This window comes from Cucurbita pepo, chromosome 7, assembly GCF_057944985.1.
Source record: "Cucurbita pepo subsp. pepo isolate OVF chromosome 7, ASM5794498v1, whole genome shotgun sequence".
Taxonomy (NCBI): Eukaryota; Viridiplantae; Streptophyta; class Magnoliopsida; order Cucurbitales; family Cucurbitaceae; genus Cucurbita; species Cucurbita pepo.
The window spans coordinates 7,200,171-7,272,259 of NC_141804.1; the positions used below are offsets into that span (position 1 = coordinate 7,200,171).

Genomic DNA, 72,089 nt, shown 5'->3' on the forward strand with positions numbered 1-72,089 from the left:
AACCTCTTGTGGTCGGTGAAAATTTGGGTCATTTCTCCCTAAAGGTAGTGTCTCCAAATCTTTAGTGCAAATACCACTGTTGCGAGTTCTAGGTTGTCGGTGGGATAGTTTCTCTCGTGTTCTTTTAGTTAACGCGAATCATAGGCAATAACCTTCCCATACTGCATGAGGACACACCCTAACATCTTTTTTGAAGCATCACTGTATACTACAAAGCCTCCATCTCCTGATGACACAGTAAGAATCGGGGCTGTTACTAGCCTCTGTTTAATTCTTGAAACTGTCCTCGCACTGATCATTCTAGGTGAACGACTTTTTCTTCTTGGTCAGCTCGGTGAGGGGGGTGGCGATCTTGGAGAAATCTTGCACAAACCGCCGATAATACCCTGCTAAACTAAGGAAACTTCGTACCTCAGTCACTGTGGTCGGGCGAGGCCAATTCGTCACCGCTTCAATCTTTGTTGGGTCTACGATGATTCCCATTCGTGAAACTACATGCCCAAGAAATCCTACCTGTTCTGCCGAGAACTCACACTTGGAGAACTTTGAATACAACATGTTCGTCCTCAGAGTTGTCAACATCTTCCTGAGATGTTTCTCATATTGTTCCCTATCTAGTCTTGGAGTATACAAGGATATCATCGATGAAGATGATCACGAAGTTGTCTAAAAATTCTCATAACACTTTGTTCATCAACCCCATAAATGTTGCTGGAGCGTTGGGTAAGTCGAACGACATTACCCTAAAATCGTAATGTCCATACCTTATGCGAAAGGCTTTCTTTGAGATATCACTCTCCTTAATCCTCAACTGATGGTAGCCTGACCGTAAGTTAATCTTTGAGAACACAACTGCTCCTTGCAACTAATCGAACAGGTCGTCGATCCGAGGTAAAAGGATACTTGTTCTTAATTGCCACTTTGTTAAGCTCCCGATAGTCCATGCATAAGTGCATAGAGTCGTTCTTTTTCACAAATATCACTAGGGTTCCCCAAGGGGACACACTTGGACTTATAAAGCCTTTGCCCAGTAGCTCTTGGAGCTGCAACTTTAGTTCTTTAAGTTCAGCAGGGGTCATTTTGTATGGGGCTCTTGAAATAGGGGTTGTTCATGGCTCAAGTACAATTTCGAATTCCACATCACGCTTTGGGGGTAGGCTGGGGAGATCTTCTGGGAACACGTCGGCGAATTCTCTTACTACTGGCACTGAGTTAATGCTCACCTCGGTTCGCCCTATTTCCACCACATGAGCTAATTGACACAATAGCACTTTTGAAGGCAGCGGACTAGCATATATAACCTTGGGTAGGGAGAAGTTGACAACTAGTCATATCCCTTATAGTACATTCTGAGGCATTTCATGTCTGGCAGGCCTAGACATGATATTTTTGAGGCGTCATACGCCCTAGAACTACAAAAGTAAAAACACTAGAATGAAAAGACATGGCAAGGGTTTGGCTTGTCATGGGCATGCGGCCATGGGCATGCGGCCATGGGCAACACGCCCTGGACGAGCATGACCGTGACATTTTCCCCCACCTAATTGGTTGACGTCTCTGTCAACCGACTACTTTCAAACCTTGTGATGTGGGTGGCGGCGGAGTTCAGATCTTCGGCGCGTTCCCAGCTGGTTTCCTCTGTAGGGAGATTCTTCCATTTGACAAGGAATTCGTGAATCGTCCGTACAGGTTTTCCTATCTTCCTAACCCTGTCGGCTAGGATCTCCTCTACTTCTTTGGTTTCTTTTTGTTTCAGATCGATGCTCGGCCTCGTGATTGCATTTCGTTGGTCATCGTCTGGGTTAGGGTGGTAGGGCTTCAAGTTGCTCACATGAATTACTGGGTGGATTTTCATCCATGTGGGTAGTGCAACTCGGTAGGAGGTAGCCCCGATCTTTTTAAGGACTTCAACCGGGCTTTCATATTTTTTAACTAGTCTTTGGTCCTTCGACTGCGAAATCTTATATGTTCTTGTTTCAGCTTGATGAGAACTTGATCTTCTGCTCGGAATTGAAGGGGGCGACGCTTCTTGTCCGCCCACTTTTTCACATGCTTGGAAGTCTTCTCTAAATATGCCCGGGCTATATCTGTTGTCTGCTTCCATTCTCTTGTGAAGTTTTGAGCTTGAGGGTTCTTTCCTGCATAAGGATGATCAATAATATGGGGTAAGGCCGGTTGTCGTCCACTTACAATTTCAAAGGGACTCTTTCCCGTAGACGAGCTTGTCTGACAATTGAAGCAAAATTGGGCGACATCTAATAGTTGTATCCAGTTCTTCTGGCGAGCGTCGACGAAGTGACGTAAGTATTCTTCGAGCAAGCAATTGAACCATTCTATCTGTCCATCGATTTGAGGGTGATAACTCGAGGAGATGTTTAAGGTTGTTCCCAAGAAGGGGAATAACTCAGTCTAGAATGTCCCAATGAATCTGCCATTACTATCGCTGATGATTCTCGACGGAATGCCCCATAACTTTACAACGTGTTTGAAAAATAGTTGGGCTGTGAGTTCAGCCGAGCATAATTTGGGCGTGGAGATGAACGTCGCATATTTTGAGAATCGGTCTACGATAACCAAGATGGCGTCATATTCCCCGACTTTTGGGAGGTGTGTTATGAAGTCTAGAGACACACTTTCCCAGGGTCTTGTTGGCACAGGCAGAGGTTCCAAGAGTCCTGAGACTTTGGCTTTCTCGACTTTGTCTTGTTGACAGATGAGGAACGTCTTGGTGTATTGCATGATGTCGTCTCACATGTTTGGCCAGAAGTACCCCTTTTTTAATAGGGCGTATGTTCTTTGCCACCCAGGGTGTCCGGCCCATAAGATATCATGACATTTCTGAATGAGCTTCTTCCTCAGTTCTCCCGTTCTTGGGACATACAATCTGTTTCCTTTTGTCATCAGAAGGTCTCCCTCAACCCAAAACTATCGTGTTTTCCCAGCTTTAGCTAGTTCGACGACGGCTTTGGCCGATGGGTCTTTATGCAGATGTTCTTTGATGATGTCGCGCATCGATCCATCGATCTTACTAGAGTGAATATGGGCTAACATGCACAGGGCCGCATGTTCGCCCTTTCGACTCAGTGCGTCGGCTGCTTGATTACTTTTCCCTGCTTTGTGTTCGAACTTGAAGTCGAATTCGGCCAACACCTCCTGCCACCGGGCTTGTTTTGCTGTCAATTTTGGTTGATCGAAGAAGTGGCAAATGGCGCTATTATCCGTCTTCACCACGAACTGTGATCCCAAGAGATACTGGCTCCTGACTCGTAGGCAATGGACTACAGCCAGCATTTCTTTCTCGGAGACAGTGTATCTCCGTTCGACATCGTTGAGCTTTCAATTTTCGTAAGCGATGGGGTGGCCTTCCTGAATAAGGACCTCACCTAGGGCAAAGTCAGAAGCATCTGTTTCTATTTCAAATGGCTTTGTAACATCTACCAATCCGAGGACAGGACTCCTCGTCATGGTTGTTTTCAGATCCTCAAAGGCCATTTGACAATTATCTGACCACGACCAAGGGTGGTCTTTCTTCAACAGCTCTGTCAATGGGGCGGCTCGTCGTGAAAACCCTTCGATGAACCGCCTATAGTAGTTGGCTAATCCTAAGAAGGACCGCACATCAGATACGGAAGTAGGAACCTTCCATTCTTAGATAGCTTTTATCTTGTCGCTATCCATGCTAATCTGTCCACATTTGATGACATGTCCACATTTGAAAGAGACGTTATATAAGCAAGCAAGAGAGAGATAACAACGGCTTAGCATATATAACCTTGGGTAGGGAGAAGTTGACAACTAGTCATATCCCCCTATAGTACATTCTGAGGCATTTCATGTCTAGCAGGCCTAGACATGATATTTTTGAGGCGTCATACGCCCTAGAACTACAAAAGTAAAAACACTAGAATGAAAAGACATGACAAGGGTTTGGCTTGTCATGGGGATGCAACCATGGGCAACACGCTCTGGACGAGCATGACCGTGACACTAATATCCCCCAAGCACCCTGGGATAACATCTTCCTTGCCTTTAATGCCAAGACTATCTCGGGACCATTTCTACCCTGGTCCCCTTGAATTTGAAGCTTGGCTGATCAGGGGGTCTTAACACAACCTCCTTATTGAAGCAATCAATGAAAGCGTGATTTTTAGCTAACCACTCCATCCCTAAGATGACGTCAAAATTTGTCATATCTAAGACTATCAGCGTCACATCCATCGTGTGATTCAACACACACAAGTGACAGTCTTTTACCCTCTCAAAGGCTTCCATACTTACCCCTGTCGGGGTATCCACAGACAACCCATACCCTAGCGATTCAACTTCTACTCTTGTGTGTTTTAGAAGGTTAGTAGAAATAAATGAGTGGGTTGACCCATAATCAAACAAGACCCATTCGTAGTACCCAAGAATAGAGAGCGTACCTGTGACTGTCGTGTTGGAGTTTTCTGCCTACCGACGAGTGGTAGCATATATTCGACCCTATTACAGAGCGCCTCGGGTTTGAGGTCGGTTGGTTACCAGTGGGTCTGTTGATGCTAGTTGTTGCTCTCTCTTGGGTGCAATGCGCGACAACGTGGCCTTCTTGGTGACAGTTGAAACATACCCCGTTCTTAAACCTGCACTATCTTGGGTGACGTCTGCCACAGTTTGTGCAACATGGTCTGTCACGTGGCATGTTCTGTGGGCGAGCCTATGGTTGCCTACGCTCTTGGTTTGAAATTGTTTGAGCCTGGTGTCATGGTACCTTTGAGGAGGTAAGTGACATCTATTCTCTCTTTCTCTTCTGGTCAACCGTTGTGTTTAAGTGGGTTTGGGTGTCTTCCATCAGGTGGAAAGTGAGATGACACCACCCCTCAGACATCGGGCCTCAAGCCCATAATAAAACATTCTACTTTTTGCTCTTCTGTTGTGACCATTATGAGGCGAAATGGGACAGGCTGGTGAACTCTTGTTCATACTCCTCTACTGACCTGGTTCCTTGCTCTATGCTTAGGAATTCACATTGCTCTATGCTTAGGAATTCACATTGCTTCCTATATCGCACCACTAGTTTGAAGTATTTTCGGAGGAACGCTGCTCTAAACTGCATCCAGGTGAAATTGTCTTCATTTGCAGCAATCGCCCAGGAGGCTGATTACCACCACAGTTTAGCATCATTGCGTAACAAGTAAGTCACGCAACTCAATCTCTGCTCCTCCAGACACTTCATGTGTCGAAAAATTTCATCAATAGAAGACAACCACAATTCAAGGTTTGCTCTCAGTGGATTAGATGGGGGAACTTCTATTTCCGAACTTGGGTTCGCATGTACTGATTGTTCATGAAGTGGGGCCTCTAAAGATAGGTTCTTTTGCACCCTTGCCGGCCCGCTTCGAACACGTATACCCCCCCCCCCCAAATTTGTTACATGGCAAGACATCATTTTCCTTGTTACGTTCCTAACCAACAATTAACTACCCCGTAAAATTTCATTTCTCAGCCGAGTATTATGCAATGTGTATTATCCACTATGAGAATGTTTGATTAATTCATCACACCTAAATGATGTGAAAGTTATCTAATTTATAAACAAATAAATTACAAGGATATGGAAAGAGTAATAAATGGAAAGATACCTATGGTAAGAAGGCAGCCTATAATAAAATATCAAATATGATATATATGGTAAACTATAATTTATTCCTAAATATCCTTAACATACTACTTTTGACTTAAAACAACAAATGATAGTCAAACAAAATATCAATATTCAATAAGACATATTCTTACATTATGCAACATGCATTATCCACTACTTTTGATGTAACGACCTGGGAAAATAAAAAGAAAAGCAAAAAAAAACTCAGTCGCTGGAAAACTCGCGAGTTTTTCAGCGACCGCCGAGTTTCGCGGATCCCACGCGAAACGGCAACCGCACCTCGCCCAGCCTTCAACCACAACTCTCAGAACCTATCAGAACACATACACAAACAGAGAAAAGGAAGAAAATACGAGAGAGAGAGAGAGAGAGAGAGAGAGATTTCGAATAACGTCGGCCAGTTTCTAATTTTTTTTACGAGTCCAAACCACCAAAAAACCGACGCCAAACGCTCAGTTACCACCACAAGAAGGATCCCTAACGATAGCACAATAACTCAAGATATGTTTTGGGCCTTTTCGTAAGCGTCGTCATCGATAACCGAGGTCAAAAAATTGGGTTTACCTAAACGTTCTTAGATCTGTGGTTTTAGGAACTTCTAGGCCACAAAACTTCGAGGAAGGAAAGAAGGCCGACAAACAAAGAGGAAAAGGAAGAAAGAGGACAGACATTGGCAACAAAAATGCCGCAGGAAGGAGAGAGAAAACACGCTAGAAAATTGCACAGAAGTCGTGTAAGGAAGAAGGATCCATCAGATCTGGGTCAACCCGAATCGAGTACCTAGATCCAAGGCTCAAACCAATCTGAGTCTAGCCCATGAAATCGAGGCCCAAATTTTGATTCGGTCCAAACCTCAATCCAACCCTCTAGCCGACAGTTCAGCTGAACCAACCTGAGACAAGACCCATGGTCCAACCGAACTAGCCTGCAACCCAAACATCTGCGGCCTAGTCTAGTAAGCCGAGGCCCAACGGTTAGTCTAGCCTAGTAGCCTTCTGCAACCCATGACCCGAATCGGATTGTGACCCGAGCCTCGACTTGACGCCACCGCATGACATGGCTCGTTTTGGTGCTACCATGTGTCACACAGCAGCGCAGGCGATCCCTCGGCTCGGCTCGGCGCAAACGGCTCGGGCTCCCTCCGGTGACGCTCTGGCAGCTCCCAACGGTTGTTCGGCTCGGCTCATCTGTTTTTTGCCCGATTTTCAATGTTTCAACCCTCCCAAACCTGTTTTCGGCCCCGTTAAGGTATTCAAGGCCATTTTAGAGCTATATTTCACATTTATTGAATTATTGGTAAATTAATTGTGAAATACTAACGGAAGGTGGCGAGCGGTGTGATAGGAAACCAACTCCGGCAATATAGGAAGCAGCTCTCGCGGAACGGGAGCTTACGTTTAGCTAATTAGGGAGTACTTCGGTCAAGGCCAACCCAGTAAGTCACCTTACTATATGATAGACTAAAGATTGTTTGAATTATGTTGATGCATGAGTATGACGTTATGTTGTGATGGATGTTGAATTACGTTATTTATATTTTTGGTGCATGACGTACATGTTATATTTGATGCACTTAATGGCTTCTATGATGAGTATGATGTATGCATGACGATGTTATTAACATGATGATATTTTCCATGTTGAACATGCCTTATGATGTTGTATGCCATATTGCATCTTGTCGTTAGATTGACATAGGACACAACCCTAAGAGTATGAAAATGATATTAATGTAAAGCTTCACGAGCACGTGTTACATAGTGTAACCAAGAGATGAGACTAGAGGGTTGTGTTAGAAGAGACGTATAACTGGACTTAGAGGGACCTCATGCATATTGTATGTTCATAAGCATAGGGCTACTTCCCCTAGAGATGAGGAGTGCGGACGCACACCGTATGATGAGCGCGAATACGCACATATGAGGTTGTTCATGGGGCACATGACACTATGGGGTTCCGCTGACCTTCGGACGTCGCTATGGATTAGCCTGACTTATCTTATACATAGCGGTCAGGGCCGTTTCAAAAAAAATAATTTGATAGTTTTAAAATTAATGAAAACTATGCAAAAACAGTCATTTATTAAAATCAAGTGCGGGGTACCTTTTAAAAAGGTTAAAACATGCGACCTAAAATAATGTTCAAACAACCTAGGAAATTAAAATCAAAAGGTAATCTAGTGTGACCGCCTAGTTTCCATAAACTAGGTGTCCACAAACATAGTTTAAATCCATGAACAAAAGTGTGGAAATGTATGTCCATAAAAAATAAAATTCTAATAAAAACATAAAATCCTTGAGTCGCCCAATTACTAGCTTCTGGAGCCTACTCGTCACCTTCGTGACACAGCTTCGCCTAAAAACCATTTTAAAATAGTCTGAGTATTAAACTACCGAGTAAGGAACTCCCCTATTGAGGTCAAATATATAAATCGTTACAAGGCGATTAACCAAAATCGAGGGACCCTGGTGGTTAATCACCCGAAGCACGCAACGGGTAATTATTGCCACAAGAAAATCAACGCCCACCTTTACCCCTTAAAATGATTATCCATGGTTGGTTACCCGAAACACACAGCGTGTAACTATTACCACGAGAAAATCGACATCCCTCCTTACTTTCTTAAAATGACTATCGAAGGCTAGTTACCCGAAACACACATTGTATAACCCTTACCTTGATAGTCATTTTCTGCAATCACCCTGAAGGGTGACTATTAGTGGCTAGTTACCCGAAACACACCACATGTAACTATTACCACAAGCTCCTTAACCATCACCATCAAACACAACATGCATGTAATAGGTCCCAAAACGTTGGATTTCATGAACCAACGTATATTATGTCATACAACTCACATCAGACTCAATCACCAAATCTAACTACACATGCAACAGATTTCACAGTGTTTAACAATCATCAATTACCTAATGTTTATCAACCACCAAATATAACTATGAAGCACACAAACATATGACAAATATATTCGACCCTTTTTGAAAAAACAAAACATTTAATTTCAACGGGAGGGTCCCTTACCTGGAGAGCTTCTTTCCTTCATTCCTATAGCTATTGGTTTGCTTTGACTTAGATCGAGCCTTCTGTCCACGTAGAGGTTGGTTCTAATCCCAATTTCGTTGGGTTTCGTTGGGTGGGCTTGTTGTACCTTGGTTGCCGTACAAGCATTTGGAGGTAACCGTTAAGAGTATAGTCCAATTCAAATTTGAGTTTGGATTTAAAGAACAGGCCACGGAAAACTCACTGTTTATTCCTCTAAATGGTGGTTTTGGCGAAGGCAATGGTGTTCATAAGCGGCGACAATGTGGGTATTCGATGCGCGATGGCGAGTGGCGGTGGTGTTCCAACGTGCAAAGGGGCACGGGTTGTGAATGATGGACGGCGACGGGATTGTGTGAATGTTGGGTTTGTGAGTGTTGGCTTGTATCGGCTTCGTGCACAATGGGTTGGCGGCTAGCTAAGGGTTTGGCTAAATAGCTTAACCCTAGGAATTATTCATTGTATTATTATTTTGTATGTCATGGTCCCAAAACTTGGGTCTTACAATACATTGTGAGAATCTCACATTGGTTAGAGAGGAGAATGAAACACCTTTTATAAGGGTGTTGAAACATTTTCCAAGCAGACACGTTTTAAAGCGTTGAGGGGAAGTCCGAAAGGACCCAAAAAGGACAGTATCGGCTAATGATGGGTCTAGGCTATTACATATGGTATCAGAGCCAGACACCAAACTATGTACCAGCAAAGAGGTTGTTCCCTAAAGGGGGGTAGACACGAGGCGATGTGTCAGTAAGGATGTTGGACCTCGAAGGGGGTACCACATCGATTGAAGAAAGAAACGAGTGCCAACGAGGACGCTGGGCCCTGAAGGGGGGTGGATTGTGAGAATTCCACATTGGTTGGGGAGGAGAATGAAACACAGTTTATAAGCCTCGAGGGGAAGCCCAATGGATCCAATATGTACGACCCTAAAATTTTCTATTTAATCCAATGTCATTACTATACTTCTAACCGTACATTTAATGCGGAATTACTTTAAATGGACTCTTATTATAAATGAAACATTAATTCATTTCTCATTTATTATCTCGTGAATAAACGAATACAAGGGAAAGAAAGGAAAAGAAATGCTGAATTAAATACCCTATACTAACCTATACTTTATTAATACAATTACAATTCAACTTGTACTAATCTATACTAATCATGTAAATGAAATTCAACCTATACTAACCTATACTTGTTGGGTTTTATGTCCTAAAACTCATAGTTTGTAAACAAAGATATATTCTATTTTCAATAAAGTTATTATTGATGTTTATTCAGTAAAAATTGTTATTGAATAAAGTGAACTTTACGATCATTAATCTAAATCCAATAAACTAAGAACACTCTGGCTATAGTATGATTACTTGAACTATATGTAGAGACATAAGAGTGGATCAAGTTCAAGTATATAGTCAAAATGATCTATAGTATAAGGATAAGGCTGAGTACCTTATTCTGGGGACACTATGGATGCGGCCCACTTTTGTATATGATATAAACAATGTGATCACTAAATTGTGCATGTGGAGACATGTGAGTGGGGGCGTCCTATGCAATGAGTATTGCATAAGATCGGACCATGAAGAAAACCACTCTCACTTTATAAAGTCGTTTACTGTTGAGACTGATTTTCTTTTCATTCGATAACCTAGGTAACTCGGTTTTAATCCTGAGTTAACCATGAACTCCTGTTTATTCGGAATTATCCTTAGATTTGCATGGGTGAGAGTGGCTCTAGTTCGCCGACTCAACAGGCCTCCCATTTCAGGGGTAAGACTGGGTGAATGGCTGGGGACGTGGGGTGCAAGATGGAATTCACTCCTACCCACTTTTAGGGATAGAAGAAAGGTAGTTCCCTTAAGCACTGACTCCAGGTCTTGAACAAGGGGCCCCACCCTCTCATTGGCCTGAGAGGGATTCGGTTTACTGGTTGGACCACAAACCAATTGTTCATTAGAGGATCAGTGAGACATAAGGAACAAGAAGTAACTTCAGGGGTAAAACGGTAAATTGACCCAGCTCTAGTTACGAACAACCTGTGAAGGATCGACTTACTAATCATGGTTATATCAGATGGACAGAAATATATCTATAGTGAGGGGAGTGCAACTACTAGGCTATAGTGGAGTGTCCTAGTAGTTAACGAATGTTGGTTAACCAGGTTAATGAGTTTAATCGGTTAATCTTGGATCGTTGGAGCCCATGATCTATAGGTCCATTAGGTCCCTCTGCTAGCTCATATCGGACTAAACCATAGAACAGTGTGACGAGTGAGTTCGAAGTGTTCGAATTCAAATTAGGGAATATGCGTTACATATATACGATATATTTAACCGCAATTTTGTTTTATTTACGAATTAAACGAAAAGAGAGAATCTGAGATATTTAAATAAGATTTAAATATCTTAATCAATTATGTGTCGAAATTTATTGGGATTGGCATTTGAATTAATATTAAATATTAATTAAATAGTTTAATTAATCATTTAATGTTACTTTAATTTGAAATTCATTATTCAAATTAATTGTTGAATTAAAATGAAGAAAGTCAAAATGTTGACTTTCATCAAATGGAAAAATCCATGTTAGTGGAATTTTGAGGTGTCAAAATTTGGTTTAACCAAACTTGCATCTTTGCCAAATAAACCACACAAGTTTGAGTGGAATTTTGAGTGTCAAAATTTGGTTAACTCAAACATGCATGCTTGCCACACAATCCCAAACATTTGAGTGGAATTTTAAGTGTCAAAATTTGGTGATCTCAAGTTTGCATGAACATGCAAACTTGACTCTTTAAATAGAGTGATCATGATAATTGAAAAGGGATTCTTCATCTTGATGAAAAACCTTGAGAAAAACCTCTCACAAACACTCTCTTTCACATATACAAATCCCTCCCAAGTTTAGTCACTCACCGGATTCCACAATCCCGTTCTAAGGCCGGAGGATAGTGGAGAAGACACTAGTGGTGGTTCGAAACCGGTTCGTGAGGCAAAAGAAGTTTGAACTACAAAAGGTTAGTATTTAAACCCATTAAGTTTTAATACTTATGAACATGCTAGTTATTTACAATAATTGATGTTCTAAAAGTGCCTAAGATCCAAATTGCTTCCGCATGTGTTATACGAACACCAACAATACTATGAATGGAAAACAATCTATCATATGCATGTGCACGGTCACGGGATTTGCGATGCTTCCATCGGTCTCACATGAGTGCCTTGCCTTTATCTGAAAAATGTAGTAGCACGAGGCTTGAGTATTTTAATATGACTCAGTAAGCGACCCCCTATAGGGGTTATGCAGCAAACACATGCAAATGAGATGATGGGACCTATCTTTCAATCTATTTTCCTATAGTACTATCCTAATGGGTAACTTGGATGTGTACCTTATACTCTCTACACATAGCCCATACATGCAAGTATGGACTCACCAGTCAGTTTGCACACCGCTGGGCCACTTTCCTTGTCGGGCAAGCATACTCTGGGAGCTTCTTAGGCCGGACACACATTAGAACTAGTAACCGTCACGACAACGTTATTTAAAACATAACAATCATTCTTCTGCCATTGGCTGTACACGTCCGTACCCTTGTGATGGTTTCATGCTTTCATCATAACATACCATGACGTGTGATTCATAAGCAATGATCACATAAATATTCCAAACATAATACATTACGTCACATTATATCGCACATCGAGTCGTTAAAAAACAGCATACGTTCACATTACATATTTTTACGTATTTAATCGTACAGACTAAACACACAATTTATGACACGTCCGAAACCACGAGCACGTGCCAACATACAACATAAAATTTTGCATAACCTACGACAATAGAGCCACTTACTTAGTAGGCCTTAGCCGATGTACTCACTAAAATATTCATGTAAGCTCCTAGTTCCTTGTATTCGTCCTATGCTTTCGTCGGTGGTTGGTTCCTATTGGATCGTTCGACAACAACAACATAATTAAATTTCAACTTAAAATTTGTGAAATAAGGCCTTAAATGACCTTTTACCTTAAACGGGGTCAAAATCAAGTCCAGCAAGGCCGGAACAATGCCGAACACGAGCCACCACCGAGCCGATCGAGCCGCTGGAGCCGAGGAGAGTTTTGAGCCAGACGCTGACACGTGGTACGACCAGAAGCAGTCGCGTGTGCAGGCTGAGGTCGGGTCGAGGCGCGGGTCGTTAGGCGATTTGGATCTCGATCACTGTTCCGAGTCGGACTGCAGTATTGGGTTGGCGTATGCGGATTGGTTTCTCGGTTGGCCGAGGCTTCTGGGTTGGGCTAGCGTTTGTGGGCTGGGGTGTTGGGTTAGTTTCGGCGGGCTTAGCGGATCAGATGGCCCGAAAGGTTTGGACTGCGACTGGGTTGGATTTTAGTTCGGGTCGCGGGTCGGGATTCGTCTTCTTCGCCCGTTTACTAGAAAAATTTTGGCGATCTCTCTCTCTCTCTCCTCAGTAATGTTGTTCCGGCGTCCTGTTTCCTTCGTTTTCTTTCACCGACGTTTTCGTTCTCACATAACCCACGACTCCCTCCCGAGATCCGAACCCGCATTATCGAGGAGAGAGAGAGATCGCCAAAAATTTTATGGATAACGGGCGAAGAAGATGAATCCCGACCAGAGATCCGGACCCGCGACCCAAACAGAAATCCAACCCAATCGCAACCCAAACCTTCTCGACCCATCTGATCCGCTAAGCCCGCTGAAACCAACCCAACACCGTAGACCACAGACGCCTCGGCCAACCTAGAAACTCATCCGCAGACGCCAGCCTAATACCACAGCCCGACCCAGAACCATGATCGAGATTCGAATGCCTGACGACCCGTGCCTCAACCCGACCTCAGCCTGCACACATGGCTGCTTCAGGTTGCACACGTGTCAGCGTCTGGCGCAAAACTCTCCTCGGCTCCACAGTGGCTCGTGGCGGCTCCTCGGCTCAGGAAACCTATGTTCGGTCCTGTTTGGCATCATTTGACCCTTCTGGACTTGATTTTGACCCGTTTAAGGTAAAATTGGTCATTTTAAGGCCTTATTTCACAAATTTCAAGTTGGAATTTAATTATGTTGTGAAATACTAACAAGGGTGTTGAACGATCCAATAGGAACTAACCACCAATGAAAGCAAAGGACGCATACAAGGAACTAGAAGCTTACGTAAATATTTTAGGGAGTACATCGGCTAAGGCCTACCAAGTAAGTGGCTCTACCGTCATAGGTTATGCAAAATTGTAAACTATATGTTGGCACGTGCTCTTGGTTTCGCACGTGTCATAATTGTGTTTAGACTGTACGATTTAATATGTTAAAATATGTAATGTGAACGTATGTTGTTTTGTAACGACTCGATGTGCGATATAATGTGATGTAATGTATTATGCTTGAAATGTTTATGTGATCGTTGCTATAATGAAATCATGGAATGTGATGTGATGTTTCCTAAATTGTATGACATGGAATCACAAGGAATAGCATGAAACATAACCCCATTAGGATTATGCATGATGGGAGGACTGAATAATGAGAAGTATTATGATACGAATGAAAATGATGGCAGGGTTATATGTACTAATGTTAAAAATAGAAATATTGGGGACTTCATGTATGTGTGCTCATGCATTAGGGGATACCCCTATTCCATCACGAGGGTACAGACGCGTATACCAAGGACAGGAGAACGATCGTTATGTTTTACATAACGCTGCCGTGACGGTTACTAATTCTAAAGGGTGTCCGAGCTAAGGAGCTCCTAGAGTATGCTCGCCCGACAAGGAAAGTGACCCAGGAGTGTGCGAACTAACTGGTGAGTCCATACTCGCACGTATGGGCTGTGTGTAGAGTCTATGGTAAACATCAAGTTACCCGTTAGGACAATACTGTAGAAAAATAGATTGAATGATAGGTCTCATCATCTCATTTGTATGTGTTTGTTGCATAACCCCGATAGGGGTCGCTTACTTAGTATTCTTAAAATACTTAAGGCTCGTGCTACTACATTTTCAGATAAATGCAAGACACTCATGTGAGACCGACGGAACCATCGCAAATCCTGTAATCGTGGCACATGCATAGGATAGATATGTTTTCCAATTTAATAGTATACGTTAGTATAGGTTGAATTGCATTTCCATTACTAGTTTAGGTTAGTACAAGTTGAATTGTAATTGCATTAATAAACTATAGACTAGTATAGGGTATTTAATTCAGTATTGTTTTCATTTTTCTTTTCCTGTATTTATTTATTCACAAGGTAATAAACGAGGAACGAATTAATGGTGCATTTAAAATAATTCCGCATTAAATGTACGATTAGAAATATAGTAATGACCTTAGATTAAATAGAAAGATTTAGGTTCTTTACATATCGGATCCATTAATCTTTTTGATCTCAACCTTTGAATTTTTCATCTTCATAGAATGTGGTGAATCTCTTTTAGCTCTGCTACCATATGTTAAGATCATACACACACTCGTTCTAGATGAAGAATATGAAAAACAAAGGAGAAGTAATTTGAGAAATCTTATCTATTCTCGTATGTAGGTTTCTATATACAAGAATAGATAAGATTTCTCATTCTTTTAACTTTTAAGTAAACTTAGCTCAGAAGTAAATATATGACTCCACAATCTAACACGACGCTCACTGGGGAGCTCAATTCACGGTCCTTACTACTAAGACTGTGAGATCCCACATCGATTGACGAGAAGAACGAAGCATTCTTTACAAGGGTGTGACAACCTCTCCCTAGCAGACGCATTTTAAAAATCTTGAGGGAAAATTCCAAAGAGGACAATATCTGCTAACGATGGGCTTGGACCGTTATAAATGGTATGAAAGCTAGACATCGAACGATGTGCTAGCAAAGAGGTTGAGCCCTGAAGGGGGGTTGACACGAGGCGGTATACCACCAAGGATGTTGGACCCTGAAGAGGGTTGATTGGAGGGTTCCACATCGATTGGAGAAGGGAACGAGTACCAGCGAGGACGTTGGGCCCCAAATGGGGGTAGATTGTGAGATCCCACATCGATTGCCGGGGAGAACGAAGCATTATTTATAAGGGTGTAAAAATCTCTCCTAGTAAACACATTTTAAAAATCTTGAGGGGAAACCCGAAAAAGAAAATCCAAAGAAGACAATATCTGCCTGCAGTGGGCTTGGGCTATTACAAATACACATCAATTTTATGAAAAATATTTTATATTTTAATATTAATTTAAAAAAATCAACCATTACAATTGAATTAGTCGAGATATTCCCATTAATATTTAGAGAATATATTAGTTAGGAAATATATCTTATATATTCGTAATCAGTTAATATTTTTTATCAGTAGTATATTTTATTTTATTCTCAATATTTAATTACTCTCAAAATTTAGTTGATTTGATTAGTAGTATATTTTATTTCTTGATTTAGTTAGTTTATATTTTCTTTATTTGTAGGTATTAGATGGTAGCCTGTTTAAATGTTTGTGAATATATTCGAAAATTGAAATCTCAATTTTATTTCTATTTATATATAGTTTACTTAATAATAATATTTTCAGATCTATTCACACTTTTGAGTGGAACACATAGAATTAGAATTTAAATCTAAATTTAAAAAATAATAATAATAATAAAAGAAAGATTATAGGACAAATATTAAATAAATATGGAAAAGTAAAATAATGATAGGTTCATATCTTTGACGGAAAGTCAACGGCATCATTGACAGCTTACCAAACTTCTATTTTGTGTCTCTCACACTCCAACTTTTAAGTTTCACCAAATATTTTGCACTGCAACCCCACGCGCCTCACGCACTGTACTTTCTCTCAAAATAATATATATATATATATTTTTTTTTTTAATTTTCTTTGGCTGACGTGTACGGTGTACCATAATTTACCGTCTACTTCAACTTTGACTTTCATCTCCTCCAACATGTTTTGTAGAGAAAAAGTAATAGGGAGAGTTTCGGAATTTCACTCCAAATTATAATGATTTTTAAAATATCTTCCTAAATTTTTAATTTAACTATTTTTTTTAAACGGAGAAATCAAGGAAGAAGGTCGTCTATATTTAATGGCTACAAATGAAATAGTGAATCTCCGTTTAATGGAAAATTAGGGAAGGATTGATGACAGATTTTTCTAGATAAATGGGACGGGAATATGGATTATATTCGTCACTCGTGTCGTTACCTAATTTTTATGTCGGGGTTATCATTTTATTTCCATCCAACCCATTATATTTTATTTTAGTTAATAAAACAAAAGTTTATTAAATTCAAGGTAAAAACAAGCTTGGAGGCTTTTTATAATATTATTACTTGTATATTAAGGTTTAAAAATTATTAAAAAAAAATGATGTAATATTAAAATCTGATAAATATATTTGTTTAGAATGAGAAATATAAATAAAAGCTAAATAAGATAGTCTCCCTTCAAACAAAGACGGTAAACGAGAATGAATTCAATATGCTTTGGTTACTGTGTTTGAAAAGAAAAGAGATAGTTCAACCCTTGTTCCTCACTGACAGAGCTTGACCGACCTTGTTCAAGAGTGAAAGAAGGTTCCTTCAGGGAGAGGCAATGAATGGAATATGCTTTCCCGAGTTCAATCATAAATAGGAAAAGAAGAATGAATAAGGAGTCCTTGTTTACCGGCCATAGAGTAAGTGAAAGAATCAATAGGTGAAGAGAGAGTACATTCATTAGCTACTAAACCAACCACAGGTCTCATTGCTTCGGGCCTCTTTATTCAAAGACTCGGTAAATTGGTTCATTAACTAATTCATTTACTGTCCCTGATGAAGGAGTTCACATGAATCTTTAGTCTTTGTTTACTGTGTTTGAAGAAATAGGTGAAAGAAGGGAGAATGCATCTTGTTTCGTTGAGTCTTGACTTCAGGGAGCGAAGTCGAGGTTCAGTCTCATTAATCTTTCGTCTTTCCTTCCAGTTCTGTCGAATTAATCTTTAGTATTGATCTTTTACAGTGAAGGGAGAGTCAATTCATTAGAAGGGACAGGCAATTGGCTTACCAACCAGTCTTGATCCTTACAAAGGACGATGCTATGGAATTATGGAATCGAGCCTGTCTGTTCCTGGAAAAGAAAATCAATTTATTGCTTATTCTGCCTTTTGAAGAAGGTTCTGTTACTAACATGTTGACTTCCATTGTGGTTAATGTATTTGGATTCAAGGTTCTGCGTGCACCTATCCTTTTCAGTAGAGTCATCAATTCATATTCAATCCTGTAAACTCATGAACCTGTCGGTTTTACAATTCCATTTATTCGCCTGTCCAATAGGATACAAGCTAGCCACTAATACGAGGAAAATATAAATTAATTAAATATTAAAAATAAAATAAAATATACTATAACTTAAATCATAAATAAAGAATATTAAGATATAATATCTAAGATATATTCCATAAATAATATATACTCTAAACATTATATCTCAATAATATTATATTATATTTTTGTTTAAGAAAGTTATAATTATATTAGATTTTTGCAATTATAATGTAAAATGAAAATTATTTATTTGAATGAAAAAGGAGCAAAGATGGAGAGGAAGAACGCTTCTATCTCTATCGTGCCCTGTGAACATATAACTCCCAAATAAATGAGAATTATACTAACTATATGATAGTTAAGAAATTGTTAAAAAGAATTAAAAATTACTACTTATACGTATATGCATCTTCTGTTTTTTTTTTTTTTTTTTAGCTCAATCATAAGAATTAAAAAATTAAAGTAAACAATTTTATGGGTAGAAATGGGATGAAAACTATAGGAAGGATATGATAGTTAATAAATTGTTAAAAGAATTAAAAAAAAAAAAATACTACTGATATGAACCAAAACACATTAATCATACAATATAATAAAGACATAAAGAGAGAACAATGAAGCTTCATTGTTATAAATTTTGAGTGGATTATAATCTAGAGTTATTTATTTCATTAATGTATTTTAAGACTTTTTATTTACTGTAAGGTTACTTTTGCTAATTGTAGTCGTAAAGTATAATATAGTGGAATAGGTTCAGAGTTTCATTTTAGGGTTTAGGGTTTATGAGCATTTGTGCATTCTTTATCAAATGAATAAGTTTCTTTGCAATTCTACATAGTGTAGGTTGCATGTAAAATCATTCAAACTCGACATAATCAATCTTGCTTGTAGAGTGATTTGAATCTCAAACAAGTGATATTGATTTGAAATATTCAATTAACAGGGTAATCTGAATCTTACTATTTCCATATCATTTGGTATTAGAGCAGGGTAATCTGAATCTTACTATTTCCATATCATTTGGTATTAGAGCTTTTCCTTGGGTTGATTTCCTTATCAACTACGTACTTGCATAAGCTTAAATACTTAAAAATTCTAAATTTGGAGTAAATTTAAAGTTTTATTAAAATAACTCAAATTAAAAGTTTGTAAATAACAAAAATGTAAAATTGAATTATTAAAATCAAATAATATTTGGATCCCTCAAAAATAAAAAAATAAGAATCTCCAAATATATATATATATATATATATATAATATTAGGTCATCAAAATGAATTTCCCCACTTCCAAGAATGCCCCTTGTGAGTTGGGCGCAACATTTCTGAACCCCATAAATAAATATCAGAAGACTCTCCCACTGACACAAGACGACAGCTCCACAAATCTCCCAAATGAACAACCATTTCCTCCTCCTCCTCCTCTGCTCCGCTCTGCTCTTTCCTCCGCTCATCCACGGCCGTCCCACCGCCGCCGTCCGATCACACGACGGATCTGAAGAATGGGGATACGTCCAAGTCCGACCCAGTAACCACCACAAACCCCTCCATCTCTCCTTCCTGCTTTCCTTCTCTAATTTCTCTAATTTCCTCCCTTTGCAGAAGCTCATATGTTCTGGTGGCTCTATAGAAGCCCCTACAGAGTCGACCATCCCTCCAAGCCATGGCCCATCATCCTTTGGCTCCAGGGCGGCCCCGTAAGACCTAACCCAACTCAATCCAACCCAACTCAACCCAAACCAACCGTATCTCATAATTGTTCGTTTTAAAACAGGGAGCTTCTGGAGTTGGGATTGGGAATTTCAAGGAAGTGGGCCCATTAGATGCTGGTTTGAACCCGAGAAATTCCAGTTGGATTCATAAAGCGGATCTTTTATTTGTGGTAAATAAAATGAGACAATATCGTACTATTGTGGAAATTCGTGATTCTTATTAATTTTTTTTTTTTTTTTTGTTCGAAGGATAATCCGGTGGGGACCGGGTATAGCTTCGTGGAGGAGATGAGTTCGTTAGTGAAATCGGATATACAAGCCGCTGTGGATTTAACGACGCTGTTGCAGTCCATTTTCAATAGAGATCAACGGCTGCAGAAGAGTCCGCTTTACATTGTCGCCGAATCCTACGGTGGGAAATATGCCGTCACGCTAGGATTGTCGGCTTTGAAAGCGATTGAAGCTGGGAGATTGAAGGTTACACTTGGAGGTATGTGATTTGGCTGTCACGTAGGGAATGGAGGTCGTGGGTGAGGTTAATCTCAATTCTCCTAATTCTTGCAGGGGTGGTGTTGGGCGATAGTTGGATTTCCCCGGAAGATTACACGGTACGATTTTTTTATTTTTTTATTTTTAATAAATTTTGAGAAATATTTTAATTTAATTTTATGGAATTTAAATGCTTTTAATATGATAGCCTTAGAAGTAGGTGACATGGATTATTCTTCTAAAGAGGGGTTCACTTAATTGTTGTCACATGTGGGCGAACCTCTTTCTTAGGTATATTATTGTATTTATGTGGGAGGATATAATATAATATCACGTGGGCTCCTCAATATTCTTTCGTTTTAGTTGGAACCATCAGATTACACATGGGTTCCGTCTATATTATATATTCCGGTTCTATATTCTTGGATCTAATTTCAAAATGTCCATTTAACCCACAAAGTCCGGGCTTTAAGAATTTGCCCGTGAGAGAATAGGGGAGGGAGTAGGGAAAGGTTATTCTTGGATACCTAGATGGACCCATTATCCGTTCAACCTTATATTATAGGTTTCTTATAAAATAAATGAGAAATTTTCTAGGGATGGAAAATGAAATAGGAGGTGAGAACCCGACATCAAATAATGAAAAATGTTTTCGTGGATAACTCGAGTTACCCACGAATTCCTGTAGAGATCTGAAAATTTTAGAAATTTCATGGAGATATAGAATGAAATTTAGGAGGTGGGTGATGATAGGGATGAGAAAGGCTTCTCTGTCCATCCTCTCGATCTCCGCACGAGACATCTCTAACCTGATTTAAGAGGAACTTTAGAAAGTCTCGTAGAAATTTAACAAGAATATGGAATGAAATAGGAGGTGGGTGAGGACAGGGATGAGAAAGAGTTCTCTATCTATCCTCTCGATCTCTGCACGAGGACATCTCTAACCTAATTCAACAAGAATTTAGAAATTCTCATAGAAATTTAAATGAAATAGGAAGTGGGTGAGGATAGGGATGAGAAAGACTTCTTTGTCCATCCTCTCAGCACAAAGACATCTCTAACCTGATTTAACAGCAATTTTAGAAATTCCCGTAGAATTTAACACGAATATGGTATGAAATAGGAGATAGGTGGGAATAGAGAAACACCCATCTTCAATCTCGAACATCTCGAACATATGTAACCTAATTTACTAGAATAGAACGAAAATAGGAAATAAGAATAGGGTTTGATTGGGAATAGAAAGTTTTTGAGATTGGCAGTTTTCATGGGGACCTCTTCTAAAAGACATGTCGAGGCTGGACGACAAAGGCCTGCTCAAATCCAACACGTGAGTTCGTCTTCTTCCACACCCACACCCACACCCATAACTGTTCACAAAATTTCAACTAACTTTGAAAATTATTCACAGTATTGCTAAGAGAATTCAACGCCAGATTCAAAGCGCTCAATTCGTCGCTGCCACGTCATCCTGGAGTGAGCTGGAAGATGTGATTAGTAGCAGTAGTAATGACGTGGTATTACTTCATTTCTTCAATATTTCATATATATATATATATATATATATATATATATATATATATATATATATATATATATATTTTTTTTTTTTTTTAAAAAAAAAAATCAAAATAAATAAATAAAATATATATTTATTTTTAGGATTTCTATAATTTTCTATTGGATGCCGGAGAGGATTCAGTGGCAGCGGTAACAGGAATGGACATGTCAAACGGCGTCGCTTCATTGCGGAGATATTCAAGATATCTCAGCTCCGTCACCTCGACGGCCGGAGGAGATAACGTCGATTTGTCGGATTTCATGAATCGTATTATAAGGAAGAAGCTCAAAATAATTCCAGACAACGTCACGTTAGTATTATTATTATTATTTTAATTATTTTCTTTTTTTATTCTTAATTATAATTTCTTTTAATTTTATTTACAGATGGGGTGGACAGTCGGAATACGTTTTTCGAAGTCTTCAAGAAGACTTTATGAAGCCAAGGATTAACGAGGTATTATTAATTTATATATAATTTCAAATTTTTATTTTAGCCTCCGTTAAATAAAATAAAATTTTTTTTTTTAGGTTGACGAGTTACTTGCTAAAGGAGTCGAGGTGACCATATACAATGGCCAAGTAAGTTTTTTTTTTTTTCTTTTTCTTTTTTTTTTTTTTTTTTTTTTTTCATAAAAATGGGTTAAATTATTTTAGGAAAATTTATAATTTAATTTTTATCTAATAATAAAAACTAATGTTGGATGAAAGCCTCACATTGGCTAATTTAGAGAATGATCATGTGTTTATAATAAAAGAACACTATCTGTCTTTTTTGGAAAGCCCAAACAAAGCTATGAGAGTTTATGCTCAAAGTAGACAATATCATACTATTGTGTTAGTTGTATTCATCTAACATGATATTAGAGTCATGCCCTAAACTTAGTATTGTGAGCCTCGAAGGCATAGTAAAGAGTTGTGTTCATCTAATATGATATCAGAGTTATGCCCTAAACTTGACTGTGTAGATATTTATTATTATTATTTTTGTGAAGTGCTTAATTTTTAGGGTTTTATAAAACTATATAATAAAAAAAGGGAATTTGTTTTTATTTACAGGTGGACCTCATATGCTCAACCAAGGGAACTGAATCATGGGTTCATAAGCTCAAGTCTCTCTCTCTCTCTTTCTAAATGACTTTGACCATTTTGCCCTTGGATAGAAGGGTATAATTGACACATTGTTTGATTTTTTTAGGTGGGATGGGCTACAAGCTTTTTTAAGTATGGAAAGAACCCCTCTTTACTGTGGAAGTAACAAAGATAGAACCAAAGGATTCACCAAGTCTTACAAAAATCTTCGTTTTTATTGGATTCTTGGAGCTGGCCACTTTGTAAGTCAATCTCTCCTACTTTTTTTCTTTAGCTTAAATGCTTTTTCGGTATGTAGAGTCGAGGTGAGGCGAAGATTTAGGTGGGGTTAGGGTCGGAAACGGTGAATATAAGTTTGTTAAGCCACACACGCTGCCTGCACGTGCATGTTCAACTTTCTATGACCCAACTGACTTGCCATTACACTAGACCAAGTCATTCAGCTCGACCTTGTCTCTACTCGAGACCAAGGTCTTTTATGTGCAATGTTGCATCCCACATCATCTAGGTTCCCAATTAACATGGCTCAATGTTATGACGTTATCCCAAGTCATAGGGTGTCATCGACCATCATAGTTCACTCAGTCATGGTCATCGAGAATGAATCTGTTTGTCTTTCTTATCATTGGGATATCCCGAACATCCATCCATCTGGGTTATATTGAGGCATTTGACTCTCCCGTGTCTATGCTAGTTTATTTACGGAATGCGTTTGGATAGGGGTGCATAATCTAACCTCTAACACATGACACTTAGGCCATAGAGCTCAAGGATGGTGGAGAGCTAACACCATGTCTCTCCCTGAAGTACATTTTGAGTCATTTTTTGTCTGACAGGTGTAGACATGTAACAGCCTAAGCCCACCGCTAGCAGATATTATACTCTTTGGGTTATCCCTTTAGGGGCCTAGCATCCTCGCTGACACTTGTTCCCTTCTTCAATCGATGTGGGACCCCCTAATCAGCACCCTTGCTAGCACACCGTCTCGTGTCCACCCCCCTTCGGGGCCAACCTCCTTATTGGCACATCGCCCAGTGTTGGCTCTGATACCATTTGTAACATTCTAAGCCCACTGCTAATAGATATTGTACTCTACGGGCTCTCCCTTTTCGAGCTTCCCATCGAGGTTTTAAAACGCGTCTGCTAGGGGAGGTATCGACACCCTTATAAAGAATGCTTGGTTCCCCTCTCCAATCGATTGTGAGACCTCACATCAATTGGAGAGGGGAACGAGGACACTGGGCCTCGAAGGGCGTGGATTTTAAGATCCCACATCGGTTGGAGAGGGAAACAAAGCGTTCTTTATAAGCATAGGGAAACCTCTCCCTAGCAGACGCGTTTGAAAACCTTGAGGGAAAGCTCGAAAGGGAAAGCCCAATCGATAATATCTACTAGCAGTGGGCTTGAGCTGTTATAAAACATGATTTTGGTGAATGGTTATACGGTGTCGTGGAGCGTCTGCTTGATGTTCGATTGACACCAAATCTGGCGAGCTTCCATATTTCATATGGACGAACTTGACTATTGAATCGCATACTCAAATTCCCTTCAAAACTCCGACTTTCAAGGTTAAGGCTTGGGCCCTATCCGATCTTTCAACAAGCCTATCTCTGAAACTCACGTCGACATTGTTGCCTCTGTCTTCTGTCTTGCTTGTGCCTCATCTTTGCTTTCATGCACATCTTTGTAGTATTTTTTCCCATTTAAATTTCAACATTTTCTTCATCTTGTTTGCCTTTGCAATAAACTCCCTCTTATTTTTAGACTTTATGATAACTGACAGGTGCCGGTGGACCAGCCGTGCGTAGCGTTAGAAATGGTGGGAGCCTTCACACGGTCACCGGCTGCAATTGCTCACAAGTAAACGAACAACACGTGGCAAATAGTAGCTCATTTAGATTTACCATTTAAATAACAAAATAGCAGTACAAAAATAATTGAGCTTCCAATTTATTTCTCCCTTTTTTTTCTTTTAAGGAACAATTTGTTTCATTTCTGCCTATATCAATATCTCAATGATATTTCTACAAATTGTTATAATATTAGAATATTTTACATCCCAATTTCATAATTATATTTATTGGAGGGCAATAGAAAACCGAACCGATCAAATTGATGCATGGGTCGGTTTGGTTTTTTGCATAACTTTTAAAAAAACCGAACCGAAACGAATCAATTTTTCCCTTTTTATTCTTTTGACTTCCCGTTGTCAACTCTTTGACTCTCATTCAATTGGACTGTAACTTGGAGAGTTCGACGTCATGAGCAACTGTTACACAAGTTTTATTAAAACTATTATTGGTATAAAAGAAAATAAAACTATTATTGCAAGTGAAGTAACGAGCGTGTTGGGGACATCTACGAGTGACAAGTTTCTTGTTAAGTATGATCTTTGTTTGATCTTGTAATATCAATTGAGTAGTATTTTTTTTTAAAATTTGAAAAAATAGAACAATTAAAAGTCAAAGGTTATACAATGCCGACGACGTAAAGGAGAAAACGTTTGAGCTCGAAAAGCTTGAGGTTTTCGTACGATTTCATGTCGTAAGGCGAGTTTGGAGGGGTTTGAGATATTCCAATTGGGAAAGGAGCTCGATGATTTCAAGGTATGATCCAAAAGTTTGGTTGGTTAAATTCTCCCTCAATGGTTAATAGTTTGTTATGATTCTTCGCTCACGAGCTCTACAAGTTTGGTAAAGGCATAAAAAACTATCGAGGGCAAACGAAGGAGATCGAGTTTTAGATTTTTCAGGCGTTTTTTTTTTAATGATTCTTAGCTCGTTATCTTTGTCTCGAGGAGATCTACAATTTTGTGGAAGGGAATGAGAACTATCGAGGCCAAAATCGAAAGTTAGAAATGATGGAAGGAAAACGTACGTGCATGCAAGGAAAAGGGACGGTTGGCTGGAGGTTAGGGAAGACGAGTCCAATTGGATTAGCTAGTTCAACTCTCCCGAACCTGTTTTCGGTTGTGATTAAGGTAGTTGAGCCCGTTTTAGTGCCAAATTTCACATAATTGGATTAACATTAAATTGTGAAATAATAATGAAAGGGACAAATGGTTTAATAGAAAACAAACCACGACGACACTTGGAGCGGCTTTTGAAGAACGAGAGCTAACGTATAATAATTTAGGGAGAACGCTGGCTAAGGCCAACTAAGTAAGTGACCTTACTATAGGATAGACTAGAAACTTGTATGAGTTATGATATATGAAGTATGAGTTATGACGTATATGAGCTATATGAAGATGTTTAATGACGTGATTGATGATTATGATGTATTTGATGACATTATGATGATAAATATGATGATTATGATGCATGATATTGGTACCTTAATATGATGGTGTTTTCATATTAAGCATGATGTATGTTATGAATGCCATGTTGCATCACGTCGAGAAATCAGCCTAGGACACAACCCTAAAGAGCATGAATAACTAATGCACATGTATCACTAAAAAGTAATAGAGAGACGAGACTAGGGTGGTGTTAGAAAGATGTGTTGAAGACGTGAAATTGAGGGACCTCATGCATGTTTATGTGTACATAAGCATCGGGATACTTCCCCTTTTAAGATGATGAGTGCGGACGTACACGTTTTGATAATGATGGTGATCATGTTGAGCATGACACCCAGGGGTCCGCTGACCTCCGTTGCTACAGATAGCTAGCTGGACGATGATGGGTCTAGGGGGGTGCGAACCGCCTGGAGATTTACACTCGCACGTGTGGGTCATGTGTAGGGAAGTACTACACGTCCAAAGTTACTATGGACTGAAGGTCATCCGTAGATGAGATAGAGATAGATCCCTAGAGCATCTTTTGCATGTGTTTGCATTTTTGCATGGCCACTGTAGTGGGGTCACTTACTAAGTATTCTTCGAAATACTCAAGCCGTGTGTCACATCATTTTTTAGGTAAAGACAAGGCGCCCATGTACGGTTGACGATGACATGACACGTGCATAGGATAAAAACATATTTGAATTCCTAAACTTAAGTTAGAACAGGTTGTTTTGCATTTCATATATTAAATTATTTGCATTTTCAGTATTATTTGTTGAACACGTAAGATTATGACGGTGTTTTTAAAGATGAAGTTGTTTTATTCTTTTGAATGTTTCGTTCTCCTCTCCAACAGATGCGACATCTCACAATAAGTTAAATACACCTTTTGTTGTTCGACACTTTAGTCATTTTCTAAAACACCTTCGAAGGACAATTTAGACTCACTCCCAACAATTCTCAATAAATCATTCTTAGATATCTCTGTATATATATATATATATATTTTCATCGATGAAAAAAAGTGTTTGAACATACGAAATGATTAGCTATGATCAATAATTTTTTTTATTTAAGTAACTCGTGGGATATAAAGAATTTTGAATTAGAAAATAAATTAAATTTGTTTAAACCATGATAAAAATATTATAGAAATTGTAATAGTTTGGATTTTATTATGATTTTTCACTTACTAGGATTCTATGAGGAAGCAAAGGGAGGCTAAAAGTAGAATTAAGAAGAAATGAAGGACTAAAAGTAGAATTAAAAAGAAATTAAGGACTAAAAGTAGAATTAAGAAGGAATTAAGGAGCATTTTTGATATTTGGGGAAAGTTGTCCTAGGATGGTTGCTCAAGGCCGTCGCCGACTCTTGCCAGCTGAAATCAGTCGAGATTCGGGAGTTCCCTAAAGTCTACGAAACAACAAATTCACAAAAAAATTTACACCAGACGCGCGAAACAACGCGCATCACCTGAAACTTCATCGGCTTCTCACTCCTTGATTCACTCATACGAAACTCTCATCAATTGGAACCCGATCTCTGTAGATTCAACGGATCAAATTTTGGGGGAGTGGCATCGCATCCAATATGCGGCACAGGGGGGGTTGAACTTGCGAGCCTGATGTGAAATGCAGCCAAATTTGTTTCCATTTGGCAGTGTTCTTGGAAACCCTTTCACGTACAATGGTGATTTGAACGAAGGATTCGAGACGTCCAGGTTTCTCTTCTTTGTTCCGTTTTTTCTGCTGCAAGGAGGTGGAATGGACTTGTCTAAGGTTGGGGAGAAGATTTTGAGCTCGGTGAGGTCTGCTAGATCGCTTGGACTTCTTCCTACCCCTACTGATCGTCCGGAGGTAACTGATGGCACTATTGGCGTAGTTCTCGATGTTTATAGGTAGCTGCTGTTTAGTTGGATTTGATTAAAATTGATTATGGTTTACTGATTCCCGAGAGTGCTTTTAAATTCAATTCAAGCATCCTTTAGTTACAATATTCTACCTTCACTAATCAATGCCATTCATAATCATAGAGATAATCAACAGCTTATGTATACAGTTTGATGAATAGGTAGCCCATAATTGAGATGTGTGCTTTTTTTTTTGGTATTAGAGACATCACATAATTTCAGTAAACCAGAGGAGCTGGTTACAAAAGAGAGGGCGAGAGATGGGATATCTCCCTTCTGAAACCTTGGCCAAAGGGGATTGCAAAAGACATCCCCATTATAGATTCATAAGTTAAGAAAAGTTTCTGAATCACCATGCAAAGCTGTCCAGGGGGAAGTAGTTTGTTTTGTAATTTTAAAACAGTAAAATGCTCCGATCCTAGAGGACGTTATTTGATTGATTGAAAAGAAGAAAAAGGTGGTGAAGATCAAGGATTTTAGAGCATTAGGCTGGTGAATGGGACTCAAAATTACTGCAAAAAATATTGTGGAAAGGACACACACACACACACACGTCACACACACAAAATGAAGACTACTATGTTTGAGTTTCTTGCTTTCAAAATGCTTTTATTTGAGACCGACAAATTGTGGATTATATTCTTATTGCAACTGAAGTTCTTTAAGATTGGAGGGAGGCAGAATGATGGGTTTTTGAAACAAAATTTGAAAAATATTGGTGCATTTAAGTAAAAGATGAAGTGGAGCAGGTGAATTATCTTCTTTTCCTCTGTCCATTTAGCTGGAATTCTTGGTGCCTGTTTAGGCAAGAAATAGTGTTCGATAATTATGTGGTCTAAAATTTTAAGGAAAAACAAAAGTTTTATCTATACTACCATTCTCAGACCGCCGATAGAAAACAAAGTGATTCAACGTATGCTTATTCGTACCAAATTGCTCAAGTGCTCGACTAAATATACCAAACCATGCTTGTGGATTTTGTTTCAATTTGTGTAAAGATTTTCTAAGGTGACAAACTTTTTCACTCTCTCCTTGGGCAACAAATCCTAGTGGTTTCTCCATATAAATTTCCTTGTTAGGATCACCATGTAGAAAAACATTCTTAATGTCAAGCTAATGCAAAGGCCAACATTGAGTAGCAACCATTGAAAGAAACAATCAGATAGAAGTTAATTTAGCAACATGAGGGAATGTAGCAGAATAATCAATCCTATAGATTTAGGCATAGCCTTTAGCAACATGATGTGCTTTAAAACAAGCTACTGATCTGCTGTATTAACCTTGATTTCAAACACCCATTTACACCAAATTACTTTCTTTCATACAACATGAAAAATTAAGTCTCAAGTACCATTCATCTAAAGAATTAGTCTCCATAATCATTGTATTATGCCAACTAGGATTCATGAACAGAGTTAGAGGCAAAGGTAGACTCAAGGAATGTAATAAAAGAATACGTGGACGATGACAAACAAAGAAATATGATTAGTACACATGCGTTTACCTTACGAAGGGCAATGAGAAGGGTATCAGTTGGTTCTAGATCAGATGTTGAAGAATCTATTGGTATATGATGTGCTTGAAGGCCATTGTGGTGGCCGTTTGGAGTATACTTGAGTAATGGGTGAATGAGGAGGAACAAACACTAAAGGAGATGGAGTAGGGGAGAGGTAATCATATAGATAAATAGATTGACATCCTCCCTCTAACGTTGACTTGACGGTGATGAACTAAAAGGCAGATCTTCGAAAAACTTAACATCGAGAGAAATAGGTACCTGGTAAGACTAGGATAATAACTATGATTTCGTTTTCGAACATGAGAATAGCTGATGAGGACTTGGGGTCTAACTTGGTACGATGAGGACGAACATCTTGAACAATACAAGTGCAATTAAATATTTATGGTGCAATGGAAAACAGATTTTGTTGGGAAGAGAACACGATAAGGGATCTCACTATTAAGAACAAATGGAAGCATTTTATTAATTAAGAAGCAAGTTGTGAAAATTGCGTCAGCCCAAAAAGGATTTGGAAATGATAATGCTCTTGAGGTTTCAAGTAAGTGTGTATACAATAAAGAACTATACATAATAACCTATATTATGCTGAATCATAGCATAGTGTTAGTAAGGAAAATAAAAGCACCAAGAAGCCTTGAAACGAGCTAAATCATAGCAATCAAGCCAAAAAAGGTGATTATCCTTTGATATTGTCCCATCTATAACTCAGATAAAATAACTTTAATAATGTTAACCTATAAAACATTTGCATTTGGAGCCAATGCGGGGTCAATAAGCAATGGAAGAACATTAGCCTTGAATATATTGGACAAGACTCAATGGAAATTGAAAAATGAGAATAACTTGAGCCAGCAAGCTCGAAAATAGGGGCACTTCAAGAAAATATGATTAAAAAAATCCCCATCCGAAAAACACAATACACAGCTGTGAACAAAGCTTTGCTTATTCAAAGTTTTAAAAATTTAGTTTTAAAATGGACAAGACCCTGTTCTTTTAGTTTTAAAAATTTGACTAGGATTTATGGATGATATAAAGTTACAATAAAGGGAAGAGAGTGAAGCCTTGAATCAAGGGACGTTATGGAGCACTCCACCAATCAGTAAAATGTGAATGAACACTATAATTGATCTTATTTGGGATTTTAGTTTTCCAAAATCCAAACAGATGTGAACAAAGCTTTGGATATTAAAGAATTACTTTTGGTCTCATTAGTCAAGGGCCTAGTAGAAAATCAAGTTGCTTATTCAAAGTTTTATTTACTTCCTTGTATATATATGTGTATATGTATGTATGTATATATATATATATATATATATATATATATATATATATATATATATGACAAGAAACGAAGCTTTCCATTGAATAAATAAAAAAAAGACTAGTGCTCAATAGATACAAACATGAGTGAATGAAAACAAAAAAAATACTTCCTTGTATGCAGGATAGCTATAATTTCTCCTTCCTTTTATAGGCCTAGGCAAATAGTAATATTGTGTGAATATTACTATTTTGTACCCAATGAAATGTAAGCAAAATTGTTTTCACACTTAGCTACATGGTATCAAAGCTTAGGAGTTCTTGAAACCTTAGTTACCCCAATAATTGAAACCTAGCCATGATCTTCTTCCTAGACCTAGTTGGTTCAACGCAGTTGTCCATTTGCCGACATTCTCACATCGTAGTCAATCATATCCACCGCCTCTCTGATAGAACTTTAGTTGTGTGCCACCTCCCGTCTGTGTTCATCATTGACCATCTCTTTTCCCTCATCCTCATAAACCATCCCGGCTTTCTTCCTTGTCCATTGTGACATTTGGGACCCTCAATGGTAAATGGTATTATTGGGGAAAGTTGGTTTCTTCTTTTAGTTGATTATCACAATCGTTTGAGTTGATAAAATTGAAACTAAACTATGCAAAATCTTTCATGAAGTGGTCCAAAATCAATGTCAGGCTAATATGAAAATGCTCAAATTGATATTGCTCGAGAGTTCTTCAACTCCACTTTTTGAGCCTACGTTTGGAATTGTTCATCAAAGTTCTTGTGCTGATGCACCCAAACAAATAGTGTGGTTGAATGCAAGGATCATTATCTTCTTGAAGTAGCCTGGTCACCCATGGCTTTGTGGTAAGTAGAACTAGTGATCATAGCTATTTTTCTGATTTTGATTTTGATTGGAAAGAGAATAAGAGGGAGGTTGAGGAAGACAAATGTTCTATCCTAGTGAGTTTGAAAAATGGGCCTTGCAGTACAAAATATGAGGGGTTTCTCACATCTTCGATGGAAGTTCGAAGTGTTGATGAGAATATTGAAGCTTCAGCTTAAAAAGTAGAGATCAAAGTGCGAAGGAAGCTTTTGGAGTCAAATGTGCATAGTTCATTTGAAATCTGGTATTCATTTTGTTTTTATTTCTTCTCAATGAAAGTTTTGTTTCTCATATTTTTGTTTTCATCTGCAAGAGATGAAAAAAAGCTGCTGAAAATTGGTGAGAAATTAAATCTTCGAAAATGTATTGGTTCATATGGACTTGATTAATATTAGAAAAGAAAAAGAAAAAGAGAGAGAAAGTTGATTAGAGGAGGGGAAAATGTGAGAACAAGGGAGTTTTAGTTGCTGGGTATCTGAAGGTTTTTGGGTCATACTCTCCATTTTATTTTTGTCTTGATGTAACTAAAGTTGGCTGATAAATTTGTTTGGGATGTTTAATTGTGGTTGATAGTTCTTAAGGATTCTTTATGCTCTCTTGATTTCTGTTCTTTGCTTTTTCTCGATCCTTTCGAAGGCAACAGCTTGGTGTATTTAAGGTATTCATTGCTAGTATCAAAGGTTATGAAAAATATATGGGGAGATCTATTCTCTTTCAAGAGTTGAAGGCTTTGGAAATAGTATTTTTGCTCGATGTAGGGCATTCACATGCTTCATCTTATGCTGGGTTCTTGGAAGTTTCAAGTGTTTTATTTATTGCAGCGTTCCTAGTGTTAATCAAGTGCTTGAAGGTGGTCTTGGCCTGTTTTCTGTGGCTTTTTTCGGAGTTCTTTGTTGGTGTCCTTCCTTTCAAGATGGAAAGCTTTGGAAAGCATATGCTTTTTTTGGGTGCTTTGTTGCGTTTGTTCTTTTTTGTATGTGTTTTCTTTGTATTTTTCTTATTCTTGGACTTTTTTCATTTTATCAATAAGAAGAATGGTTTCTTTGAAAAAAGAACAACCTAAAGAGATCAAAAAGCACCCTAATAGAATGGGTCCAAATCAATCTTGAAGGCATGTCCCATTAATGTGAATATAAGTAGATTAAATAATTTCATGGGGAACATCACTTTCTAGTTAAAGAGAATAAACACCCAAAAATTTCCAGCAAAGTTGCAATCAAGTAAAATGGTTTTATATTTTATGTTCATTGTTTAGGGTATTGTAAGTGGTATAGTGACTTTGCTGTCATACTTCGTTGCTTCAACTTATTATTTCAGTCCCTTCTTGCATATGGAGCACCAACCAAGGGGGATAGACAACCAAGGAAGCCATCTTTTTTAGTTTTTCCTAAGAAAAATTGACTAGGGTTTAACATAGTTTTTGAAAGTAGATTTGAAATCAAAGCAAAGTGTTAGTAAAGAAGCAAAATTTTTAAAATAGGGGGAAGAAAGGTGTCAAATGAGCTATTAACGAATAACTTTTTGCATTTTCTTTTATTTAAAAAATATGACCTATTGGTGTTCAATAATTTATTTTCTACCTTATTGAGCAGGTGCAGGTTCCCGCACGTGCTGTGGCTGCGGCAGCTGTTGCCCGTGCACTTGCTGGATTGCCTCCTCATCAGAGATTTAGTCTCCCATCTAGCTCTGAAGAACTGAGCTCAATATATGGCAGTAGAAGTCATGGTCACGAAGTAGAGGAACTAGAAGAAGTATTCTATGAAGAGGTACTACTTGCTATTGCTACTGTCATTTACTTGGGATCATTCATTTACAGGCACGACTATTGTTAATACCGTGTTGCATTTTCAAAATTCTAGAACCTCTTATTAATTCACCAGATGTATTTCAGATTAAATTATAATTTAAGTTCCTCAACATTTAGACACTTCAAAAAATATCTAATAGATCATTGAACTTTTAATTACGTGTTTAATAGATACTCGATCTTAAAAATTGTGTAATGAGTCCTTCAACTTTATTTTATGCTAATAAATTTTTGAACTTTGCAAATTTTTTTTTTTCTAATATGTCATAAACCTATTTCACATTTCGAAAAATATTGAAAGTTTATGGTCTTAGTGGCCCTACAATTTTATTTTAGGTCTAATAGGTTCAAATATATCAGAGAGCTATTCAACACAAAATTGAAATTTATGGACTTTTAGATCCAATATTGAAGGATCAAAGACTAAACTTGTAATTTGACCAAGTATAAGTGTAATTCTCATGTTCTTTTTACACACTAGTGAAGTTTTTAATGCAAATTACTTCACCCTCTACTGTTTCTGCTTTGCTCTTGGAGCTTAGTAGATTCTTTCCTGCATTTGTGCCTGGGGTAAAGAGCACTGAATTGATTCTTAATTCTTACCGCAGGATTTTGACCCAGTTAGGCATGTGTTAGAGCATGTTCCATCAGAAGAAAATGATCTGGAATATCTGGAGAAACAGGTAGCTTTCCAGCTACTCGATCTAACCCTACAATTGTAGATATCTGCCTCATAAGCGGTGGATAATTTCTTTTTAATTGCACCTGCATTTTTTTTTTAATAAGCAACAATTTTATTGGTATATGAAATTTATAAAAAGGACATTAAATCTGCGGTGATTACAGAAGACCTTCCCAATTGGGTAAGAGGGAGACATAGCTTTAGGAAGCAAACAATATTAGACAATTACACAAAAAAATAATAAGGGTAAACAACAAGATCAAAGAGCCTTGCATGGGACTGTTCTGTATCTAATAAAACCCTTGTGGAAGGAATGACCTTGATTTAAAGAATATTTGTGTAATTCCATTAAATAAGGGAAGTACTTGACCTCCCTAATATATCTGTATTTTTATCTAGTATCTAGAGATTTATTTAGATTTAATGTTACCTAGTATCTAGGGATTTAGTTATCCTCTTTATCTTTCATTTACCGTTTGTTCTGCATCCTTTTGTTATTTACAGTGTCATTTTGAGTTTTCGTCCTTTTTCATTTTTCTTTCTCATGTCAATCTAAACTATTCTGTATTTATTCTTATTCCCAATATAATTGCACACTAGGGTACTAACAGTCATCTGCTGCTTTAGTGCATCTTTAATTATTATAGTCATTAATAAACATATCCAATTGATCTGATCGCAGTTATGATCCTTATATCTAATTTCATGATTCAACTTTGACTTTCGTTTCTCTTCCCATTGACTAATTCTTGAATAAATTTCTTTCAAGGCTACAACGAGATTAGCTCAACTTGATAAAGTGGCTGAACGGTTATCTCGTCATGTAATGGAGCATCATGAAGTGATGGGTACTGCTCTCTCTCTTTGATCCTCCTACTCCCCTTCTCCAAGGGGTGTAGTCTTGGAAATGTTCTTGTGTTTGGCTTGGTTGGAGGATTGATGTTTCTCTTTGGTAAATTTGAAGTTGATGCTCTCACATCAATCTTTGACTTAGGTTTCTCTATATGAAGTAGAGTTCAATTTCTACTGAAATTTTTTATGTTTAAGCATATTCATCTGGTGGTTCAATCTGCTTTTTTCCCCCAAGTTCCTTAGGTTTTATTTTTTGGTTTATTTTTATTGCAAGCGTTGGGGATATATGGGTTGTTTGATCCCTTTTTAGTTGGTTTTGGGTGTTTCTGTATGGTTTGATTTTTTTTGGGACATTATGTTGATAAGAAACAATTTTATTGATGTATGAAATTACAAAAGATGGGGTAGGTAGATAGAGGCCTCAATCCAAAGGAGTTACAAAAGATTTCTCCAATTGGACCAAAGTGTTATAGAACTATAAGAATGGAAAAGAGAAGACAATATACACCAAGAGATGGCTAAATAATGTAGTGCAAATATGTCTTATCAAATGGTGTCTCCATGCTAAAAAAATGCCATTCTCATTCCAAGTAACCCAAAAGAAAGCTCTAATAAGCTTCAACCAAAGGAGCTTCTTCTCCTTCTTGAGCAGTGACCAGAGTGAGTGAGTGAGAGAAGGCAGTGGACGTCATATGGCAAAGCCACGGCCCAGTTCAATGCCTAAAGAAGTTGAACGGAGTTGCACTAAAGAATTAAATCTTTTTTCTTAAGTGGGAGTACATAAACTAATAAAACGCATAATGGAGTGATCTGTGGTTAGGTCTATTAAGATCATAACATTGAAAGATTTAGCTCTAAGAAGTCAAGAAAGGAAATTAAGTATCGTTTGGCTCTCTTTTTGTATCACACACACCAATTAGGAGAGAGAGAATTAGGTTTCTCAGTTGAACTTCATCCAAGCCCAAATAAGGGTTGTACATTTAAGGAGGCTTGCCATTATATTTTTAGGTTAGTTACGAGATAAAACTAATAAAACTACTGTTTCTTAAAGGAAGAAAAAAGAAAAAAAGGAACATGCTGAAGATTTGTTTTGTCCTCTTGTTTGTTTTTTTTTTTTCCTGCTTGGATTTACAAGTCTAAGCACTTGTATATTTATCCATAACTACTCTTGGTGCTTTTGAGAAATAAGAAATGAACTTTCGGTTGATAGATGAAAATAATCAAAATGTTGAAAAATACAACCTGCCAGATGGAGGGAAAAATAAAGCAAACGAAACAAAGGAGATAAAAATCCCTAATTAATCCAAAAGACAATGGTCCAGTATAAAACCGAAGATCACAGTACAACAATACTTTCCACAAATACCAGGCCAAGTTAAAGGACCCCGAATAGCCACCAGCTAAAAGATCTCCAGCGATCTTCAAAGCAACAACCGCCTAAACTACTCTCTTAAATATCACGCATTATGAGACTTATCAAGATGGAAAACAAAGATCTCAAAAGCATAGCAAGAATAACCTGTAAATTGCTCAAGTGGCCAAATAAACGTAATTTGTAACAAAATTAACAAAATGAGTTTAGATTAGGAATAGTTCATGTCTTTCTAAATAAGAATGTTGCCGTTTTAACCTTGGTCTCTTCCTTCACACAACATTGAACATGGAATCCTTCCAGATTTCCAATAATTAGTGGTTTAATTCCTATTACCCATTCTTATTTAATCTACTGTTTGATGTGCATTAGGCAGGTCGTTATCCTAACCTCCTCACTTAGAAATCCACTAACCCAATCATAAAGCTGTAGTTTATGAGCAACCGCTTCCTTTTATTTCTCCCAAACTTCAAGGAAATGGAGTTGTGTGTGTTAGCCAAACAACCTCAAACAAGAACAATGAAAACACTAAAAAAGAACCAGATAGAGAAGAGCTAAGGATCCTAGATTAATAGAAGCATCCCTAATCCTCACCCAAGAGTATTTAGTTCACATCTCAAGTTAAGAAATGAGAACTACCCGGAAATGCCAATTAGGATTGAAGAGAAAATAAAATGAAGAAACAAGAAGGTTGCCTAAAGAAGTAGGTTGCAGCTCCTCTTCCTTTTTCCCTATTTTTCTCCTTGATATATTCTCTAGTTTTTTTCTCTTACATGCCACCCTCTCTTACCAAAAACTTCATCTTTAATAAGCTTTCGCCTTTTAGTTTCAGAGTTGAATAGACTAGATAGGTCCCCATGGCAGCTCTCCATTGACTGGACTAGTCTGATTTGGTTAATAACAGCCAACTCAATTAAATGTTTTGTTCTCACGTGTAGCTTCATTTGAACTTTGCTCCATAAATTGGTGGATGAATTCTAAAAGAATTCCAAGTTTAGCTTTGCAACATGGGAATAAAATGCATATCAAAACTGCATATCAAAATAAGCATGAATACCTTAGTAACTCCAAAACCCTCAAGCAATGAAGATCATCCTATGCTCTCTTCATGCATTCAATACGAATTGACGACTTTGAATCATGAAAATAATAACCTTCTACTCAAATACAAGAAATTTCAGCTCTAAAGCTAATAACTCTAATTTGGGAATGAAGCCCTTTGGGGCAAGCAAGACAAAGTTTTTGTAATTACTCCATTAGTGCTATCTGTGCTAATTAGGATTTTTGTAACCTCCATTAGCTTTTTGTATATTTGATTACATTCTCTCAAAAAGACAAAGAAAATTGAAAGAAAGTAATGTGTAAATGAATAAAAAATCTCTTTGTACACGATTCCGTTGTGGATTTTCTTCTAGTTCTCTACTGTGCCATGATGAGCGTACGTCAAAATTTTGAATAACAGTCTCCAGTGGATGTAATACACTTCTTTTAATTGTGGTGGTAGTTCCAAAATGTTGTTTGATAATGGAAATCTGTTTTCTTGTTTGTTTCGTAAGGGCTATCTAGATGGAAAAAGGCTTAATTTTGGAATTGAATGATAGTTTGATGAGGTTTCGTTTCTTACTTTTGGCCAGTGAAGGGGATGCATTTGGTCAGGGAGTTGGAAAAAGACTTGAAGATTGCGAATGTCATCTGCAGGGTAGGTCTTTTCTAGCATGTTATGGTCGTCTAACAAATTTCAGTTTTTTAACCCACATTTTGTTATTCTGCACTTGTTTAGTTTTCCTGCTAGGGTACTCTGGTGTAACATTAATTCTGATGTTTGTAGAATGGGAAGAGACACCTAACTTCGTCAATGCTTGAAGTCTCTAGAGATCTCATTGTAAACTCTAATTCGAAGAAGAAACAAGCACTTCTGGTACATCTTTTTATTCTACAAGAAAAGTTTCCTTATGCTGAAATTCTTCCTTTGTTATTTTTTCTCAAGTTGATGAGAATCCAGAGATATTTATCTCTATTTTTTAGTGTTTTGTTGGCCTTTTTCTCATTGTTGTTCTTTTTTTGCTTTCCAATTATCACATTTTTACAATAAAAAATTTGGTTTCATGTTCAGAAAAGTTATCACATGTTTCTATTTCCAGCAATCATGTTTGTTGCCTTACGGAATGTAGGTTTTATTATCTCAAATAATTTCTGCCAACAAGATAAAGCATAAAAGCAGGTGATTTAATCTCTCTGAATCCGAGCAGCACATATAGATGGCACGAGTGATAAAAATGACATCTTCCTTCTCAAAACTTAGGTAGTATTTAAATTACTATTAATGATAATCCACATAAGAAGGCTGATCCTCTTCGGACGTTTGACTTCCATAATGCCAAAAATATGTCTTTAGGAATAGGAGAAGATGCTGTCAAATGCTTCTAAGAGATTTAACTAAGAACACAACTGAAGATCAATACTCCAATACTTCAAATATTCAACGATCTTGGCAGCTTCCAATTCAGTAAGAAGAGAGCTAAACTAATTAAATCTCTCATCTTTTAAGAATCTTCCACAAATAATCTTCCAAGACAGACACCTATCGTCCCAAAAATCAGCAGCTTTACCGTGAGGAAGTAGTGAGACATTGAAGAGACTAGGAAACTAAAGCTTGAAAGGGTAATCACCTATCCAACCATCATGTGAAAATGAATTCCTTTTTACAATGCCAAGAACAAAATTAAAATGTTTATCAACTTTTATCCAGTTTTTTTAAATGTTAAGCCAAGGGCTTCTAAGACTCACTTTCCTTTTACTTCTTGTGATAAAGGATCTATACCATGAATACTCATCGCCACCTTTTCCCAAGGTGAGTTAGAGTCATTACAAAATCACCAAAGAGCTCGAGGAAGCTCATCACTTAGTCTTAGATCTAATATTGAGGAATCCTCTAGCACAAGCATATGCCTTGAGCTTCTTGTTTGGGAAAAACTTGAGTAATAGATGGATGAATGGACACTAATATCGAAGTGGACTAATAAGATGATGACAACTCTCGACTAGATAGATAGGATGAAGTCACCTTTTAACTAGAATAAACCGCATATAAATAAGATGATCATTGTTCCCCATCTCTTGATTCCTAATAAAAATGATGAAGAGAAGGGAGCATCCTCAAATAACGTGTCCTTGAACTCAAGTTGAAGTCTAGCCAAAATGCTCATTATAGTCATCATTGCATTGAGCATTGACACTAATGGGTAACAATATGTTGAACGCAACCCTCTCTTAGATTTCATGCAATAATTTTGTGAGTGGATATTCTTCACTTTTCCTTTAAAGTATAGGAGTTTCATGTATTAACATGCAAAAGAAAAACGAAGAAGCGTGTGATGTGATCTTGGAACCGCTTGAGAATGACAATTCTTACTCATGGTAGTTAGCATCAATTCCATTTGGTATATATCATTTGGCATTCGAGCTACGTTGATATAATATGAGTATATGGGTGGTTGCAATTATTTGTCGACCCAATACTATGACCAGAACTTCCGATCACAAATGTCACTATTTGAAAATCCTATTTGTCACAAGAAAACTCTCAACTCTAAAATCGTGTGGTCGAGAGGTTTGAGAAAAAGAAAAAAAACATTTACATATATGTATTGCATACAAACTTTCTGGGCCAAGACACGGAGACCCTCTCTCTGTTACTACCCAAGTCTGCGATCGAATTATGAGTCTCTCGTAGGTGGAGGAAGACGGTGTTTGTGTGGAGGAAGACGTAGAATTCTTTTCTCAACCTATTTTGAATAATTGTTAGGCTCTGATAGAAAGAATTTTAATACCTTTGAGTTAAAGTACTCAAGACTAAATTGAAAATTTTTAGGTCCCATCTTCATTGATGTTTGTGATTATTTATATCAGTTGTATAATAACCATTGCTACATCAATGAAATCATGACTCAATCATGGAGGATCATCCTCCTAAAACAAAGGAAACAAAATAGAGATAAAAGTGGATTCCTTATAATCATTGCTACATCCATGACTCGATCATGGAGGATCATCCTCCTAAAACAAGGGAAATATCTAAATATAGAAATGAAACTGGAGGACTCCTCCTTACAATAGAGAAATTGAAAAAAAAAAAAAAACTGATAAAAAAAATTCAACCAATGGGTTCCACACTTGATTGCTTCTTTCTGCCATGCGTGTAACGCGTGTATACTTGTTGTGGCATTGTATCACGAATAGGGGTTGCACCCTATTCGTCCTTACAAGGTATCTGGTCAACCTAAGGAGGCTATGGAACTCATGGCTAGGTACTAGGATCAAGATACGCGAAACAATAACTCATAGTCCATGAAAACCACAACTAGCACTCTATGGAACATAGCGATAGTCCAACTCATAACTAGGGAATAACGAGCTATCCAAACCCTATATTAGGCGTAATAAACGTATAAAGGCATACAACATGTTGGTCATGCTCATTAAGGGATAATATTCCAACCTCACCATATTGGAAAGCATAACGACCTAATAATCCACCAGAGTTCACAAATCATGCGTGCGGAAGCTATATAACTGTAAATAGAACTAAGTTGTAAACGGTTCACATTATTGAAGCACAACTGTCATGAGAATAGGTCAAACTAGGCTCCTAAACATAATGCTCCAATCATTGACCTCGATCCTAATCAACTCTACGAGTATTAGAAACTTGCACCACATGGTCACTTGTTTGTCGACTTCTCGAGCTTGGTTCGGGTGTTCAAGAGTTTTAAAATTCTCCAAATTCCTCAATATGCCTTAAATTAATCTGCCTTCTTTCACCTCTCTAAATCTCACGCTACACAGAAAGTCCCCTTGGGTCAATTATGTTTGGAAATTGAAGATTTTGAGGAAAGTCAAGTTCTTTCTTTGGTCAGTGCTTTACTGAAGCCTCGATGCTGCAGACAAAGTTCAAAAGAATTTCCCTTTTTGGGCGTTATCTTCATTCATTGCCTTCTTTCGGTTGGGCTCTTGATCTTTCATCCTGACTAAACCGGGCATAGATATTTGTTTCCAATAAAATGTTTGCCAGTGGCTGTGGAGGCTCCTGAGGTCGTACTTCAAAGGGAAAGCTAAGGTTCTTTTTGAATTGTGCGGTTAATGCCCTTAATCGGCATTTATTGAGGGAAAGAAACCAAAGGATTTTTGAAGACAAGTTGTCCTTCTAGGGTTTTTTTTGTTAGTAGTGTATGGCATACTTCCTGGGAGTGGTCTGATAAAAAAGTACTTTTGTAACTATAGCCTACTTAGAACCACTAATGATTGGAAAGCGGCCACTAACTTTCCAACCCCTTTCTTATGACCAATTCATTTTAGAAATGTACTTACGAACCTTATAGCTATTGAATGTAAAACAAGAATAAGGACTACCTAAAAACTCCCATAAGTATTTACACAACAAGAAATTACCCATTGCTATGTTAAGTAGGATATGCTTCCAGCTTAATTTACTTATTTTTTTTTTCAAGTAGTAAACTTTTCATTGACAAAGTAATGTAAATAGGACATGGTTCCAGTTTTGAGTGAGCTTCGTCATGCGGTGGACATGCAATCAATGCTTGAGTCTCTTGTTGAAGAGGGAAATTATTACAAGGTGGGTTTGAAAATTTGCTTCTTATTTTTCCTTTTCTAGCTAAACTGCAGGTATCACACTAAAATGAACATGTCTGAAGGAGTAATGATATCTGCTTATTAACTTTTCTAGCTGTGCTGCCGAACATGCCTGCTATATAGGCTTTTCAGGTTTTATCCGAGTATTTGCAGCTATTGGATAGTTTTTCAGAGCTTTCAGTCATTCAAGAGATGAGCCGTGGTGTAGAGGTGAGTAGTCTCAATGATATTGAGCATTTGCAGTTTAAAAATATCTATGTATATCTCCTATGGACACGTTTTAAAGGGTATAGTAACTGATTTGTAATACTTTTTTATATAATATTGTAGGTTTGGCTTGGAAGAACCCTACAAAAGTTGGATTTACTTTTGATAGAAGTCTGTCAGGAGTTCAAGAAGGAGGGCTATTTAACCGTGAGGATTGTTTTCATATGATAGAAATTAGTTCTGTTTTTCTTTCTCCCTGAAATCATGCATTCTTGACACATTCAATTTCTTTTTGTACTATTTAACCTTGAGCACTGAAAAATCCATTTCACATTTTATTTGGATTATGGGTCCTGCACTATATCCTAGAGGGCTGTGGATGAACTTTTCAATGTTGAAAAAATGGCTTGACCCAAATAGCAGGTGCAGACAATTTGAATATTTTTTCTGCAAGCTTTCCGTAGCTTTATTCTTTAGCTGAAATCTATACCATTTTCTCTCCTATAAGGGAAAGGAAGCCGTGGAAAATGTAGGCAGTGAGCCCAGTAGAATGGGCTTGTGACCTAAGTGAGAGCATTAAGGTTGCTTGAAAAGATTTTGAAGGGAATGAATCGGGTTTTGGGTTGGGTAAATTCAGACTCCTTTGTGGAAGGAGCACGGAGGAAAATGTTTCTCTCTCATAATAATAGTCTAATAAAAACAAGAAGCCTCATATTGGCTTCACGTATGTGAGAAGAAGGTTGTGAGGGCTCTTCAGCAAAATACAAAATGATTCAGCTGAGATGCTAGAAGTAAATTCCTACCTTCACCTTGAGGGAAGGGTGAAACTTCGGGTGGGTGGTACTGATAAAAATAACAAGCCTCCTATTAGCTTCATGTGTGCTCAGAGATTGCGAGGTCCTTCAAGCAAAACAAGAAATGAGTGAGTTAAATCATTAGGGAAGGGTACATGAGTCTTTTCATGTAAATATTCTTCTAATAGAATGATAGGGATGGGTTGTACGGGTAGGGTAGTATTAATAAAGATTAAAGTTGTTACTTGGGCTTGGGGTAAGGCAGGTAGAAAGGGATAAGGAGCTAGGAAATTCTAGCTTTCTTTTGGAGATTGGGCTTGGGGTAAGGCAGGTAGAAAGGGATAAGGAGCTAGGAAATTCTAGCTTTCTTTTGGAGAGAACCAAATGTCTTGAGAGTTCAGGAGTTTTGTAACTTCCCCCATTTAATTTGATACGGAAGTTTTTCTCTTTCTTATCTCTATTATAATAAGGAATTTTCCCGAGCACATGATAGCTTGAATTTATTCCATGGTTTATTAAAGTTGTGCATGTATCCATTGCTGGAGTCTTTCCAAGGATTAGCGGAATAATATACCTTCATTTTATCCCATTATTAACTGCTAAATAAGTGGTTGTCCATTTTGTAGATAATTTAGGATGTCTGGGTTTATGCTGATTTTGGTAGACACCATGAACTTGGCCCTGTGAGTTTATTAGATACTTACAGAGCCAACTATCTCGTTTTACTGATTATAAGATTATGAACTTATCTCATGGTTAAATCTAAAGATTTATTATACTTAGTGGGACCTCTTTGCTTGAGTAAAAATCATCTCATTACATGTTTAGTTATCAATAGCTTCCAACTTGATTATACTTTATGGCTTCTTGGGTTGGTTAAGACTTTTCGATTAGTTTGGCTTTACTATTGTCCGTATTAGTTATTTTTCTCCCATATAGGTCTAAGGTTGAACAATTATACTCACTGTTGTCACTAGTATCATGACCAAAACAGATCATTATGTGGAACATCTTGCAATCAACATTTGCACCTCTTTGGAATCGTAAACAATTGCAAGTGATTTGACAATTGAACTTATTTTTCTCTCGTGAAGTTTTGTTTAAAATGATCCAGCTGTTGTCATTATGAACAGGTGATTGATGCTTATGCACTAATAGGGGATGTGTCTGGCCTTTCGGAAAAGATACAAAGCTTTTTTATGCAGGAAGTTATATCAGAAACCCATTCTTCCTTGAAAGACATTGTGCAAGAGGTGCGCTTGTGTAATTCAAATTAAGGAACTGGTTTATGTTGAGAGATTAAAATTTCTTCCCACTGAGCTGACTTGCATCATCTCAAGTTCATTACTATTGAAATATAAATGCAATACTCCCCATTCACGCACAAAGCTATGCAAAATGGTTTTTTTTTTTTTTTTTTTTTTTTTTTTTTTTTTTTTTTTTTTTGATAGGTAGCATTTAGTTAAAGCACAACTAGTGGACTTGAGGTTGCTTTTTCGCAATGACATATGTACCACTTTAAGTTATGGACATATGTGGTAAATAGAAGTTGGAACAGAAGAATCAGATTACCTTTCTTTTAGTTTTCTCAGTTTAGATTCTCCATTATTTCCTTGGTAAATCAAAGAAATATTCAAAAATCGTTTTTATCTTTGCAGGATCAGGATATACGTATACAAAATAGTAGGTAATGTTCTTGAAGTTACCGAGTCTTGCATGCAGTATGTCAAATAAGAACGTCTAACTTATTTTATCCAATTGCAGGCTTACATACAGTGATCTATGCCTTCGAATACCTGAATCAAAGTTTAGGCAGTGTTTGTTAAAAACACTAGCTGTCTTATTTACCTTGATGTGTTCATATTATCAAATCTTAAGCTTCCAACTGGATACAAAGGTCCGTATTTACTGTTTCTTATATATTTCACTTGAATCATATTTATTTTCAGCTTAGAAAATAGTTTCTTTGATTTTCAGCTCTAGTTCATGGAGTCTATGTAATAGTATCGTTCTATTTCAGTGGACGATTGTACAACTCCTTGTCTGCTCACATTGGAAATAATTCTATTGAAATTTTCTGTTGCATTGAATATAGTTTTATACAAATTTTCTGCCGAATTGAATACAGTTCGATGAAAATTGTATGCTGCATTGAATATAGTTGTAAGAAAATTTTCTGCCACATGAGTATTATTCTTTTATAATTTTCATAGATGAAAAATTTAGAGGCCACAGAATTCTTATTGCAGAAGTTGCTGAATACAAGCCTCAAGTCTTTTTTAAGAAACCACATTGGTACTCCTAGAAGTATAAAGTTGTTTAGAAAATCAACATTGGATGCGTTTGTTTAGAGAAATCTACAAAGAAATAAGAGGGAATCACATTCACTATTAATTTCGTTCTTGAAAAAAAAAAGCAGACAGCATTGCAGAACTCTATTTGCCTGAATGCTGTCTATTTTACAAAGCAATTCTGCAATGCTGTCTATTTTTCAACATTGGATGAGTATGTTTACAGAATTCTTATTGCAGAAGTTAATGAATTGTTTTGTAAAGTAACCTTTTCTATCTTTGCTTATATCACCATCCCTTTGTAGAAGACTTTAGCCCCCCTCACAGTTAACTTTCAGAGGGAATTTTACTAGCCTTTCCTAGACCACTTTTCTATGAAGAAAAAATGGGCAAATGTGCCTTCAAATTTTCTGATAAGGCTGTAGAATCCCCTTGTCACACTATTGAAGGAAACTTGAATAATTTGTTTAAGGTAATGATTTCTGGGAAGTTGGGATTTTCCATGTAGAAGCTTCAAATGTTCAACGCAAGAGTGTCAAGCAAGGACTGGAGGGAGATTCCTCTTTTAAAACTTACTGTGTAGTTCTAAAATATTTGGATTGGCCAAGGCGGAGCAATTTTTCTTGATTCCTCTTTTAAAACTTACTGTGTAGTTCTAAAATATTTGGATTGGCCAAGGCGGAGCAATTTTTCTTAGTTCCAGTAATCACCAATCAAAGAAAAAATGGAACAGATTGATGAGAAATTCTAGAGGCCAAAGGAAGCTCCAGAAATCTCACTTGATGGCCGATGTAAGAATACCTTAGGAATGGATAGATTTCTCCTTGAAATCTTAGAGGCCTAGGGTTTTTGGCCAAAGGAACATTATCAAAATACTATAATCAATTATAATCGTTTCATTCTGGGGTGTTTGCTTGGAACCCCTATTGCTCAAGCTTTCTTCAGTTTCTGGTCCATCCATTTGTTGTTTTGTAGTCCCCTTCCCAACAAATGGCAGATGGAAAAAGACTTTCCTTAAAAATTTATGATGTTTCGCATGTAGTCATTTTTAATGGATTTAGTAAGGGCATAAAAACGGGAAAGGAGCTAACAGGCTAAATGTATTTTAGTTAAAAAGAAATCCTGTCATTGTGATTCTTATGCATACAATGTTGAGGAAAATTTATTTAAGAGTGGTCTATTTAAGACTTTCTGTTTATGATTTTAAGGATACTATTGTTAAGATATTTAGTTTTACTTTTTCTTTATATTTTGTTTGAATCACTGGTAGTAAGAAGCAGATGTTATTGTTTCCTGCTTTCTTTCATCAGGTGGCTTTTCTGTTGGGCACTTAAAACTTTATCTTAACAAGCATGTTTTTGATTCAGGATTCAGTTCAAGAATCTCCCAACATGAATCAACTAGAAGATAATTGTGACCTTAATTTAGGAGATACAGAGGAATCAACGACAAGAATTATGAATCCTGTTTACGTGGATGGGAGTGATTCTAATATGGAGTCCCGGACAGATAGCAGTACAGCATCAACCAGTGGTTCTCCCTGGTATCATCTGAGAAAAGATGCTATAAGTTTTGTTTCCCAAATCCTTCAAAAAGGCCGTAAGAACCTCTGGCAACTATCAACTAGTCGTGTGTCAGTACTGCTTTCTTCTGTTGCTGTTTGTTCAACGAGCATTCATCAATTCTTGAAAAACTACGAAGATCTCAATGTCTTCATATTGGCTGGAGAAGCCTTCTGTGGAGTTGAAGCAGTTGAGTTTAGGCAAAAGTTCAAGATTGTTTGTGAAAACTATTATGGGACTTTTCATAAGCAGAGTATGCATGTAAGTTTACCTTCTTGCCCAAATTTTCCATAGTTCTGGTCTGCAACTGTTTCCACATGCTGGGTCATGGTCATCAAGGAAGCTAAATGCTGCACTATTTCTAAATTCTTATTAATTTTCCTCTGGGCCAACTAAATTAAAAAAAGCAATGAATATTTCAATTTTCTCTTCATAACTTAAAAGTGATTCATATAGAAAGTAAGGAAGGATTTTCTTGCTTAACTTATTCTTTCCCTCTGAGCTGTTTCTATTGGTTTAGTAGTTATTCTGTTAGAGTTTTGACTTTAACTTCTCTGACACAAATTGCTCTTGGTTTACGAAACTGGAGTTCTTGTGACAGTTAAAAATCTTCAATTCAGATTAAGTTATTGTAAAATTTCACGTGTCTTGTGTCTTATGTCTTAACAGACATATTATTTAATTGTCCACATTTCGTAGAAATTTTAATCTATTTAATTCAGTAGATTGTCTCTGCAACACTTCTACTACTTTGTCAAACTAAGTAATTTCTAAATTCGAATGTGAAAACTGACTAGTACTTCATTGTTTTTACTCTCTTCATGTTCTTAGGCTCTAAAGATGGTTATGGAAAAAGAGAATTGGCTTATTCTGCCACCCGAAACAGTTCAAGTTGTTAGTTTTGCTGGACTGATTGGTGACGGAGCACCTCTGTTTGTTCCATCTGATGGTAAGTCGTCTAACACCAAGGTCCGACAGTCAGATAAGTCAGCAAGCTCAGTCAGTACAGGTGGGGGTAGAAGTGGTTTTTTGCAGTGGATCAAAAGTGGAAATCCATTTTTACTTAAACTAATGCATACTTGTAAAGAAGACATACCCAATGGTGCCTTTTATGGAGAATTGGATGGAGGTGCTGGTGGAAGTTCTCATAGGAACTCTCACTCTGAGAATACAGACAATCTTGAAAACGGTGGTCATGCTGTATCTGAAGGTGAAGATGAAAATGAAGATCTTTTAGCTGACTTTATTGATGAAGATAGTCAACTTCCAAGCAGAATTTCAAGACCCAAACTTCCACGAAATTCTTCTAACCATAATTTTGATGAAGTTTCAGCTCAAACAGGATCATCTCTATGCCTTTTAAGGTGAAGTATCTGTAGTGATATTGGAAAGTGTTCGAAACAAACTTTATTTTTTTTTTTTTCTGTTTCTTAAAAAATTATTGAACTCCCAAATTTCAGGTTCATGGACAAATATGCAAGGCTTATGCAGAAACTAGAGATAGTGAATATTGAGTTTTTCAAGGTATCCCCAGTATTTGATGGTTAGCTTGTTAGATGCCGTTCACCTTTAAACAGCCTGAAATATTTCTCATTAGCTTATTTTTGGCAGGGTATGTGCCAGTTGTTTGAATTGTTCTTCTATTTTGTGTACGAGACTTTTGGCCAGCCTAACACTACTTCTGGTGGAAAAGGCTTCCCTGACTCCCTCAATTGTACTCACTCATCTTTTTTCTCTTCTGATTTATTCCCTGACCAGTCCTTGAAACTCCTTCCTGTCTTATTCTCAAAGTTCAATATATCAGAAACTTAGAACACTATTTTACCTTTTCAAATTTTGACTTACATGGTTTATTTCTTCCTGAAATTATCAGATAAATTGAAGGCAGCTTTATCCCGGGCTTCACAGGATTGTGATCAGTGGATAAAATCTAATTCATCTTCCCCATCAGCATCGAATTCAACATTTTCTTTCAACGAAGTTACCCCAAGTCCTCCTGGCAGTAGCTTCGGTTACTTGCATGGAACAACTTTTGGTCTCAAGGTGCTAGTTTATATATAAGGCTACAGCATCGTTTTTCATTTATTTGGATCTCTGTATGTACGCATGTATGTATCTTTTTTTCTTTTCTCTCTGTTGTGGTTTCTTTTTATTCATGAGAAATAGATATCAATTTGGTTTTAGTTACAATTTTAGAATTTTGAGCCATATAATTGTGAAACAACTTGGAAGTGTGATAATTTAGATGTATTGAATCATGGGGAGTATTTACTCTATTTATGGACTAAAACAACTAAAAAAATCACCTAATTTCAAGAATTATAAATTCATAATCTATATATAAAAAAGAAAAAATGAATAGCATAAGGAACAATTAACACCGTTATTTGCTGATTGTACTCTCTACCCTCATAGTAGATCTAATACATTAATCATTCCCAGTTTAACAATTGGTCATAGGCTATGTAGTTCCAGTTATTATTTGGAAAGAATGCCAGCCTACTGATTACATCATTAAACGAGGTGCTCAAATAAGACCCTTCTGTGTTCCTTGTTTTTTTCTTTTTTCTAACGAAGTTTCAATCCACTTTCACCTGTTTGTTTTTGTTTTGTTGTTGCAATTTATGACTATACGAATAGTGACATTATTGTCATAGATTCCTGTAGAAGCTCTTTGATGGCTTCAATTCTTGAAGAATGTTGTAATCTATAGTTCACACGCCCCTTTGGACTACAGATTTGAACCCCTTTGGACTACAGATTTGAACTTGGCTTCAACATTGAATTTGGTGACAATATTTTGCTTCTTCTCTCTAGATTTATGATATTTTGTTCATGCTATACACAACTTATAAAACAACCAAATACATACAAGGCATATTAACTAACACAAAGATTAAATCTAATCTAATCAAATCAAATCCCCTAAACTTTAGGTCTCAAATATTACAAATTAAACAGAAAAGATAATTCCCTAATTTAAAATTTCCTAACTTTGACCTTAATTTTAACAGTCCTCAAGATCGGTTCTATATATTATACAATCCAAACTTGTTATTCAAATCTTCAAAGTTAGGTCTTTAGCAATGGCGTGGTGAGATTATTTGCCAATTGTTGCTTATGTACCGTTACTTGGTTGGTACATAGTGGAGTTGAACTATTTCTGTAACGTCCCTGGCCCACTGCTAGCAGATATTGTCCTCTTTGGGATTTCCCTTTCGGGCTTCCCCTCAAGGCTTTAAAACGCGAGAGAAAGGTTTCCTCACCCTTATAAAGGGTGTTCCGTTTTCCTCCCCAGCTAATGTGAGATATCTGATCCACCCCCCTTCAGGGCCCAGCGTCCTCGCTGGCACTCGTTCATTTCTCCAATCGATGTGGGACTCCACCAAATCCACCCCCCTTCGGGGCCCAACGTCCTTGGCATACTGCCTCGTGTCTTACCCCTTCGGGGAACAACCTCCTTGTTGGCACATCGCCTGGTGTCTGCCTCTGATACCATTTGTAACCGCCCAGGCCCACCACTATAAAGGGTTTCCTCACCCTTATAAAGGTGTTCCGTTTTCCTCTCCAGCTAATGTGAGATATCTAATCCACCCCCCTTCAGGGCCCAGCGTCCTCGCTGGCACTCGTTCCTTTCTCCAATCGATGTGGGACTCCACCAAATCCACCCCCCTTCGGGGCCCAACGTCCTTGGCATACTGCCTCGTGTCTTACCCCTTTGGGGAACAACCTCCTTGTTGGCACATTGCCTGGTGTCTGCCTCTGATACCATTTGTAACCGCCCAGGCCCACCACTAGTAGATATTGTCCTCTTTGGGCTTTCCCTTTCGGGCTTTCCCTCGAGGCTTTAAAACGCGTCTGCTAGAGAAAGGTTTCCACACCCTTATAAAAGGGTGTTTTATCTATTTTTGGATGAAATTTCAATCAACAATGTGTTTTGTCCTATTGCTGCTTGATTGTCACACGTCATTTTTATTGGTGGTAAGAAACTTTTTTCCAACTTACAATAGAACTCTCTCAATCCATATGCCTTCACACATACTATGAGCAAGCCACATTACTTGAAACCACAGTTTGCTTTTTACTCCTTGTTATAAGACTACCTCATACAAAAGCACAATAACCTGAGGTAGGTCCTCGATTTATAATATCACCTGCCCAACTTACATTTGTATAAACCTCTTGTCAGTTTTTCTAAAGGTAGTCCCTCCTGGGAGTCATCTTCATATATCTAAGAAATTTCATAAGGATTGTGCATAAATTGACTAACCATGGTGACCGCAAATCCAAGATTTGGACATGTGTGTAAAAGATAAGTGAGACGTCCTACAAGACATTGGTATTTCCCCTTGCCAACTAGCCTGCTTTCATAATTGGCCAAGTTTTTCTTCTGTGAATCATAGGAGACTTTGTTGGTTTTCTCCCAAGCATGGCAATATCTTTGAGAAAATCTAGATTCTTTGGGATATGACTATGTCTTTATGAGACCGAGCAATCTCCATACCGAAGAAATATTTGAGATTTCCTTGATTCTTGACCTCAAATTCTCGGGCCAAGTGATTCTTCACTTGCTACAATTATGATTCATCATTCCCTAAAATGATGGTATCATCACTTGTACAATTAAGAGAGCAATTTGTGATTCTAATCTCCTTTTACGACTATGAAATGATTGATACTGAAAATATTTAAGATTGACATCAAAACTTGTCAATCTACCAAACCATGCACGTGGAAACTATTTTGGTCCATACCATGCACGTGGAAACTATTTTGGTCCATAGAGAGACTATTTAAGTTTGCCTACCTTTCTTGGATCAATGTTCTCTTTGTATCTCGGTGGAATATCCATATGTATCTCTTTTTCCAAATCACCATTCAAAAATGCATTTTTTATGCCCAACTGTTGAAGACTTCAATCAAGATTGATTGCTAGAGATAAGACGATACTTATAGTATTGAGTTTTGCTACCGAAGCAAAAGTTTCCTAGTATTCAATCTGATGGATTGAATGAATCCTCTAGCTAAAAGTCTAGCCTTCAATCCTTCCATTCTTTCACCTGGTTTATACTTCATTACAAAAGTTCACTTGCATCCCACATTTTGTTTCCATCTAGGCAAATTTGTCAATGTCCCTGTGCCATTTTTCTTAAGTGCGTCAATCTTATCTTGTCGTTCTTTTCTCTGGTCAAGATGCTTTTGAGGTTCATGGATGTTAGTTGGCACCTGAACATTATCAATAATAGAAACAGATACTTGATAGGACTTAGATAAGCCATCATATGGCACATATTTTGCAATAGGATGCTTGGTATAACCTCTAACACCTTTTCTTTGAGCAATTTTTATGGTTACATCATCGATCAAAGGAGCCATATAAGTAATATTCTCACTAGTGGGATTCTAAGGGGATGAGTCTGGTTCAAGTGGTTGACATTTTAAGTCTTGCATGGTAGCCCTTTTTCTTCTCGTATAAACAATAGGAGTTTGATTTTGTAAGACGTCAGGTTCATAATCAATAGGTTGGTCAGACGTAGAAATAGGTAGCTCTTTTATTAATGGAGCTAAGACCTCGGTTAGGATGGGAGTAGGAGTTAATAAATGGACTTATGCTCTTGGCTTATGCTCTGGGTTTGGAATGAAAATAATTAGACAACTTTTGAAGAGAAGTCTTTAGAATGCAATGCAAGGGTGGATCTAGCCAATGTCATGCCTCCTGATGTGCAGCTTCATTGTTCAATTAGAAGTTATGTTTCTTCCCCCGCCAAAGAAAAATGCTATTAACGAGTATAATCATGGGTTGTTACACTTGTTAGTCTACGTAGAGGGAAAGAAATATATAACATAGAAAGAAAGACTTGACTACCATATTATGCTTATTCCCATGAATTGGTATATATGTATTTTCTTCGGAGTTTTCATTGCTTATCATGCATCAGAAAGGGCCGGAATGAGTCATTTTCTCCCTCAAAAAAATTTGTTTTTCTTCTCTTTGAGACATTACAATTACTTGGTTAAAAATAAAAGGATCTGTCATGGGTGTTCTCCTCTAAACTGTGATTATTATACCGCAGGAGAGGAGTGCAGGTGCTGACTCATTATCACTTGTGGCAAGAATAATGCACAGGTCTAAAGCTCATATTCAATCCATGCTTCTGCAAACAAATGCAACTGTAATTGAAGACTTTTATGCACATCTGGTAAGGTTCATTTTTTCATTCTTGGTATGTCATGGATCATAACGTTTGCTCTCTGAGAGAAGAAAATGTGTGTTCAATTTAATCTTAGTGCAGCTTAAGATGGTTTAAATTAGTTCTACATCCAGCCTTATCGCATGTTTTCTTCTAATGGGATTGTTCCATGAAAATAAATTTTATTTTGAAGATATCACTTTATTTTTCACAACTGTGATAAGGTGATTTGCAGCCTAAGGATTAAAATTCTAAAGAACTCTATTCAATATCAAGGTTGAGATTACAAAAGGAAAAATGTTGGTGCTGCTTACTATCATAGTATGTACTTGACAACCCCGCAGATGAACTAAAACTAATTAACAAGTTGTAAACTAATTGGCTGGTAGGTTTATTTTCAGCTTAGGTTTGCATGAGGAAGGTGTTCCACCCAAACAATTTACTAATATGGTTGAGCAAAAAGAATTAATTTTGGTGGTTGTGCATAGGTACCATTTCTTTGCTGTCAAAATTGGTAAATGGAATGTCTTGCATGAAAATATTATTTATTCCTTTGTTGGTGTCGTTTCTTCCGAGGCTTCCATTAATGGGTTAGAAGTTCATGCAAGGGTTCCTCCATTTTCTCGCTATCCATATGGACTAATCTTTATTGAGGAAATCTGCTTTTGCGATATAGTTAGCGCCTGCTGGAAAATTCTGTTTCACTTCATTATGGCTGTGAATTCTTATATCTGAACTCGGAACTTGTGGTTACTGAAAAACACAATTCTCAAGCCTAAAATGGCAGAAAGCTCATCTCCTTTGAAAATTTTAAGTTTGAGTGGGGCTAAGATTTCTAATAGGAAAAACCTGCATGTCTTCCTAACTCTTTAACCCACTTGACTTCTGAAACTATTTCTACGATACTTATATTTGAACTTCTTCATCGATAAAAAGATCATGTCAGCTTAGAGGTGTTTCTTCACTGGAAGAGGGGGAAATTTCCTAGAAGGCTTTAAAGGTTGGTTGTGCACTATCTGATATAGTTTCATGAAGGTTCTAGCTTCCTGCAACTTCTATTGGTAGGACTTCTTCAAGTCTCTGTAGTGAAAAATATTAGCTTAAAGGAGGACATCATTTTGATTCCAAATTATGTATCCTAGAGATTAAAATTCCAAAACAGCTAAAGAAATTTGTTTTCTGCTACAACCCAGCAAACTAACTGAAACTTACTGAAGCTGGGAACTAATTGACTAACAACAATTGGTTCGGAGTTACTTATCTAGTGTCACAATCGCACTTTTCTTGGCAGCGGACTAGATATTGTGCGACGCTTGTTCTAACCTAGCAAACAAGCCAACCGTGTCAAAATCGAATTTCACGGACAATTCTAATGTATGGTCGAGCCTCGAGCCACCTTTTGAGAGAAAAGGTTTTAGAAAATATGGGCGAGGAAAATCATTGAAAACAAGTTGGAAGTAAGCATTGTAAAAGTCAATTCTATTGAAAACATGTAGGCAAAAGAGATTACAATACTTGGTCGGGGAGGTTTGATGACTACTTGGCTCCCTATAGTACATTTTGAGACAATTCTGGTCTGGCAGACCCCGACATGATTTCGCTGAATGATCATACAAACAAAAAATACAATAGTAAAGCAATACATCATGAAAGCAAATAAAAGCTTTGACATGCCATGGGCAACACGTCCTGAACGAGCATGACCATTATATCCTCCCCCACCTAATTTCTTCTGTAGGGAAATTTTTCCATTGGGCTAGGAATTCTCAAACACTCCGTACAGATCTTTCGACTTTCCTTGGCTTGGATCGTTTCGACTCCTTTGTTGTCCTTCTATTTAAGGTCAATTCTAGGTCTTGCGGTGACGTTGCGGTTGACATCATCTGAATCGAGGTGGTAAGGCTTTAGGTTGCTCACATGGTGAAATTCATTGATCACACTGCATAGTGCATGAGAAAGGATTAATTCAGATTTCAAAAATATAAAATCGCATTCTATAATGTATTTGATGGAGGTACTTTGAGGATCGGGACTCTTTTCTCCCCAGGAGTAATTGCAGGTCCTAAATAAATTTGATTGGTAGTTTAGTTCTATAATCAGTACTTTTTCCTTTTGTTTATAATTTTGATTTGTTTCCCTTGTTAGACAAGAATCTAAGATAAATACAAACTGTTCAGTGAGAATATTCATCATGATAAATACAAAGATAATATCTTCGCAAAATGATTCCTGTTTAAAGTTTTTTGCAACTGTCATTCATGTCAATGGAATTTTTTTCTACTTATTGTTAGCTCAATAAAACTTCTATTGTTTTCTTGTTTATTGTACGTGACTTGTTATGAAAGTCTTTTACTATTTTTGTGTGTTGGAGTTTCTTGTTTATTCTTTGTTTTCTAGGCTTTCTCTTTAAACAGAATTTATCTTCTTTGGATCAGTTGGATGCCGTCCCATATCTCATTGAGCATATTCATAGGAACACTGCAAGACTGCTTCTTCATGTCAATGGGTAAGAATATTTAAATGGACTCTATCTAGACTCTATTAGAGCTTTAGGTGGTGGAGATTCTTTGTATGAGCTGCACGTGTTATATGAATCTAAAAAATGGAAGCGCACACATTCATCAAGTAATACAAGCATGTTTAGAATCATTCTGACGAAGTTTCTGCTAATCTTCACTTACAGATACTGAAATAAGGCTGGCCAATCACTAATAGGAAAATGAATCTAAGCATACTCGAACAAACTAGAATAAAATATGTTGTAGCAGTAGCAGTTTTGAAATAACTAAGAAATTATTTGCAATAGTAGGCTTTATTCTAGAATTCCAGCCCCAAAAAATCAGATCATGCTTAAACCATGAAAATGGGTATTAACTTTAATAATTCATAAACGGAATATAAGTTTTATTTCCAATATATGAACTGTTCATTTATTAAAGCAAAAAAAAAAAAAAAAAAAAAAAAAAAAAAAAAGGAAGAAAGAAAAAAACAGAAAATTTGATCTTAGTTTTTCACAGGCTGTAAAAATGTTTTATGGAATGGCAATGATTTTTAATGTTAAAGTTCTCTTCTTACAGTTATGTTGATCGGATAGCCAATGCAAAATGGGAAGTTAAAGAGCTTGGACTCGAGCATAATGGGTTTGTTCCCTCCGGATACCCACTTTATTTGCCATTAGCGTTCTATGTTAATCTTCTATATGCATACACATAGCATAGACATATACATACATATATGTTTCCCTAGCATATGGTTAAAGCAACCTGTTACTTTTATATCAAGTGAAAGAGCTTTAGATGAGCGTTACTTCATCTGCAACCTATTTAACTTAATTTGAATTTTGTTAAAATGATGGATGAGCCACTTTGTATCCGCATGTTTTTAAATTCTTCAATGCGAAAAGGGTGACACTGTTAAGAATGGAGTAAATTTTTCTGTGATGTGGAAAATTATTCCATTTGAACTGTTTATTTCATTATGTTTTCCTTTCTTCTTGTCCTACTTAGAATTTTGAAATCTCAACCTGTTCTACAACTTTGAATACTGGAGTGGAATTTCCAGTTATATTATTGATTCTAATTTTTTGTAAAAAACCAATCACTTTAAATATTGCTTGTGGACTATCAAATGCACTTTCGACCACTGAAGAAATTTGTGGGGTTTCTTGTTTTCATTATTTTAGCATATGCAGAACAGACAACAAACCAGAATTTGAGCATCTTAGGATGTTACAAGTTTGTTATTGTTCTTATTAACTTGAGTTCTTGACTACTATTAGGTCGTTTAAATGAATTTTATGGATAGGTACGTGGACTTGTTATTGGGAGAATTCAAGCATTATAAAACAAGGCTGGCCCATAGTGGAGTTCGCAATGAGGTAATCAATCGGGCCGAATTATATAGGTCCTACCATATTAAATTTTAAAATTATAAGTTGCAGAACTACAACGCAGGTTAAGTTTGCAAGTTCTTTTTCCCATTCTTGTGCTTTATGTTGTATGAATTCTCTGTTGATACGCTGTATTCATCATCTTTATGGATTCTGGTGTCTTGGTTATTTAATTACTGATATATTTTTTTCCCATTCAATTCATGGAGGAATAGCCTCTCAGCCTACGATGCTAAACTTCCATATCTTTTAAAACTTGTGTTTTGTTTTTAATAAGTTAAAGATATGTTCTTTGTAAATTCGTCATACTACATATCATGTGTTCAATCAAAAAAATAAAGAAGAAAAGACATAATTTCAAGTTTTCTGGCAGATTTGGAGACATTCTGAGTAGACTGTACTGATCGGGTTAAAGGGAAATATAATCTTTGCTTAACTATCAATCGACTAATGTTTTCTCTTTCCATCACCTTAATTGCTTCTGAAACTCAGTATGTTTGACCTTTCTAGGTTCAAAACCTCCTCTTGGAGTATGGACTGGATCTCGTCGCTGAAACTCTTATCGAAGGTATATCACGAGTAAAGAGATGTTCAGATGAAGGGCGCGCTCTCATGTCATTGGATCTTCAGGTATAATGCATCACTTATCCTTTCTCTTCATCTCTTTTATCTCGTTTGATAAAAATGTACTTAAATACCATTAAACTCTTTTTCAGGTTTTAATCAATGGCTTGCAACATTTCGTTTCTGCGAACGTCAAGCCTAAGTTACAAATGGTTGAAACGTTCATTAAGGTAAACCTGAGCGACTTTAAATCGTGATCGAAAAGAATGAACTGTGTTGTGGCTTGCTTCAAACTTGATTGACTATCATATACTGTCTAGAATTGTTCGACTGTGTTATTTAGATCACTAATGATGCATCCATCAAACAGGCATACTATCTTCCAGAAACCGAATACGTACACTGGGCACGTGCTCACCCGGTAAGAAACCATCCCTTTGTTTTCTTCAAGAGATTTGAATTTGTCGTCTTAGTCAAGAAGATGTCTTAACCCCGTTGCGATATTGTGATATCCCACATTAGTTGGGGAGGAGAACGAAACCCCCTTTATAAGGGTGTGGAAACCTTTCCCTAGCATATGCGTTTTAAAAACCTTGAAAGAAAACCCGAAAGGGAAAGCCCAAAGAGAACAATATCTATCAGCGGTGGGTCTAGACTGTTACAGACACGCTTAGGTAGACAGTAATAAATTTCCTTGAACCAAGAAATTTGGAATATTGGAATATTTATCGATTAACTTGCAGAAAATTAAACATATCGAGTCTCTGATATTAACCGCCTAAAAAAGAAGACACGAACCAATGCAAATTCTGGTGTGTTTTGCAGGAATACAGTAAGAGCCAAATTATTGGTTTGGTTAACCTGGTGGCATTGATGAAAGGGTGGAAGAGAAAAACCCGGTTGGAAGTATTGGAGAAGATTGAGTGAGGCAATCATAATTTTGGATAATCATGATGTGCCTACAAACCCCAAACCCATTTGAATCATTCAACTTTGTATTTTCTCTGCCATTGGAGTTTATTATAGGCTTCGTTCTTTGTAGGAAGGAATAATACATTTGCAAAATCAATGTCAACCATCTTAGTTCTCCAAGCATTTTATGGTTAAAGTTTGTATAGTTATTAATATCATTTCTAGTTTCATAATTTTGCAATCAAAGATTTTTAAAAATGTAATTTTGCATGCTCGCGAGTTGTTTACTAGAACGAGCAAATAATGCAAGTTTTCTGTCTAATTTGTTACTTCAAATATTATTAGTCATTTATTACATTATAGTTATTTACTATACATGTGTTTACCATATATAGTTATTTACAATGTATATTTATAATGTATAGCAATTAAGTAAGCTGTACGTAAGCATCATGCTCTATAATCTAACGATCTGTATGAAAAATCTTCTCGCGCTACTTCTTTCCTAGTTCTTCTAGATAAGCTGTCATCCATATCATCTTCTTTCTAGTTTCAGCTTTTGCTAAGTACTTAGCCTTAGTAGATGAAATGACAACAAACTTCTAAAGCCTAGACATCTAGTCTATTGTTGTTCTTTCTATAGTGTAAATATATTCATATGTGCTTTTGTTGGAGTTTACGTCTCCACTAAGATCAACATTTACAAAATTTTGCATAACTATTTTGTCATTATGATAACAAAGTGAAGTACTAGATGTACCTCTCAAGTACCTCTGAAGTCACTTCACAACTTTCTAATATTCTTTTCTTGAGTTTTTCATGTGCTTGCTAACAACTCTCACGACATGTGTATATCAGGTCTAGTGTAGACGATAACATACATCAAACTCCCAACTAAAGAAGCGTATGAAACTAATATGTGCTCATGCTCCTCAATTGTCTTAGGAGATTGTTCCTTTGACAATTTAATACGATTTGCTAAAAGGTAGTTCTAAGCTTGGCATCATTCATCCTTTGAACACCTTCTCAATGTGTAGGTAGCTTGAACCTCCTTTTGCCATCGGATTTAGTCTTGATTTTGAACACCCATTTATTCAACAAAACCCGCTTTCTGGTAGGTAGCTTAGTCAACAACCACATGTTATTCTTTTCAAGTGAGCTCATTTCATCATCCATGGCTTTCTCCCACTTGGTTAATCTCCACCTATAAGGTCTCATCAAAGTACTATAGTTCTTGTTCATTAGTCAGAAACAGATAGTATAATAAAAGTGAGTATCTATCTAATGCTATGATGGTTTTGGATGATCTTCTTAACACCTATTCAGGTGGCCTTTGGTTCCTCGGTAACAATCTCAAGAGTTTCTTGACATTCTGCTACAATATCCTTGGGTGATTTTTTCTGCAACTCCCACTTGTTTCGTTGTCTCGGGCCTTTCTTCTCTTTTTCCTTGTACATAACATTTTCATCAAATGTCATGTCACAATGTCACAATATTTTACTAATTGTATCATCCCGAAACTTATACCCGAAATGTAAGAACCATAGCCTATGAAGTAGCACTTCACAGCTTTAGCGTCAAGTTTGTCTCTCTTCTCTGATCAATATGAACATATGCAATGTAACCAAAAGTTCTCTTGAATTATTTTCTTGTCCATACCCCTTTTGGCAACTTGAACTCCAAGGATATTGACGACCCCCTATTGATTGAGTAGGTTGTTGTATTCACAATATTAGCCCAAAATATCTTTGGCAATCCAAAATAAATCCTCATACTTCTTGCTCGCTCATTCAATATTTTGTTCATATTTTCAGCAACACCATTTTATCTTACTTTATTAGGAACTGTCCTCATTAATTTCATTCTCTCAGCTGCACAAAATACTTTAAATTCTGACTTGTTGTAATCTTATTTATTTCAGACATTTGATTTTCAAACCAGTATGATTTTCAAGTTCAGCTTTCCACTTCTTAAAGGTGGCCACACACATTTGACTTGTGTTTCAAACTCATACCCTTCTACTAAAATTATTAATGAAGATGATGTAGAACTTGGATCACCAAATGATGGAGCTAAAGATGGTCCCTAGATATCTATATGGACCATTTCCAACTGTACTTCTTTTTTGTGAAGCTAATTAGTTTCTATTGGCCCATAATGTAGTTCTGACAAAGACCCATATCAACAAATTTTAGGCCTTCTAAAACTTCTTTCGCAACTAACATCTTCATTTCTTGAACGTTTATATGCTCAAGTCTATTGTGTTATAGACTTTAATTGGAAGCACTCTCAGCAACAACAACGATGTTTATACACCCTAAAGTTGTGTACAAGGTTCCAAGTTTTGTGACATGTGCCACCATCATAGCACCCCTCACAATCTTCCACAAATTCTTTCCAAATTCTACTGTATAACCTATGTTGTCCAATTGATCAATAGAGATCAGATTCTTCTTGAGACCAGGAATATATTTGACATCTTTCAATGTCCTTGATTTTCGGTTAACGTTTATATGTAGACATCTCTTTTCTTCAATGTCCTTGATTTTCGGTTAAAGTTTATATGTAGACATCTCTTTTCTTCAATCTCCAAGGTTTTATTGTTAGCTAGATACACTTTCCCAAAATTTTTAGATTTGAAATTCATAAGTTGAGCAGCAAGATTGTTAGAGCAGAGAACATAAACAATTGCATGTCGGTTTTATTAATTCTAAGCATGACATTAGCCTGTTGAACCTAAAAATATGAAAAAAACTTAGTCCCAAAGAATAGGACTAATCAATCCTAAAGAATAGGACTCACTATACTTAAAACAAAAGACTAGACCAGTAACTCCTATCATTCCCTCCCTTAGACTTATTCTAGCCTTTTGACCAGAATTAGTTTATGTTAAACCTTATTAGTGAAGTCACTTCCATAACAGGGAAGCTCATCATAAATAATCTTGTAAAAACACAACAAAGTCTTCCATAAACATTCATAAATCCAAAAACAAATCTATCTCCGAAAATAAAATCTTCAGTAACTGAATTCAAAATAAATCTAAATAAAACAATATTCAATGTTTAACTTAACACAGTCAAATAAAAGTAAACTCCTAAAAATATCTCATCTCCAACTTCCATGGTATCCTTAGCTCCACCATCAAACAATATTCAATGTTTAACTTAACACAGTCAAATAAAAGTAAACTCCTAAAAATATCTCATCTCCAACTTCCATGGTATCCTTAGCTCCACCATCAACCGTACATTGGCGCCTTGCCTTTATCTGAAAAATGTAGGTAGCACGTGGCTTGAGTATTTTATGAAATACTCAGTAAGTCACCTCATTGTTGGGGTTAGGATGTAAACACATGCGACATATGAGCAGGACCTAACTTTTCATAAACTTTACATAGCCTTGGGTGCTTTTCTCTTCTGGGTAGGGTTGGATGTGTGGTACTCCTTCACACACGGCCTATGTACGCGTACATGGACCCACCAGGCGGGCTCGTATACATATCCCCTAGGCCTGACTTGGTCGGGCACAACGTGTAACACGTCGCCGGACACCACAGAACAGAAAAGGACCCGCATGATATCATGACGAACATAAATATCGTAATTCATTCTTTCGTATCATATAGGGGAAGAATCCCGATGCACGTGACATACATATATGCATGAGGTTCTTTAACATATCTAACATGGCATTACATAAGCATTGCTAACATCGCATATACGTTTCTTACATTACATGGCATCTCACATGACTTACATTACATTGCATATTACATAACATGAAAGTACATTCCAGTTGCATAAGCATCTCATGACATGACTCGATAATACTACGTGTATCCATGGCATCGATCAACATTTTCATGGCATATACATATCATTCATAACTTCAAATTACATAAACAATCAACAGTCAACATAATCCATTACGTTTCATAGCATAAACAGTCACATAATTCATATATCATATAGTCATATCACATAATAAAACATGGTGCATGCAGGGGCCACAAGGCACACACCATCATACAACACGTAGTAAACTAACTCCAATAGTAAGGTCACTTACCTCGATGGCCTTGGTCGAAGTCACTCACATCAAGCTAATCCCAACGGTTAAATATGTCCTATAATAACCACATCAAAACTTAGGAACCTTTCATAACATACCCTAGCTAAATCTCATGCTATTTATCAAAATAAACTCCCAACCCAATCTGTCTTTGACGGTTAGGAACTATACTGACCTCAAATGGTAAAACTAAGGGCAGAAACGACTTCAGAAGGGCCAAAAACCTTGGAATCGATATATTTTAGTGATAGCGAGCCGCCAAGTAGAGCTGCCGAGCCAACCAACTAAGTCGCCAAGTCGAGCCGTGGGATTTGACGGAGCCGAGCCGCCATACACGTCAAGCCGAGCTGAGAGCACGCGTGTGGAGCCGAGACTGAGGCTACAGCGTGCTTTCGTGTTGGGTAGAAACGCACAGGGCCCGCATTTGTCCGTGGGCTTGTTTAGAGGCAGAACGTAAAACCCGACCTGTTTCCTTCATCTTCCTTACCCGAAACCTCGCAAAAACCTAATCGTTGATTTGCTGCCAACGACGACATCACAACCCTGATTCCGACGATGCGACGACACCCCTCGCCTATTCCGACAGACACGCAACGGTATTCAACACCGATAGCATCAGTCGATTCTCCCTCCGGCCACTCACCGAAGAAAACCCAGCGAATCAACCCACACGATTTTCCCCTCTAACACTCTCGATTTTCCCGTTCTTTCAAACACTCTCGAAAACAGAAACAAGTTTGGAGAGCAAAAGTCGTTTTCAAGGAAAGAAAATGGTTGAATATAGGAGTATAAGGGTTTCGTAAAATTTCTATTAAGGTAATAACTTCCTTGTCGGAAATCATGCATATTTTCGAGCGGGAATAATTGCTGCAACATAATATCTGTAATATATGGAAATAAAAATAAAATCTTAACAATATAAGGAGAAATGGAAAATCCGAATCGTTACCGTTTAAGTCTGAAATATCACATACACCAAGCTCTTTATGCAGTTTCTGAAATGCTTCCAACTTGAGAGGCTTTGTCAACAAATTAGCAAGTTGATCTCGAGTACCACAAAACACTAAGTTGACAGTGCCTTCTTTTGTAAGATCTCTAAGAAAATGAAATCTCACGATTATGTGTTTAGAACGACCATGTAGAACTGAGTTTTTTGACAGCTTAATGTTGAAGCATTTTCACACATAAGTTTGGTTCCTTCTGTCGGTAAAGAACCGATCTCCTCGAGTATTCTTCTCATCCAAACAAATTACATGCACATGCAGCAACAAATTCTGGGTCTGTGGTTGATAAAGTGACTATAAGCTGCTTTCTACATAACCAGGCCACTGCTCCTTCACTCATCATAAACACATAGCATAAAGTGCTTTTGCGGTATTCTATGTCGTCGGCATAGTCACTATCAGTAAAACCGATCACCTCACTCACTCCTCCCCTTTTGTAGAATACACCATAGTTAATTGTACCTTTCAAGTACCTCAAAGCTCTTTTTGCTATTGCTAAATGTTGTTTGCGTTGGACAAGCCATAAAACGACTTATTAGACTGACAACAAACATAAAATCAGGACGAGTGACAGTGAGATACATCAAGCTTCCTACTATCTGTTTGAAAAAAGTTGCATCCATTTTAATGCCATTTTCATCTTTATCAATTTTTTGTCCTGAAACAATGAGATAACAGACAGAGTTGTAATTTTCTATCTCAAATCACTTCAAAACCTTAACTGTATACTTCCTTTGACATATAAAAATGCCATCGGATCGTTGTATTACTTCAATCCCTAGAAAGAACCTCATTTGTCCTAGATCCTTTTTCATAGAACATTTAAATTCTCCCCGTAATGTTTCATCATTGCTAGTAAACAAAAGATCATCAACATATATGTTAGATAAAACCTGAGTTTTTCCTTTTTTAGATTCACACGATTTCATTAGTTGATTGAATACCTCCGTTTGACCATTTGACAAACACCTCGAATGTATTACCAAAGTTTTAGACGGCAATTTTGTAGAAAGTGGCACAGATTTAGTTGGACACTGTCCAACCATTTTTAGGATAAGTTATATTTAAATAGAAAATCTGTTCAGAAGATTTCACAACCTGATTTTAAGCATAGTCAAAATTTCAGCAATTCTCTCTCTTTGTTATTTTATGCGTTTTATTTTCTTCCAACAACTTCCGGTCAACGATTTCCTCTCACCGAAAGAAAAAGGATTTCCCTGGCCCATTATCGGAAAACAACAAGTGGTATCAGAGCCCGGTTGAAGCCATCGGTGGTATATCATTGCAGAGAAGCCAACCTATCAACAATCAAGTTGAATAGCTCAAGTGGTTAGAGCGTTGACTTAACAACACACAGGTCTCAAGTTCGAGTAGAAGAAAATGCGAAGCGCGAAAATAAACACATCCGTGAGCTCCATCTCGAGCAGGCTCGCTCACTCCTCCACGCCGCCGTCAAGTGCCGGCATCTCCATCACACCGCCACGAAGGAGGAAGCCGACTAATGACGGTCTAATCGTCGAGTGCTCTCGTACTGTGCGAAGAGAGGTCCACCTGAGCAAGAATTGCTGGAGCAAGCTCAGGAACAAGGAGACAATCGAGAAGGCCCATATGTGGCCTCAATCCAAGGAGGATGAGCCGGCCCTCAGGAACAAAGGGCACGATGCACCATCCTGTTCGTCGTCGGTAAGGGAGGCACAAGCTGACCGGGGTGGTGACTCGCCTTTATTCCAACAACTTCCTGTCAACAATTTCCTCTCACCGAAAAGAAAAGAGTAATCGACGACAGCATAATGCGTCGAACCCGAGGAAGAGCTCCAATTGTGCATAACAAAGGGCACCGGCTGGGGAGCCAATTCAACTCGACACGGGGGCAACAAACCATATGACTGGGACTCGCGGGACGGTGAAATTCGGCAACGGCTCCGTCTCAAACCTGAGTTTTTCCTTATTTAGATTCACACGATTTCATTAGTTGATTGAATACCGTCAAAATTTCAACAATTCTCTCTCTTTGTTATTTTACGGCAACGGCTCCGTCTCAAACCTGAGTTTTTCCTTATTTAGATTCACACGATTTCATTAGTTGATTGAATACCGTCAAAATTTCAACAATTCTCTCTCTTTGTTATTTTACGCGTTTTATTTTATACCAACATGCTTTGTTGAACTTGTACACCATATGTCCCCTTTTTCCATAGCCTCTTGGTTGTTCTACGAAGATATCTTCTTTCAATTCTCCACGTAAAAAAGCTGATTTTACATATAACCGATGAAGTTTCCAGCCTTTCTAAGATGCAAAAGCTATGATCATCCTTACAGTATCCATTCTAGCTACGGGCGCAAAAACTTCAGTGTAATCAATTCCATGCTCTTGTGTGTATCCTTTTACCACCAATCTTGCCTTGTATTTGTCAACCTCTCCAAGCTCATTTAGCTTAGTTTTATAAATTCATTTTACCCCAATTTTCTTAGCACCAGCAGGTAGAGCTACTAAGTGCCTGGTCTGATTTTTTTCAATGGATTTAATCTCCTCATCCATGGCAATCCTCCACTTTGAGTTTTTGACTGCTTCCTCGTACTTTACAGGATCTGAATTTGTAAAAAATGTCATGTTAACATCATCTTCTTCGGACAAACCATCACCAGAAACATAATCAGTTGACCATATAGGTGGGCATCGACTTCTGCCCTCCCTTATAGCCAAACCTGGTTCGATTTCAGCAGCAGGTACAACATCAGGTTCAATTTCACCATCTGAGTTAATCGATGAAGTTGAACCTGTGTGTTGTTCTGTGTCTTCTTCCGTTACGATTGAAATTTCAATGCTTTCTCCGCAATCTAAATCAGTTTCAGTTTCAGAATTTTTCCAATCTCATTCACGATCCTCATCAAAAATTACATCACGGCTAACTATAATTTTGTTTGCTACAGGATCAAACATTATGTACCCTTTGGATTCACCACTGATTCCAAATGAAACACAACTTACACTTTTATCTTCAAGCTTTTTTCCCTTAGCATTGGGATATGAACATATCCCACACATCCGAAAACTCGAAAATAGTCAATTGATGGTTTTACTTCACTCCAAGCCTCTTTTGGTGTTACATCTTTCACTGCAAGAGTTGGTGATCGATTTAAGACATGATTCACCTACAAAACAGCTTCAGGCCAGAATCTCTTTGATACTTTCTTTTCTGTTAACACAACTCTTACTAGGTTCATCACTGTACGACTTTTGCGTTCAGCTACTCCATTTTGTTGTGGAGTATAAGCTATGGTCAGTTGTCTCTTCGCTCCATGCTGCTTGCAAAAGTCATTAAGTTCTGCCGAATTGAATTCTCCTCCTCTATCTGTTCTCAGGCATTTTATGGGCATTCGAACTTCTTTTTCACCAACATTTTGAAAGATTTAAAATGGTAAAATATTTCTCATTTTTCTAGGAGAGTACATCCATGCCTGCCTAGAAAAATCATCTATAAAACACAGCACATACCTTTTTTCGCTGCTTGAAGACGGAGTAATCGGACCACACAAATCAGCATGAACAAGTCCCAATTTTTCAGTTTCTCTCCACCGATTGTGTTTTATACATGCTTCACAAGTGATGCTTGGATCAACAATTTGTGCAAACCTTCCACCATGTTTTTATGATTCAAAATACGAAGGCCTTTGTAGCTGAGATGACCATAACAATAGTGTCAAAGTGTTGATTGATCTGTATTAGAGACTTGGAGGCAGCTCCCTTCAGTTGTTGTGATTGATGACTTTGCAAGCAAAATGAACATTCGATTTGCACTCATAATTGATTCTGCTATTTTCCCTTTTCTGTGGATGATAAATACTGCATATTCCATTTTTGAACAGTACATCTACTCCCTTTTCTTGAAGTTGTCCAACGCTCAAAAGATTGTTTTTGAGTTCAGGTGCCCAATATACTTCTCGAATGGTATAACGATTTTCTTGCAAAAACAATTTTATAGTACCTTTTCTAGACACTTTCATTCTGATATTATTTCCAAGCTTGACACTATGAGTAAAAGTTTTATCTAAGCTTGAAAACATGTTTTCATTACCACACGTGATTTGAGCAATCCGAGTCTAAGAACTAGGTGTCACTTCTCTTTGATCCATGGAGTTCTACATAGGCCATTAGCAGCATCTCATCTTCTTCGTCAAGCTCAGCATAATTTGCTTCATTCTTCCACTTTGGACATTCATACTGAAAATGTCCTAAGTTGTGACACTTATAACATTCAATCGTTGCTTTGTTGAAATTTATTCGCTCTCTTCCATGCCCTCTTCCTCTGTACGTTCCTTTCCCTCTGTTGTTTGTACTAGATCGACCTACAACATTCAACACCTGTTCTTCATCATTGTTGTTGAGGCGTCGAAATTTCTGTTCATGCACCACTAACGAACTTTGTAACTCATCAATGGACATAGTATCAGTATATTTTGATTCTTCAATGGATACTACAATGTATGTAAATTTGTCAGTTAGGGTGCGTAGAATTTTTTCTACAATTTTCTTTTTTGACATTTTTTCTCCATTGCTTCTCATCTTATTCGCAACCTACATCACTCTTGCAAAGTAATTAGTGATGGTTTCATCATTTCTCATCTCGAGAACCTCAAACTCTCTTCTTAATGCATTGAGAAGTGATTTCTTCACTCTTTGGTTTCCATCAAACTTTCTCTTCATTGAGTACCAAACAATCTTGGATGTGCGACGGTCCAAGATTTGTTCAAAGACAGTTCGATCAATCGCCTGATACAGGTAATGCTTTACCTGATGATCCTTGACTCTAATATCGTCAAGATGTTCTTGTGTGCAGCAGTCAATTCTGTCCCTTCTACTGGTTCTGAAAAACCATTCTCCACCGAGCTCCATAAGCCTTTTGCTTTAAGCAAGTTCTCCATCAATTCACTCCAATGATTATAATGACCATCGAGGTGAGAAATTTTCGTTCATGTTTTGTCGTCACTCATTCTCTCCGTGTTTGATCACTTGAAGATTGCAACTTCTTTCGAGCTGGCTCTAATACCAATTGATAAGTTCAGCAGCAGATTGTTAGAGCAGAGAACATAAACAATTGGATCTCAAGTGCGGTTTATTAGTTCTAAGTGTGGCATTATATAACCTTTACAATAACGTAAAGGAGTTGAACCTAAAATATCAGCAGCAAAAAAAAAAAAAAACTTAAGAGTCCTAAAGAATAGTACTCCCTAAATACTAGAACTATGTTTAAAACAAAAGACTAGACCAGTAACTCCTAACATAAATTTTAAAATAGTTTCCTATTTCCAGACAAATGAAAAAATGCACCCGAATCGAAAATCTCGCATTCAATCAACTGTCCATGCTGAGGATTAGAGCATACTCAATGTCTTATGCTAAATATATGGAATCATTATGATCTGCAAATTTGTGATTATGTTTCCTCTTTGGTCTTGTATAGTAATTATTCATTTTTTTTTTCTAAAATTCCAACCTATTACGTTTGGTTTGTTTGGAGATTTTCTCAAACTCTTTGATTTTGATCGATCGTGTTTGTTTTGGTCCTTCGAGTTACTTCTTCCCCTTCAATCAATATTGAGATCATTTCTAGATAAATCCCCAATTTCTCGTTTGCAAATACTTTCCCTAAAAACTACATCTTGTATTTCATCAAACTTCAAATTCTTAGTCCAGGAACTGTTGATCGCACGAACAATAGTATGACAAGAATCGGGTAAATATGACATCACAGTCAATACTTTAATTTCATCTTCGAAATTAATTTTCACAAAACTCAGTTAACTTACAATAATAATGAATTCATTTATATGATCTGCAACAGATCCACCTTTAAACATTTGCAGATTGAATAATTTATACATCAAATACACCTTATTCATAGCCGAAAATTTTTCGTACATATTCGATAACGCCTTCAACCGATCCAACGTTGTCTTCTTCTTGATGATATTGAACGCCACCTTTTTCCACATCGTCAATCATATCAACCCTAGATTTCGTCAATCCTTGAGCTTCCACTCTCCATGGTTGTGGAACCCAACGTCGCCCACACAAGGGTTAGTGAAGATTTTTCTAGTACAAATAATCTTAATTTGCATCTGCCCCAAATCAAAATTTGATCGATCAAACTTCTTGATTCCATTCTTTAAGCTTCCATCTTCACAAATCATGGTAAATTTTGTTACCAATTGTTAGGACTGCGCAATAACTCATACACTCAATCTAGATGAAAAATAAAAAGAACGGGATAGAAAAAATACAAGAAGAAATATTGACTAAAAGGGTTTATATAGATGATTTAATAATCATTATATAAAGAATACATTAAGTATATAACCACCTGCCATATACTGCCAGTGTCCGTGTCATTTCTCTATATGGTGAAGCAATGAGACACACAATAAATAACCTTGTTTACAGTTCGAGAATTAATAGGTAAAGGAGAAAGAATATGCTTGACCTCGTTAAAGAATAATAAATAGGGAATATCGGAAAAGAAAAGGTGAAGGTGAATGAACTTCTCTTTCTTTCATTTGTTAAGTCTTGAAAGCAGAAGAAAGAAGCCGAGGTAGCTCAGGTCATATCGCTCCTCGGTCTCTTCTCTGTTCTTTCTTTCCTTTATTCTTTCACAAGGTCAAGCTATTTTATGGTCTCTGCTCTGGATCCTTAATTTTTGTTCAAGTTCGTTATCCAAACACTAGGTAAAGCTGCTGTCGAGGATTGAATTTACTCTCTTGTCCCCGGAACCTTCAAACACTTTTTTTCCGGTAAAGACCATAAATGAATTTTTTCTATCCTTCCCTTATTTTTAGGACTATTTTTGAGTATAGGTAATTAATATATAGTATAATTAATCCTTAGATTACATAACCAATTGGAGATGAACTTTCATTTATTTAGATTTATGGTAGAATATTTATCAAAATCAAATAATATTTTTAATTTAATATATTAAAATTTACATAATTTTTTTATTTCAAACATCCCCTATTTAAATTTCATAAAATCTCTTAATATATATTTAACTTATTTGAATATTATTCAAATTTTATATATATCTATATATATTTAATATCTAATGCATTATGGCTTTAGTATTTAGAGTGCAAAATTACCTATTTTGAGTTTGAATAATAAAAAAATTATTTACATCAAGAGTAATTTCCTCTTTAACTAAATAATTTTTATTTATTAACTATCCATAGACTTAGAGTTGTATGTACCATGCACGGTAAAATAAGTTGAGTTTATAACTACGTTTTACATTTATGAAGAACTTGAGGGTTAATACTCACAGATTTGCTAGTACTCATTTAAGCTTAAAGTAAAAACTGGGTCGAGCCTTACAAAGGAGATTTTTGAACGATCCTACTTGCCATTAACATAAGGAATAAAAGATATGTTGGAATCGAGGACTAAGGAGACATGAATTGGGACAATCGAACACTTGAGATTTGGGTAATAAAATGTGCTCTCCCATACTTTCTCTCCACTCATATCCCCAATCATCTTCTCTTTCTCCGTTAGCTTTTTCCCTTCCATTCTATGCGTTTTTCAAGAATTAGACGAAAGTTCTTAATATGGTAGAATACCTCCGTATCGGTCGTTACAAACTTCGAGTGACAAGTCAAGCCAATCTTGGAAATAGGATAGAACATCGATTAAGGCCAACCATGTCCGTGGCTTTACTATCGGCATGATTAGAACTTGATGTTGTATGATAACATGTGTCCCGTGGTTCTGCAGGTGTCATATGCTTGATATGTGTGATATGTTTATGAAATGATGTAATGTGTTATGATATGATATGTGAATGATATGATATATGTATCGTAACATATCGTCAAACTCAAAGATTTTTCTATCAGTTTAGCTCGAAAGCATGAATTAGGGCTATACTACTCTGAACTTGATTCTGAATTTGATTTTTGAGAGTGTTCTATTAGGACTCTGTCTTACTAGGTATGATTTTATCGGGTTGAATTGCATGATAGCCCCTTCTTGACACTTCATGTGACCTAGAGTTAAGTATGACTATTAATGAGTCTTAGTCTATGTCATCGTTCTTTGGTCCTTGAGCTACTCATAGGGTCGGGTCTGTTATGATTGCTTGGGTTGACTAGTACTATGTAGAGACCGTTAGAGTAAAACTCCTAATCGTGAACTTGTGTTGCTAATAAGGTTTTATGGAATTCGATATCACCCACTTAAGACTCATGGTACACTAAAGGGCCGTACCAAAGTACCAAAGAGCTTCGGCTGTGCTTAGTGGATAGGAAGCTTGTTAGTTACCAATGGGAGAGCTCCCAACTAGCATTCAATAGTAGACAAGTATGAAGTCGGTTAGAGAGACGAGAAAGTTACCTATAGAGAGTTTTGACTCCTACAGTGTTAGATTCACTATCTCGACTTATACACAAAAAACGTCATGACTTGAATACATCACAATATAATGCATAATAAGTTTTTAAACTATTAATTTTAT

The 72,089-nt window shown here is 37.2% G+C and overlaps 2 protein-coding genes across 2 annotated transcripts; both read left to right on the forward strand.

Annotated features, from left to right (window-relative positions):
• The first annotated feature begins 19,357 nt into the window (after positions 1-19,357).
• On the forward strand, positions 19,358-24,920 carry LOC111798911 (serine carboxypeptidase-like 51). Its single transcript, XM_087125689.1, has 13 exons — positions 19,358-19,538; positions 19,613-19,707; positions 19,785-19,892; positions 19,972-20,212; positions 20,287-20,330; positions 21,474-21,541; positions 21,623-21,728; positions 21,874-22,082; positions 22,159-22,228; positions 22,303-22,353; positions 22,831-22,883; positions 22,970-23,105; positions 24,647-24,920. The coding sequence occupies exons 1-13, from the start codon at positions 19,406-19,408 to the stop codon at positions 24,725-24,727; spliced, it is 1,395 nt and encodes a 464-aa protein (XP_086981815.1). The 5' UTR covers positions 19,358-19,405; the 3' UTR covers positions 24,728-24,920.
• Positions 24,921-27,470: 2,550 nt separating this feature from the next.
• On the forward strand, positions 27,471-58,840 carry LOC111798481 (coiled-coil protein). The gene is made up of 25 exons (XM_023681655.2): positions 27,471-28,008; positions 33,325-33,498; positions 34,148-34,222; positions 34,991-35,069; positions 38,080-38,144; positions 38,274-38,363; positions 41,988-42,077; positions 42,218-42,304; positions 42,425-42,508; positions 44,229-44,348; positions 44,754-44,782; positions 44,860-44,992; positions 46,754-47,209; positions 47,780-48,312; positions 48,409-48,472; positions 48,560-48,662; positions 48,822-48,991; positions 53,023-53,148; positions 55,575-55,645; positions 56,217-56,279; positions 56,944-57,016; positions 57,539-57,658; positions 57,745-57,822; positions 57,963-58,013; positions 58,418-58,840. Exons 1-25 carry the CDS (start codon positions 27,784-27,786, stop codon positions 58,517-58,519), a joined length of 3,261 nt encoding a protein of 1,086 aa, XP_023537423.2. The 5' UTR covers positions 27,471-27,783; the 3' UTR covers positions 58,520-58,840.
• The last annotated feature ends 13,249 nt before the right edge of the window (positions 58,841-72,089 follow it).

Excerpts from the sequence above, each read along its gene's own strand:
- LOC111798911 (XM_087125689.1), top strand. The coding sequence starts at position 19,406 with ATGAACAACCATTTCCTCCTCCTCCTCCTCTGCTCCGCTCTGCTCTTT. Across the intron at positions 20,331-21,473 it reads TTTCCCCGGAAGATTACACG|TTTTCATGGGGACCTCTTCT; the intron begins GTACGATTTTTT and ends TGAGATTGGCAG. Across the intron at positions 21,542-21,622 it reads GGCCTGCTCAAATCCAACAC|TATTGCTAAGAGAATTCAAC; the intron begins GTGAGTTCGTCT and ends AATTATTCACAG.
- LOC111798481 (XM_023681655.2), top strand. The coding sequence starts at position 27,784 with ATGCAGCCAAATTTGTTTCCATTTGGCAGTGTTCTTGGAAACCCTTTC. Across the intron at positions 44,349-44,753 it reads TGAAAGACATTGTGCAAGAG|GATCAGGATATACGTATACA; the intron begins GTGCGCTTGTGT and ends TTATCTTTGCAG. Across the intron at positions 44,993-46,753 it reads GCTTCCAACTGGATACAAAG|GATTCAGTTCAAGAATCTCC; the intron begins GTCCGTATTTAC and ends TTTTTGATTCAG.